At 35.5% G+C, this 72,089-nt stretch overlaps 2 protein-coding genes and 1 pseudogene across 2 annotated transcripts; 2 read left to right on the forward strand and 1 right to left on the reverse strand.

The window, feature by feature from the left end:
- The first annotated feature begins 7,643 nt into the window (after positions 1-7,643).
- On the forward strand, positions 7,644-8,291 carry LOC107956148 (uncharacterized). The gene has a single exon (XM_016891881.1). The coding sequence runs from the start codon at positions 7,644-7,646 to the stop codon at positions 8,289-8,291; it is 648 nt and encodes a 215-aa protein (XP_016747370.1).
- A 5,295-nt stretch (positions 8,292-13,586) lies between these two features.
- On the forward strand, positions 13,587-16,556 carry LOC107954642 (tryptophan aminotransferase-related protein 3). The gene is made up of 5 exons (XM_016890257.2): positions 13,587-14,032; positions 15,020-15,314; positions 15,401-15,696; positions 15,782-16,059; positions 16,144-16,556. The coding sequence occupies exons 1-5, from the start codon at positions 13,740-13,742 to the stop codon at positions 16,353-16,355; spliced, it is 1,374 nt and encodes a 457-aa protein (XP_016745746.2). The 5' UTR covers positions 13,587-13,739; the 3' UTR covers positions 16,356-16,556.
- A 19,538-nt stretch (positions 16,557-36,094) lies between these two features.
- Positions 36,095-37,724, reverse strand: LOC121219168 (uncharacterized; annotated as a pseudogene).
- Positions 37,725-72,089: the final 34,365 nt, after the last annotated feature.

Below are 72,089 nucleotides of genomic sequence, written 5' to 3' on the forward strand. Positions count from 1 at the left end.
ATCATTACAACAAAACAATCCTAAGACAATACTTTTGGGCCGACACTTTTCTTAAGTGTTGGGATAGACTTGCCAACATACACTTTGGCCTACTCTTTGTATAAGGGTTGGGATATGCATGTCTAAGACAACGCTTAAATAAGAGTTGCCTTTGCCCAACACTATGCCGACACTTTTGGGCCAACACTTTCCTAAGTGTCGGGATAGACTTGCTGACATACGCTTTGGCCAACTCATTGTATAAGGGTTGGGATATGCATGCCTAAGGCAATGTTTAAATAAGAGCCAGCTTTTTCCAACACTATGCCGACACTTATGGGCCGACACTTTCCTAACTGTTGGGATAGACTTGTCGAAATACACTTTGGCCAACTCTTTGTATAAGGGTTGGGATATGCATGCCTAATGCAATGCTTAAATAAAAGTCGACTTTGTCCAACACTATGCCGATACTTTCCTAAGTTTTGGGATAGACTTGACGACATACGCTTTGGTCAACTCTTTGTATAAGGGTTGAGATATGCATGTCTATGGCAATACTTAAATAAGAGTTGGCTTTGTCCAACACTATGCTTAAGGAAACACTTAAATAAGAGTTGGCATATTAATTTATGTAACAAATATATTCATAAATGATTGACATTAAAAAAATGTTTTGATTGAAATAATTAAATTAAAATATTAAATATAATAGATATTAAGTTCACATCTTATTATTTGTTAATAGGCTACAAAGAATTTGTTATTTTGTAAAATAATCGTGTTGATAGATGTCAACCATCTAATATATAGTATTTATTTTGAGGAAATATATATTATTGTTATTATTTTATTTCTTTGGTTAAAAAGGTAAAAAATCAACGCCAGAAAAGAATATCTTTGTTATTATATTTGGATAGAACCTTAATGCATTGAAATTTTGTAAAAAAGGTCAAATCGTTAGACAAATTCTAAGCTTTTGATAGATGCTTTCTCTTTGAAGTTGGTGTTCAATAGAGTTATATATTCGGTGCAGCAATGCCAAGCCTAACACTTTGCATTTTCTCGTGGCACTTTACTTGACAAATTTATTTTCTTTATAAGACCTTTTTTTTTACTTTTCATCGAATTTTGATTCTTAACATATTTTCATTGGATCAAATTTGGTTTTTTTTCTTTTGTTAGTTTTATTGTTTGGCATGTATTAAATTTACCAAAGAAGTCATTTTACATTATTTTTCTTTTATTATTTTTTTCTTCTTCCTTATCTTACAACCCTTGTTCTCCGCCATTGGGTCTAACCAGCCCACCTTCCCTAACTCACCACTTGTTTCAATCCTTATTGCTAAGCCACCACTACTACCATCCAATCCACCAGCTATCCAGGACCCTACTACTACACCTCTCCCATCTGACAGTAATCTAAATCCTCCACCAAAATCTACTCCTCCTCCTTCAATGCCGCTAGAGCACCCTACAATCAGCCTACTTGAGGACCGATGGCTCTAGGTCTTGTGCATGTTTAGACTAGTTGGTTAGTTCCATTAAAAAATAAACGTTGTTTTTTTTATTAAATTAAGTAATTTATTTATTTTAATTTATTTTGACATCAGTTTTACTTTTTTTCAAAATAGATTTTTCTAATGAAAGAAAACTGTAGGATGAAGCATGCAAGAGGGTTAAAGACTCTATGCCAACACCTGAGAGTTTTTTCGTGCCTCAAGATAATATTGCATTAGAAAACGAGGTGTATACACAAGTGTTCGGTCCTGACAAGGATGGAAAAGTGTTGGGATATGAACGTGGGATAACCAAATCCAGGTTGTTTGGCTATGGTTCAATCACCCGAGGAAGCCAATCTACATCGGTCATCAGTATATTGATTGAAGAGATGAGTGCTAAACATGTCGAGAAAATACAAACAATTTAAGCCGAACGAGCAGTCCGGAAGAAGGCTCTAATCGAGGAAGCAGAATCTTTATTCCATACGAAGGCCGCAGAGAGATAAGCCTTTTTGGTAGCCGAGGCAGAAGAGAGATTTATGAAATTAACTAAAATTTGAGAGGAAAATTTCATAGATATGATGGGTGCTCGTGAAAAGAAGTATAGGGCTCGCCTCAACCAGTGTATGGAAAAGGGAATGTCAAGTAAGTACAATGCTTTTCATAGTAACGTGACTATTTTATAACTAGATTGTCAATAAGTTTGTTGATGGTTTAATAGACATTGATTGTTGTTATTTGGATATTTCATTGTGTTGTGACTGAATGTTAGGTTCTTATTTGATGTTTTTATTATTTGTTCAGCCAATAATTAATGGATGTACTGATGAAAATTCTTAATTTAGCTTCAATTTATGGTTCTTTGGCTAATACTAAAATATTCTTCCCACGTGTTCATGTTGTTTCACATCTAACTCATATAAATAGAAAATGTACATTGTTATTTTTGCAGTTGAATTTCAAAGTAAAAGACTTGATGATAGAGCCTTTAGTTCGGATAATGAAGAATGAGGCCTACTGCATATTATGTATTATATATATATGTTATAGTAAATGATGAATGCAGTTGTCCCATAATTTTTTGATGTTATGAGAAATAGGTTGATAACACGTTCGCAACGTGTTGAATGCTTCTATTAGGATTTTGTATATAAACTAATAACTACATTATTCAATGGTAATTTTGTATTTATATGATCAATTTATATTAATTAAATCTTTAATTAATATCTTTAATTAATATCATTTCAAACTTGTCCAAGCCCAACACATACAAATTTGCTCATATTTCGCCAAAATAGGCTCTTCAAAGTCGGGGGGAAATGTCGTAAAAAGCATGGGACCTGAGACAAGATCTATCCTAACTTTTTAAGTTTGCCTTAGATAGGTCTACCCCAACCTTTTTAGGGTTTCCTTAGACAGGTCTACTCTAACCTTTTTAGGGTTGCCTTAGACGTGTCTATCCCAACTTTTTTAAGGTTGCCTTAGATGGGTCTATCCCAATCGTTTTTAAAGGTTGCCTTAGACGGGTTTATCCCAACCTTTTTTAAAGGTTGTTGTAGCTAAGATTTATCCCAACATTTTTAAGGTTACTTTAGACAAGGTCTATCCCAACTTTTTTTATAAGTTGCCTTAGACAAGGTCTATCCCAACCTTTTTAAGGTTGCCTTAGACGGGTCTATCCTAACCTTTTTTTAAAGGTTTCCTTAAACAAGGTCTATCCCAATATTTTTAAGGTTGCCTTTGACAAGGTCTATCCCAACTTTTTTTAAAAGTTTCCTTAGACAAGATTTATCCCAACCTTAGACAAGATTTATCCCAACCTTTTTAAGGTTGCCTTAGACAAGGTCTATCCCAACCTGTATAAGCCCATTTTTTAGTGGTGACAGAATTGTAGTTTTGGGACCATAAATTTCGATCGTATCGACCCGTAAATATTATTTATAGAATATTTATGGAGTCATTAGAGTCGTATTAAAATTTGGTTAAGAACTTTTAACGTTTAGATAGCTAATTAAAGAAAAAAAACTAAATTGTAAAAGGTACAAAACTTGTTAATTATTGCATTTAGATGATTTAATAGCTTATTTATCATAAAAGGGATGACCTATGAAGCAATTATACCCTATTTATTATTGTTGGACGACAATTGGAATAAAAATAGTAAAATAACATAGGTTTTAATGGCAAAATGGTAAATAACCTAAAAATTAAAACAAAATAATTAGAAAAGGATATCATCTTCTTCTCCATTTGTTTTCATGGTTGGTTTAATATACTATAGGAGAGAAGCTTAAAAATTCGACTGGTTTGAGCCTTGCATGGGTAAGTTTTGATTCCCGTTTTTGATTAATTTTATGTTTTTGAAATCATTACAACTAGGTCCAACTAACCCGTACCTTCATTTTTGAATCTGTTAAAAATTTAAAAAGCTTCCATTTATGAATACTGGTTTTTTTATGATAATTATGTGTTTGAAGTTTTGATTGTGGTATTTGGTTGTTTTATGAAGTAATTTTTATTAGTTTTTTATTTAAGGATTAAATTGTTAAAATGAAATTTCAAGGTTTGATGGTAAATTAGTGGTATAATTAGGACTGTTTAGAAGCCTTGAACATTTGGCTGGTATGCAGAGTTTCTAGAAATGGTTAATTTGATAATTTTCGTGTTAAGGGACTAAATTGCATAAATTGTAAAAGTTAGGGGCAATTATTTAAATTTTGAAAATAAAAGGGTATAAATTTTAGAATAAATTGGAATATGAATTTTAAGCTAATAATTGGGAAATTTTACATTTTAGATCAAGACCATATTGATTTATGCGAAAAAGGAAAAATTATGGAGTAGTCCCTAAACTTTTACAATTATTACAATACGGTCCGGGTAAGTTCGTTGGTTTGTAATTTAATATCTATACTAATTGTATGATGGTATGATGTGAGTTAGTAGATATTAATTGTTCTACTGATGATGTAAAGTTGTTTGAAAAATGTTATTGCATTTCGGTACTTGGGTCGGGTGAATGCGAGATAGAGTACAACTGAATGATGGCGTGTTATACGGGGTTGGAGTGGAGATTGATGTGGCATGCTTTATATATTTTCTCGAGTATATCGAGGTTCAGAATTTGTTGTGAACCCTCGTGTTATACTTCCTGTTCTGGCGTGTTATGGGGGTGGTTGTATAACTTATGGGCTAGGCACTTAGTACCGAGGCATGTTATCGGTTGGATTAGCTCTCATGAGTGTTTGGCCTGTTTTAGTTAGATTAATTGCGTACTCATATATGTAAGTCATTCATCAAGTCATAAATTATTGTATTAATAATTTATTTAATGACTTTGAATGCCATGACTTGTACTTGATGTCTTGAACTGACTCCATTGTTGTAACAACTCGATTTTTAGTGGTGTCGAAAATAGTGGTTTTGAGACCATAAATTTTGATGAAATAATTTGTATATATTATTTAATTAGTGTATTCATGAGGTCTACAGAGTTATATTAAATTTTGGTTGATAATTTTATTGTTCAGATAGTTTAATAAGTAAAAAGGACTGAATTGTAACAACTGTAAAGGCTGAGTAGTTAAATTAAAGGGGCTAAATGGATAATAAAACCTATGGGAATTTATTTAGTAGAATTGAATGATGATTTTCATAAGTGAATGGCTTAATTAAGCTTAAACATAGTTTAGTTAGGAAAGTTGTCAAAATTACAAAAATACCATAGTATATATATTAAATTAAACATAAAAATTTGAAAAAATTTCTCATTTTTTTCATCTTCTTCACGGATAATAGAGGAAAAGCAGATTAAATAGTGTTACAAGAGTCATATCGACGATTTTCACACAGAAGATGATTTCTAAAGGTTGTGAAGCATTTCTGACTTACATACTAGATACTCAATATACTGGATCGAAGTTGGATAAAGTACATGTTTTCAATGAATTTGTAGATGTATTTCCTGAAAAAGTACCAGGTTTACCATCGAAACGTGAATTTGAATTTGTTATTGATTTGATATCGGGAACTACACCGATATTGATTCCACCGTATAAAATGGCACCTACTGAGTTGAAATAACTTAAAGCATAGTTACAACAATTACTAGACAGAGGTTTTATTCGTCCGAGTGTGTGTTATTGGGGTGCACCAATACTGTTTGTGAAAAAGAATGATGGTACATTGATATTGTGTATAGTTTATCGACAAATGAACAAAGTGACAGTGAAGAACAAGTATCCACTGTCTCATTTTGATGAGTTGTTTGATCAACTGAAGTGGGAACCATGTTTTCCAAAATAGATGTTAGATCGGGATATTACCAGATGTGAGTGAAAGATTGTGATGTGATGAAGACTACATTCAGAACCTGATATGGTCATTATGAATTTTTAGTAATACCCTTCGAATTGACTAATGCTCCTGCTGCATTTATGGATCTGATGAACCGAGTTTCCCAACCTTAGTTGAATAGACTTATGGTTGTATTCATAAATGATATACTGATCTATTCCAAGTCAGAATCTGAACATGCTCAACACTTAAGGATTGTACTGTAAATTCTGCACGAAAAACAGTTGTATGCAAAATTTAGCAAATGTGAATTCTGGCTTAGGAAAGTTAGATTTCTGGGACATGTAGTCTCTGCAGAAGGGATACGTGTTGACCCGAGTAAAATCTCGGCTATTACCAACTAGAAAGCACAAAAAAATGTCGCATATGTACGAAGCTTTCTGGGGTTAGTAGGATACTACCAATGTTTTGTTAAAAACTTCTCTATAATAGCTTTGCCGATGACCAAGTTATTACATAATAATGTTTATTTTGTTTGGTTAGATGAATACCAGTAGAGTTTTGACCGATTGAATAGGATGTTGATAGAAGCTCCTGTATTGACATTACCCGAATCTAGGAATGAATTTGTTATTTATAGTGACGCGTCACTTAGTGGATTGGGATGTGTGTTAATACAGACTGGAAAAGTAATCATATATGCTTCTTAAAAGTTAAAGCCTCACGAAAGAAACTACCTGACACACGACCTACAATTATTTGCTATTGTCTTGCCTTGAAAATTTGGCGTCACTACCTTTACAGTGAAAAATGCCATATTTTTATAGATCATAAAAGTCTGAAGTATCTGATGACTAAAAAGGAACTGAATTTAAGACAACGATGATGGTTAAAATTATTGAAAGATTATGATCTTGTAATTGATTATCATCCCGGGAAAGCTAACGTGGTTGTAGATGCTTTAAGTCTGAAGTCGTTGTTTGCTTTGAGAGTTATGAATGCACATTTAACATTGGAAGGTGATGGTTCTATTGTAGCTGAACTCAGGACTAAATCGTTATTCCTTTAATAGATTCAAGTTGCAAATGGAATATTCAAAGTTATCCGCCAAACGGGTACAGATCCAAAATGACTTGACTACAGGATTCACAGTTGGGGATGATGGTATGATGTATTTCCATAGCAGAATATGTGTACTGAGTAATCCAGAGCTGAAACGAGACATTTTATCAAAGGCTCATAGTAGTACATACTCTATACATCCGGGTAGTACTAAAATGTATAACAATTTTAAAAAAAATATTGGTGGCTGGGAATGAAACATGAGATTTCAGAGTTCGTGACTAAATGTTTGGTTTGTCAACAGGTAAAAGCTAAACATCAGGTATCGTCTGTGTTATTACAACCTATTAATATTCCTGAATGGAAATGGGAACGAGTTATGATACATTTTGTAACAAGATTTCTAGCGACACCGAGAAGAAAGATGCGATCTGGGTTATTGTTGATCGTTTGACTAAGTCAGCTCATTTCATTCCAATTTGTACTAATTTTTCACTTGAAAAGTTAGCGGAATTATATGTATCAAAAATTGTTAGGTTACATAGAGTGCCTTTATCTATTATCTCTGATAGAGATCCGAGATTTACCTCAAGATTTTGGAGTAAGTTTCTTGAGGCTCTAGGAACCAAACTTAATTTTAGTACAACATATCACCCACAGGCAGATGGGCAGTTAGAGCGGGTAATTCAAATTTTAGAAGATATGTTACAATGTTGCATCCTCGAGTTTGAAGGTAGCTAGGAAAGATATTTACCGTTGGTGAAATTTTCTTATAATAACAGTTACCAATCTAGCATTAAAATGACGTCGTTTGAAACTTTGTATGGAAGGAAATATAGAACACCATTGTACTGGTCAAAGTTGAGCGAACTTAAGCTCGTTGGTACAGATTTGATACAAGAAACGAAGGATAAAGTACAAATAATTCATAATTGCTTAAAAGCGGCGTTTGATCATCAAAAGTCTTATGCAGATTTAAAATGGAGGGATATAGAGTTTACCATTGGTGACGGTGTATTTCTAAAAGTCTCTCCTTTGAGAAAGGTGCTACGATTCGGGAAAAAGCGAAAACTGAGTCCGAGGTTTATTAGACCATATGAGATTACTGAGAGAGTTGGTCCTGTAGCATACAAATTAGTGTTGCCCTCAGAACTTGAGAAGATTAATAATGTCTTTCATGTTTCCATGTTGAGACAATACCGTTCAAACCCTTCACATGTGGTTACTCCCTCTGAGATTGAGATACTGTCGGACTTATCGTATTTTGAAGGACTAAGCAGGGTTTTGGTACGTGAAGTAAAAGAACAACAGAATAAGAAAGTACCACTAGTTAAAGTTTTATGGAACCGTCACAAGGTAGAAGAAGCTATTTGGGAGACTGAGTACTCAATGAGATCACAGTACCCACATCTATTTACTAGTAAGAAATTTGGGGACAAAATTTCCTAAGAGGGGGAGAGCTATAACAACCCGATTTTCAGTGGTGTTGAAAATAGTGGTTTCGAGACCATAAATTCTGATGAAATACTTCGTAGATAATAGTGTATTCATGAGGTCTACAGAGTCATATTAAATTTTGGTTGAGAAATTTTATTATTTGGATAGTTTAATAAGTAAAAAGTACTGAATTGTAAAAACTGCAAAGGTTGAGTAGTTAAATTAAAGGGACTAAATGGATAATAAAACCCATGAGAATTTAGTTAGTGGAATTGAATGATGATTTTCATCAATGAATGGCTTAATTAAGCTTAAACATAGGTTAATTAAGGTTAATTAGGAAAGTTGTCAAAATTACAAAAATACCATAGTATATATATTAAATTGAACATAAAAATTTGAAGAAATTTCTCATTTTCTTCATCTTCTTTACGGCAAAGAGAGGAAAATCTAGGGTTTTTCATTTTGATTTGCAAACTTTGATTTGGTAAGTGTATTGATGCCATTTTTAGTAATTTTTATGTTTTTGAGTTCGTATCAATTTAGTCCATCTATATCAATGACCAATTTGCGAAATTGTTAAATGTTATAAAATTTTCAATTGATGAATGAGGTTGCTTCTTAAAGTTTATGAATGAGGTTGCTTCTTAAATTTTATGATGAAATATGGAACTTTGTTGATAGATTAAAATGTTTTGAAAAGTGATTTTTGATGATTTTGATGTTGAGGGACTAAATTGATTAAATGATAAATTGCATGTACTTGAGATGAAATAATTACAAATAGGGACTTATTTGAAGTTATAGTATATTTGGGTATCATTGGTGTTTAGAAAAAATAATGGATAATATGCATGATTAGGGCCTAAGGAATAAATTGAATAAAATGAAAGATTGTGGGGTAAATATGTAAATTTACCAAAAAAGAATCAATTGCATGAAATGGATCAAATTATGTTGTTATTATAATCTATGGAATGAAATTATTATTTTTAGATCAAGAACGTGTGGATAATCGGGAAAAAGGTAAAACCGAGGAATAGTCCTAATACTTTAGAATCTTATGCAAAACAATCCGATAAATTCGTATATTTAATTATACTCCTAAATGCTTACATTCTTGTTAATACGTTGTTAGGAAACGTTGTTCATAAATTGAAAGTACACTCAATCGAGCCAAACCTTACTATTATACTAAATGAAGCTCAATCAAGCAAATCATACCTTTATACTGAATGGATGTTTAACCGAACAAATCTTATTGTTATACTGACTGATGTTTAATCAAGAAAATTCTACTGTTATACTGAGCAAAGCTCAAACGAGCAGGAACCTACGGTTATACTGATGAGAAGCTTAATCGAGCAATGCCTATGATTATACTGAGCTACTGAATTGATTGTAATTACTGCATAAGTTGTGTGGATTGCAAACTCTATGTTTAATGTTGACTAAATCTATATTTGAATGGAAAGGTTTATTAACTTCTAAATGAACTTACTAAGCTTCGTTTAAGCTTACCTATAATTTGTTCATTTTGTAGATTACATTTTGAAGGCTAAGAGGATCGAGTCAATGCTAGGAATCACATTATCCAGGAATCTTGGTAGACTTAATTTCTCGATTTGGTATATGGCATGTACTAGGAACCTAAGTATTATTATGTTGAATGCCTAGTTTTTGAGTAAAATGTTGTGACATGTTGTACACTTGACCAACTTGTGAATTCTTACTTGTTACCTAATATATTTGAAAGTTTCAAAATATGAAATGATATGCTATAAGTTATCTTAGTACTTGGGAATGGAATGGGTGTATATTTAAGAGATAAATGTGTTGTGGTTACAAGTTGAGAATGGATATATGATTATGTTGTGAATGTTTGAAGTTGAATTATACCTCTCTTATGTGTATTTGAAAGTATGTATAGGTACCTATGTTTAAAGGGAATGAAATTGGCTGTGAAATGGGTAAATTTGGGCTCACACGACCCGAGACACGGGCATGTGACACGACTGTGTGTCCTGTTGATCCTTTGTATGCAAGTTAGTGAGTTACACGGCCTAGCAGATGGCTTGGCACATGAGTGTGTGACACAGCCGTGTGACCCTACTCAGATAGTTATACAGGCGAAAACATAGGCTAGGACACGACCGTGTGTCCTTAGTTCGAAAGTTACACGACCTGAAACACGGGCGTGTCTCTCAACAGTGTGAGGCACACGGCCTGGCCACACGGTCGTGTGTCTCCTGTTTTCAATTTTTTTTACTTTTTCCCAAACTTTCTAAATTAATACAAATTGGTCCCAAATTGCCTGTAAGTTATTTGTAAGGCCTCAAGGGCTCAACTTAGAGGAAATATGCATGTGTATGAATGGTTTATGAGGTGTTTGAATTATTGTATGATATTACGTTTAAAGGTATCTGATTGTACAGAAATATTTTATAACCCTAATTTGGAGACGGATATGGGATATGGGTGTTACAGTTGTGGACATGTATGTTTTCCGGAAATTATTGTTTGAGCTTTGAATTGAACAATGTAATTCAGTAATTTGCAATTGCGGATGGTAGGAAACATTAGTTGTGGAATTATATTTGATTAAATTGCTATACTTACTTTGGTAAGATTTATTGTTTTTGTCCGTCGAACTTGCTAAGCTTTAATAAGCTTACTTGCATTACTTGCATTTTCTTGTAGATATCTTTTCGTGGGACGGACGATCGGATCAGCACTCAAGTCACACTATCCATCTGCTTTCGGTAGAGCTTGAATGTTTATTTTGGATTATATGGCATGTAATAGGTCGTTAAGTAAATTACCTCGTTTAATATGTATATATATATAAAGCATGTAACTAGTTCATCTTTTGGTCAATGTTGTCTTGTAACGTGCTGATAGTTACATGGTTGCTAGGTTTGGTGGTGAATATAGTTCATTTTGTGAAATTGTGGTTAAGTTTTTGGTAACCTATGCTAGAAATAAATATGGTACATGTTTGATCTTAACTTAGCAAGTTACAAGTTTAGGTATTTAGCCTAAAATTGATAAGATAGTAAGTTTAAACGGTTGAATGGTTGATGATTTATATTGTTGTATTTGTGTGTATACTTGTGGTACCATTGAGGGTACATTGGTTAGGCACTTAAAATGGTTGAATTAGTATGATTTGAGCATGCTTAATGACATTTTGAATAGGTCTAATGGCTGGTAAATGGATTGCTTAGTGTCTAAGAAATCTTGAAATGGTAAACTTGATGTTTAAGGTTCATTTTAGTGTACACGGCCTGGGGCACGGGCTGCCACACGGCCTTGTGATCTAAGTCAGTGAGTTACACAGTCCAAGACACGGGATGGGACACGGCCATGTGTCCCAACTTTGAATACTTACACGGCCGTGTGTCTCCTTTTTTGAAAATTTTCATAATTTCCAAAAATTTCCTGACTTGTTTCAAATTAGTCCCTAAGGGTTTTAAGACTGTTTCTATAGTCCTTAAAGCTCGATTTAAGCATAGTAAATGTATGTTACTACTGTAATTCAATTACTTTATTGTAATTGAGGAATTATATTGAAATGATTATGATTTTACCTGTTCATTTTGGTTAACTTGCTGTAGCATTCCCATAACCCTATCCCGGCGATGGATATGTGTTAGGGGTGTTAAACAAACTTTTTTAAAGCTTGCCTTAGACAAGGTCTATCCCAACCTTTTTAAGGTTGCCTTAGACGACTCTATCCCAACCTTTTTTAAAGGTCAGCCTTGACTAGGTCTTTGCCAACCCTTCAATAAAGATCGGCTTATGTTGACTTATGCCAACGCTTTTTCAAAAGTGTTGCGACACCTATGCCAACTGTACTAAAGACAACCTTTTCGGAAGCATCGGGGGAAGCGTAGTGACACCTATGCGAACCTTTTTTGCATCGTCTGAAGTCAAAAATAGTATCGCGATAGGTCTATTTTGTTGTATATATAATCTTGCTTGTAAATTTTTATGTAACATATGGAAGATTTTATTTCAAAAAACAACCATATAAAGAAAATATTAATTAAATTAATCAAAAATTTTACAAAAGAAATAGATTAATAAGAAAAGTTCAAATTTGTGGTTTAACCCAACGTAAAAATTTAAATTTTATAAAAAGATCATTCTTAAAACATTCAACAAACAAATTTTCTTAAATTAAATACAAATCATTAACCATTAACACAATAAACTAGAAAGTAGTATAAAGATAAAAGATAATTTAATCTAAAATTTTAAATTCTACACGAAATCTTAGATAATTTAAAAGTGATCATAATAAAATTATATATTATTTTACTCTTCAAGATAGAGTATTCACTACTTTTTTATTCTATGCTCTAAGTCTTTCATTCTTCATTTGAAACCTACGATATAGAGAGGAAAATAGCAAGTAAGTCTGAATTTTTAAAAATCAAATAAAATATAATTAATCCAAAAAAACAATAAATGCACAAATAATTAATCTAAATGCTAAAATTACCTCCTAAAATATTAAAGATTATACTAAAACAACTCTAAATACCAGAGTAATCATTTTGTTAAAATGAAAAGACTAAAATACTTTCAAATAGTATAACTTATTTTAATTAAGAAATGACATTTTTATAATTTCTTAACCGAATTAATAACTCAACTGGAAGTGACACAAACTTAATAAAACACTTAAATATTATAAATTTAAAGAGTAGGTGTTGACATTAACTTACAATTGAAAAATAAAAAGCAAATTGTTTAATAACTATTTAATATTTTTTTTGAAGTAATAATAACTAATTAATATCTATATCACGCTTAAGTTGCTCAATATTATTTAAATTGTTTATTTGAAAGGGTCAATCCATTTATTTTAAAGAGGTTGGACCAGTTATATAATCATTTCATTTTAATTTCTCCTTTTATATTGGCTTCACTATTTATTAGAATTACTAGAACGTATTTTTAAATTTTTTTATATAAAATATAAAAATATTTAAATAATAATTATTTAACATAATTAAAATTCAATTTACTTTCAATTAATTCTTTAAATTTTCGGGCGTAGCCCGGTAGAAACATCTAGTCAATAATAAAAAAATAAATACAACAACATTATTATATATATTATTATCATTTTATTAATAAAATTATTATTTGATATAAATATAATTCTATTTTTAAAGTTTATTAATTTCATAAGTATCAAATAATTTAAAATTTGTATTATATATCATTTTTATTTTAATTGCTTTAATCTGTCATTTTTTATTCCTACTTTACCATCTCTCATACCTCAATACTGACCTGTCAAAAAGACTAAACATTCTGCTTTCGTACATTGTGAACAAAGGCATATGATCCAAAGTCTAACAAAAAACTTCCTCCATAATACATTGTTGCAAAAAGGAAAAAGTTCTTTCAGGCTATTGGGAGCCTAAGAAAAGGACATAAAAAGACATGATGAAGAGTATTGTTAGCTCCAAGTATTTGGCATGCCTGGTTGGTTCTATAATTCTCAATCTGTTGTTTATAATCAATATATATGTGGGTGGTCAATGGAAACTGAGTTGGAGCTTAGGAGCTGCAATCGAAGCTGAAACTGTGGCAGCTATATATTGTTCAGGCCATGGAAGAGCTTACTTGGATGGTTTGGTTGTTGTTGGGAATAAACTAGTTTGCGACTGCAATACATGCTTTACAGGCCCTGATTGCTCTCAGTTTATACCACACTGTACAGCAAATGCTGATGGGTATCTACGCATCATTTCACCATGTCTTTCCTGTTTTTTTGCTCAAGTTTTTAATATTGATTATTCTTATTTGATTCGCATAACTATCTGAGAAGTGAAATTTTAGGTAGTTTTAGTTTTGACTTTTGATGAGATGATCTGAAGAACTAATCAAAACTTTCTTTGAATATGATTGATTATTTGGGTTAATCTTGTCATTAGTTTCAGTCCTTAGGAATCTCTACAGTCTAAACTTTAAATCCTCAGGGTTACAAAAGTATCCAGTGTCTTTGGAATATTTGTTTTGATTTACATTCACTTCAAACAAGCGTAGTTTAGACCCTGAGTATTTGACAGCACGGACGTTACCATCTGACCAACTTCGAGACCCTCCTGTCCTCTTCTGAGGCTCTGGTCTAGTCAAGGCTCAACTTTTATGATGCAGAGTTGTGATGGCACCACGGAGTAGTCATGATCGAACTTTATTGCAATAACAAATTACCGTTTACCTTGCTACAATGTTTGGCTACAGTTTTCAGATCCATGGTCAACAACCAATGTCATGAGATTTCTGATGCAGAGGATCCACCTAGGTGGCAACAATTGCAGAGCATATGACTCATGCCATTGCTAGTTTGGTTGAACATGAAATTATGTCACGACCTTGTTCACTGAACCATCACTAAATTTGTAATTGTTCTATTTGGATAGCCATAGGTCTTTAAGGTTTTGTCACTCTCAGGTACGTCTCTATAGATTCAAACTCATGTTCTCAAACACAACAGAAGTATACTATATAGAACAGATACTACCGATTAATGAAAGTAGTATCTGTTTCACAAAGTGCACTCCTTTGTGTGTAAGAATGTAGGTTAGAATCCGTGGAAGAGCTCTTGAGGGACCTGTCTATGCATAGTTACAGGTTTTTACTTTTTTGGATAATTTCATAGTAAATGTTTTACCAATTGTGTCTTTAATACTAACCTTGGGTTATTTTTATGTTTGAAGTGGGGATCCATTATTTTTGGAACCATTCTGGATGCAGCATTTAGCTAGTAGTGCTCTAGTAGTAGCAGGGTGGCACCAAATGAGCTATACTTACGGTGGTAAGAGCTTCTTCTCGAAAGAGCTTGCAAAGGTTGTGCGCAAAGTACACGCAAGCGTAGGGAATGCAGTCACCCAAAACAGATTTATCATTTTTGGTGCTGGTTCAACCCAAGTCCTTAGTGCTGCAGTTTTTGCACTCTCCCCTGAAAATACCTCCTCACCTGCAAAAGTTGTAACTTCAGTCCCTTACTATCCGGTCTGCTCCCAACTCCCATACTACTTTTTCTCACTACACTCTGTGAATTGTTGTCATTGATTTGATACGAAATTGAATTCCCACAGGTCGACAAACAACAAACACAATACTTTAGCTCACAAAAATTTAAGTACGAAGGAGATGCTTATAGATGGAATAATAGATCAGATTGTAGCAGCACAAACATGATCGAGATCGTAACGTCGCCCAACAATCCTGATGGACAATTAAAGAAAGCGATTTTTCATGGACCTAATGTCAAGACAATCTATGATCATGCGTATTACTGGCCTCATTTTACACCTATTCCGGCTCCATCAGATGAAGATGTGATGGTATTTACACTTTCCAAGCTTACAGGTCATGCTGGCACCAGACTTGGGTAAAGCTTAACTGACTTGTTTCAATCATACCCTTTCCATGAAACTAGCTTAGGAATAAGGATGGCATTGTTGTGTTGTACACAGGTGGGCAGTGATAAAGGATGAAACAGTGTTCAACAGAATGATGATACACATGCGGATGAATTCCATGGGAGTTTCTAAAGATGCTCAACTACGAGCTTTTAAGCTTTTGAACGCAGTCCTTGAAGAAGGAACCGGAATATTCAACTTTGCATACCAGACAATGAAGAGCAGGTGGGAAAGATTGGTTCAGACCGTATCCTTGTCGAACCGCTTCTCTCTTCAGGAAAACAATCCTCAATATTGCACTTTTTACAACAAAGTCCGACAACTTTCCCCAGGTAGTTGTCTCAATTTTAGGCTTCAAACTTTAATCATGTTTACAATGACATCATTAAACACCATTTGACCTATGTGTATGGCAGCTTACGCATGGTTGAAATGTGAGAGAGAAGAGGATAAAGATTGTTATGCAGTTCTGGAGGCAGCTAATATCATTGGGCGTCAAGGAAATCTGTTCGGTGCAGAAGACGGCTATGTTCGACTAAGCCTAGTCCGAACCCAAGATGATTTCGATATATTAATTGAACGTTTACACAAATTAATAACAGAGGGGGATGGTGACAAAACTATGTGAGAAATGAGATGCAACATTTGTTGATCCTAAACTTAGATGCAAGAGGTCATATACTCCATTGACCTTCTTAATTACACTCTATTTCCCCATCATTTAGTCATTCAATGAAATCAAATAATCATGTTCTAGAATCATATAATATTGTTTTATGATTTGAAAAGTCAATGCTTGAGAAATTAAAATAAAATATTATTTATTTCATTTTCAGATCTTTCCATATCTCATTATTCAACTCTTAATAGTAAGTTAATTCCGTTTCTTTCTTCTGCATTAAGCATAATGAAATCATATCTTTTTGTATTATCTACTATGTCATCAGTGACGGAACCAACACCCGAGACCATGTCCCCTAATTTGGTAAATTTTTAATTTAGGTCTTTTATAATTTATAAAATTTTAAATTAGTGGTAGTAAAATTATATTTTGACCCTCCCAAATATGATAAAAATTTGATTTAACCGGTCACCGTTGATCCTTCCAGAACATAAAGACTGCCAATCTTTTTATCTTTCATCAAAACGAGAGCCCCATGGGATACCTTAATGCCATTTGACTCGATATTAATACTACAACCCTTAGAGTCCAAATTTTCCAAGGAGATGAGATTTTTCTTTAAGTCAAGCACATACCTGACATTTGACAGTGTCCTAATTGTCCCGTCGTACATCCTGATCTGAATAGTACCAATACCGGTTACCTTACTGGGTGAACCATTCCCCATGCGCACAACTTCGCCTTTAACTAAATTGTATGTGGAGAACGAGTCATTGTTGGGACACATGTGGAAAGAACATCCTGAATCCGAAACCCACTTGAACGTAAGCTTAGAGCTTTCACTTGTTAACACCAACAAGAAATCATCACCCTTATCATTGGCTAAATTAGTACCAGCTAAATCTTCCTCGTTGCTCTTACCAACCCTTTTATTTCACAATTTGTAACAATCCGCCTTAACATGACCTAACTTCTTACAATAGCAACATCTATTGTCTTGCTTCCTTGATGCTACCAAAACCGAGACTTACCTATCTGACTTGCTATCCGAACCAAACTCATTGTCGAGTTTGTCTTTGCTCAAAACATGACCCTTCACATCTTCGAATGAGAGATTATCTCTACTATAAATTAGGGTTTCCTTGAAAGACTTGTATTAAGGGGGTAAAGAGCAAAATAATAGCATAGCTTGCTCTTCATCGTTTTGAACCTCAACATTCTTTAAATCATTCAAAAGAATAATAAATTGATTGAAGTGATATCTAAGGTGATCACTTCATTCATGTGGAACGTGTACAATCGTTGTTTCAGCACTAATCAAGTTAGCTAGAGACTTTGTCGCGTAAAGGGTTTCTAACCTTTTCTATAAGTTAAATGTTGTTTTCTCCATCAAAACCTAATACAACACATTATTTGTTAGACATAATTGAATTGTGGATAGAACCTTTTTATCTAACCTATCTCATTCTGATTTATCCATGTCTGCAGGCTTCTTTTTTGTAACGACCTTCTTAAGATCGCCCTAAATCAAAATTGTCGTCATCCAAACTTGCCACAGATTAAAATATGTGATGCCATCGAACTTATCTGTGACAGCCCAAAACTGACCCTAGTCGGGAAGTGGTTTCGGGACTGCTAAACCGAGTCTTATAAATAATTAAAAGTTATATTCTGTGTTTATGATGTGAGTAAATGCATGTGTGAAAGTCTCATGCATTAATTTGATCATCTTTATGTGAATTTATTAATATGGACTTATATGAAACTTTGTTGGAAAGTGAGAGGTTAATTTTACAATGGTCTAATAGTACATGCATTGAAAGGAGTGGTTTTGCATGTCAATTTACCCATGATAAACATGGTGGCCGGCCAAGGAAGGAATATGCTCCACTAATTCAAAAATTAAAATAATTTTGTATTAACAAATGATTTAATAATTGATATTAAAGGAATTATAGTATGAAAGGAAATATTATAATGAGAAGTGGGAGGAGAAACCAAAGTGTTTCATCCTTACTTCTCCATTGCCGAAACTAGAAGAAAGAAAGAAGAAAAACTCTTGTTGAATTTCGGCTAAGGTGTTTTGATACAAAAAGGTATGTTTTATGCCACTCTTGAAAATGTATGCATAATTTGGAGGATTGGTTTAAAAGCTACTTGAATCTTGGATTGAAATTAGGTTATTTATGAGGGTTGAATTTCGGCCTAGGAGCTTAAAATTTTTAGTAGAAGTTTTGATGACATTAGATGGATAGTTAGGTTGGATGTGTTAAATTGTTAATTGTTTTAGCTTGAAAGTTAAGGTTAATATGGCTTATGAGAAGTGGGAGGAGAAACCAAAGTGTTTCATCCTTACTTCTCCATTGCCGAAACTAGAAGAAAGAAAGAAGAAAAACTCTTGTTGAATTTCGGCTAAGGTGTTTTGATACAAAAAGGTATGTTTTATGCCACTCTTGAAAATGTATGCATAATTTGGAGGATTGGTTTAAAAGCTACTTGAATCTTGGATTGAAATTAGGTTATTTATGAGGGTTGAATTTCGGCCTAGGAGCTTAAAATTTTTAGTAGAAGTTTTGATGACATTAGATGGATAGTTAGGTTGGATGTGTTAAATTGTTAATTGTTTTAGCTTGAAAGTTAAGGTTAATATGGCTTATGGGATTGCCGAATCTAGTCTAGAGAGAAAGAAAAAAATATATGTATTCGGTTATGCTATTGATTCTTGGGGAGATAATGTTTAATGTATTTTTGTTTATGTTTTATAAAAGCACTAGTAATTGAATTTGAGAAATTTTAACTTGTTGATGGGAGGTGTTGAACGTGATATTCGGATGTGTTTCAAGGAATGACATTAGGGTAGCTAGAGTCTAAGAACTTTCGGTCAAGGACTATTGTGTGAGCAAATTCGGTATAAAGGTTTAAATGTTAAGTGCATTGTATTTAATGTTTAAAGAATAGGTAGTAGCTAATTAAAGTTAAGAAGGCTAGAATTTCTTTTAAGGGAGTGTGACCTTAATTTGAACAAAATAGAATCGGCCTTAAGCTTGACTAAATGGTTCGGTTATGGTTAGCTTAGAAGAAACCTATATGAGATTGTTGTATTAGGTCATAATCTACTTGGGACAGCAGTAGTAAGGTGGTTTTCGAAAATCGCCATAATTTGTAGGAGCTGAATTAGAAGCTGAGTGAATTATGTCATTAAAGCTTCAAGGGTCTATTTTCTTACAAAAGAAACTATAGAAACAAAAGAGTTGCCGATCTAGAGATATTTGAAGTATTGTGGGGCTGAGTCAAAATGACTGCTGGATTCCCTGTTCTATTTTTAGAAAATCATTATAAATTGTACAAAAATGATTATAAGATAAAATTTATATGCTTAGACTCCTTAATGAGTCTAGTTTCAAATGAGATTAAATACAACACATTTGGAATTCTGTAAAGTGAGAAATTGGATTCATAGTGAAGAGTGGTCAGAATAGTCAAACAGTGAAATAGGGGAAACTTTAAGAAAAATCTGGTATTGATTGGCCAAGCCTAAAATTCTGAAAATTTTATGGATGGAAGATATACGAGTCTATATTCAGGGAAAATTAACGGCAAGTGATTTGGAGTTTAGTAGCTCCAGTTATAAGTAATTTAGTAACTACTGCTCGGGAAAACAGCTCGTAGTGAATATGTGATTTTGTTGTAAACATTAATGAAAGTTTGCCGATGAATTATTTATTGATTAATATAAAGCTTACTATAATCTATGTGTGTGAAAGTCGGATCAATATATATAATATTATTCTGAAAGTAATACTTGAATAGTCGATTAATGACTACTTTAAATTTTGTTGAACTTAAGCTCAAGAGCAAAGGGGAACTAGATCCGATAAAGGGAAGGAAAAAGTAATTGAATAGCCGTTGAAGTCGTTCGACGACATTTGAGGTAAGTCTTCGAGTAATGACCCTACTTGAATTATATTGAAATGAATAGTCATACTATGACGGATAGTCGAATGTGCTTAGAGACTATGTTATAAAGCCAATTGAAATTATGCTCTTTGTGTGCGGCTACTGAGCCGAAATTTGAAAGGTTTAATAAATGTTTTGTGTTTGAGCCTTAGTAACGAAGAAATGATATGGATGTGTTATGATTATTGATATATGTGTGCATGAGCATTGGAATATATCCGGGCTAAGACCCGAAGGCAATTATGCGAGTTAATATATCCGGGCTAAGACCCGAAGGCAATTATGCGAGTTGATATATCCGGGCTAAGACCCGAAGGCAATTATGCGAGTTAATATGTCCGGGCTATGACCCGAAGGCAATTATGCGAGATGATATATCCGGGCTAAGACCCGAAGGCAATTATGCAAGTTGATATGTCCGGGTTAAAACCCGAAGGCAAATGTGTTTGCGGCTGTATTCGGTTAAATACCGAAGAAACTTGGGTTTGAATGTGAGCGTTTTGTGCTGTAACTAATTCAATAAATATGCTCGACCAACCCGAACGATAAGGTATGTTGCATGTGCATTGGAAAAGTCGATTCGTTTTAAATAGTATTCGTGCGATCGGCTAACGAATTTTCGGCTTTTAGAAAGGTTGATACCTTGTGTATATATGTTGATGAAGTGTGAAGTAAGTATGATTATGAGAATGTGTGTTAATAAAATGACTTAGTTAGCTATGTGAATGTAATACTGTAGTCAAAGCCGATTTCATTACTTGAGACTTACTAAGCTTAAAATGCTTACCCGGTTGCTTTGGCTCTCTGTTTTATAGATTTTGTTCGTTAGCTATCGGATTCGGGATCAGCGAAGTCAAAGTCATCTACACTATCAAGCTCTTTTGGTACTCTTTAGTTGAACTCTGGATATGGCATGTATAGGACTACCCCCTGTTGTTTAAGTTCTTTTGTGATGTATGTGTGTAAAGCCATGCGAAAATGGCTTGTAGAAGTGGAGTATGACATTAGACCATTTGTGTTTATGTATGTATATATATGGTTTCACGATGTGACTATGGATTGAAATGGAAGTGTTGGGCTAATGATCAGCCATTGGAATGGCTAAATATGATCACATGTGGACCTATGTATGGCAAAACCCTAGTTGGTCCATGGTAACCACAAAATAGGTAAAGTTTACCTTGAAAACAGATTTTGACAGCAACTGTGGTGTAGAATTGAAAAATCACATAAATTCGTAGGAGTGGAATTAAATAGTGAATAAATTATGTAATCGAACCTTGATGAACCTACTTTCATATGGAAGTAACGAAACAATCATATGAACAGTACAGTAAGAGGTATTCGGGTTCTTGTGGAACGGGGCCAGAACAGTTTCTGGATTCTCTGTTCCGCCTTTGGAAATTCACTATAAATTGACCAGAGATAATTAGGGGTCATACCATATATGCATGGTTTCCTCTCTGAGTCTAGTTTTCATAGAAACAAACGGCATCAGTATTGAAGCTCTGTGCAGAGAGATATCCAAGTCGTAATGGGAAGAGGTCAGTGTAGTCGACCCCTGTAACATGGGAGACTTTGACTAATAAACTGTACTAATTGGCCCGACCAAAAATTCTAGAAAAAAATATATAGGTGGGGACATGAGTCTAGTTTCAAGGAAAAATCACAAAACTGATTTTCGAGTTGTGAAACTCAAGATATGATTTTTGAAGCGACTAGTACTCAGACTGGGCAGTGTCTGAAAAAAATTTTAAAAGTCTGTCAGCACCTCGTATTCGACCCCGGTGACGGTCTCGGGTTCGGGGTGTTACATTATCAATATCAAACATTGTTGCTTCCATCTTTAAATGGGTTGATTTCATAAATCGAATTAGCTCTAATACTAGTTTGTTAGGGATAAAACTGATTAAACAACAAACAAGTAAAACAACAAAGAAATTGAAAAGATGAAACACAAATATTTTACGTGGAAAACCCCTCCAAAGAGGATAAAAAACCACAGGCAAAGATAATTTCACTATAACAGCAAAAACAAAGAGTATAAAGATAAAGATAAAACTAAACCCCGAAACCTGAAATAAGAACCCTCAAAACGTAAACACAAAATTCTCTGAAAGTTTGTAAAATCTAATACCTAAATGTGTAATGGGTTATTTTTCTAGGGTGAAAAAAGGGTCTATTTATAGGCTAAATTTGTAAGTTAAATAATATTAAATTAATCTACACTAATTAGAGTTTAAGTGGGAAACTAGAAACATAATTTAACTAGGAGAAGAAAAGTTGAAAATACGAGGCATAGCTCCACAAGCTTCGATATTTCAAGCGTTGAATTCCTAAAGACCTTGTTTTCAAGAACCATCATCCAGTATCATATCAGTTTATAAAAACTTCTACTTTTGACTCACCTTTCCACCTTAGTCATGGATTCTCTAATAATCTTTTTCATTTCCATGGATTCTCTGCAGCCATATTTTAAGTTAATCCTGCCAGTTTTTGTAGCTTTTTTGTAAAAAAATTTAAGTCAATTTGATGCATCGTTGAGAGCACCAAAAATAACGTTACTCGAGATCCCGGGCACAATCGTGCCTGTAATAGGCCAATTTGCCCGGCCCATTTTGTTAAACCAAATAAAAAAGAAAGAAAAACAAAATATTAAAGTTTAGCCCAAATGTACATTTTCAAAAACCCAATATTAAAAAAACCCAATTAGCCCAATCAGCCTAAGCCCAACACCCTAGCCCAACTAGCCTAAACTAGCGGAGACCCTAGCCCAAATACCCCTAGACCAATCATAACTCAGCCCAAATAGCCCAACACCAGAATACACAGCAGCAAACCCTAGCAGCATTCAGACCCTAGCGCCGCAGTAGCTCCTCTCGTCCGCGCGGGCCAGGCCTCTGCACTCACGCGAGCCTCCTTACACGTGCGCCCGCGCACATCCGTATGTGCCACGTCCACCTTCCGTACTCGTACCTGCAACACAACAAACGCAACAAAAGCAGAAACAACAAGCAATAACAAGCAGGAAAAAATGAAAAGAAAAAAAAAAGAGAGCAAAATATATATTTTTCTTTTGTAATTTTTATTTAGGGCTATATAAAGCCGTTTTTCAGAATCTGTAAGAAAAAAAACAATATCAATATAAAGATACAAAAATTTCAAAAAAACAGAAATAGAGCATACTTTTGAGGTGATTTCTGATTCCGGTTTTCCCTTTTTTTCTTCTTTATTATTTTTCTTTTTTTTCTTTTAATTTGTTTTCATAAACCGAGTAAAGAATAAAAGGAGAGAGAAAGGGGACCTACCGGGAATCTGTCGTATTCTCGTCAGCTCAAATCGCCGTTCGTGGCGGAGCCATGGCGAAGGAGCGGCGGATTCGGGCAGGGGAACGAGTGGTCGAAACCCCAATGGAGGCAGAAGCAGTTTTTATTTAATTTAGGGGCTGCAGTTGTTTTTTAGGTAAAATTTCATTTAAATAACATCATAATACGACGCAATTTTGAGCTAGGGTTCCTAGCCTCAAAACGACGCCGTTTAGTGGCCATGACCCGCGCAGTGACCCGACCTGGGGAAGGATCCGCGTGTTTTGGCCTCTGTTGGGTGATTTGCGCAAATGGTCCTCTCTCTTTTGTGGTGTGTTCAGATCGGTTCTTTTCTTTTTTAAGTTTGCTCTGTAATTCGTTTCTCGTTTTATTTTAGTTCATGCTGCAACACAGCGTTTTGGAGGGCTGAGAATATTTCCGGATTAACCCTCCATGTTATTCGCGCATGGCACATTGGCCATTATTTTGTTTATTTATGTTTTTCCCGATTAATTTCGTTTTAGTTGCAATTTAATCCTTTTTTGTGTTATTTGTTTCTTTTTAATTAGTTTAATATTTCCATTATTATTATTATTATTATTATTATTATTAGTTTTTTACTTAATCTTATTATATAGATCTTTTTATTTTATTATATGATATTATTTTATGTTTTTATGTATTATTACTTATTTTACAAATATTTTATTATATACATTTTATATTATCTTAGTATAACTTATATATATATTTAAAATTCATATATGTATATATATACGTTTAGCTTTAAAATTTTTCATAATAATATCTCATGTTTTTCCATATATATATAATATTGAATTAATTTTAGTATACATATGTATATATAATGATACGCTATTAATTTCAAATTGTAAATTTTACTTAATTTTTTATGCACAAATATTCTATTGCTTTTAAATTTGCTATTCTATTTTACTTATTTTAACTTCGTTATATATTATGACTATATATACTATTATTTACATTAAGATTTTTTACTTATATAAATCAAAGTGTATATATATTTTTTAAGATTTAATCATTTTTTTCTTACAATTCTTATGTTAAAATTCATTTAAACATTTTGTTTGTTTTTTAGTTCTATTATCAAATCGTTTCAAATCTTCATTACTTTTTTTTTGGTATAATCTTGTGTATATTTCTAAATCCTAAATTTATTCATTCTCATTTTTATTTTATAAGTTACATTTTATCTTCCTTTTAAATTAACAATTTTTGAATGTTGATGTTGATATTGGCATGATGTACAATCGAGATCATTGTTGTTATGTTTCTTTGTTGTAGTATTCATCAATTATTCATTATTCCTTATTGTACGCTTTAGTCTACAAATTATCATTGCGCGTTGTACACTATTATACAAATTTTTTTATTCATTCAAAAGATTACAAATTACAAAGTTATTTCATTCAAAAACTTTCAAGATAAAGCAAAATTCGATATTTGGGATCTTCGAAAGAATTGAGCCCTAACGTATTGGGTTCCAATCCTTCTTGTCGAATCTAAATAATCGAGATATTTTTTAATCAAAACACACAAACAAAAACTCATTCTAGGGAATTCGATATGTTGTGTCCTAACTCATTGGATACGACATATTATGTTCTCGAGACGAGGATTCTTCTAACAAAAAAATAAAGGCAATATTCGATATTTAGGAATTTTGTGAAATTAAACCCTAACTTACTGGGTTTTGATTCTTTCATTTGACTCCAAATAATCGGATATCCTTCTCAAAATGCACAGGTTTTAAAATCAAACTTAAATTTTGAGGATTTGAAATGTTGCACTCTAACTTACTGAGTGTGACAATTTATTTCTTTGAAATAAGTGAGCCTTATCATCCAATTCATTTTATTCAAGATAAAAGGATCGTATTTTAAAATCTTTCCAAAATTTTGACACTAAGACATTAAACGATCAATTTGGTACCAATTTTGGGTGTCACGAGGGTGCTAACCCTTCCTCGTGTGTAACCGACTCCCGAACCTATTTCTCAAAATTTGCAGACCTAAAATCATTTTCAAGGTGATCCGATCACACCTCAATAAAAGATCAGTGGCGACTCCAATTTTTATTTTTAAGTCGACAACTAAATTTTTATTTTAAAAAAAATGGTTTCGACAGCTTGGCGACTCCACTGGGGACGATAAGAGAGTCAAGCCGCAAAATTGATTGTTTTTTGTCTTATTGTCGAAAATTGAAAATTTGATTTGAAAAGTTACGATCCTCTTTTTGCACTTGTTTGTATGATTGCTGTAAATTGAGCTCTATATTTTGGCATAATATTGCATAAAGACTATTTAGTCTTACCCTTTTTAAGTGGGAGTGAGAAGCTACTCCTTCGTGAGGTTTTCACCTCCGTGCAGGATAGTGGATCACTTTCGGGATACATCCGTACCTATGTCTTCGTGAGATCTTCATCTCTGTGCAGCCATAGGGAAATGTATCCCCCTGAACCGAACTTGGTCTGTATGAGCCTATAATGGGTGAAGATTAAGGAATCTGCTGGTTCGGGTATCTCAACTTTAGAGCCAAACCGTATATAGAAGACCTTAGGAACCCATCCTAGGTAGAGCCACTCCAAACCCTTAGTGGTCACCTGACTAGGTACTTTTGTTTTCCTTACTTGCTTATATTTTGTACTAACCCCTCTTGTTGTGTTTTGATTATGATTGCATTGTATTTGCATATTAGGAAAGAGATATTGATTCAAGTCCGACTACTAAATTAGAAAGCTTGTCATGGAATACGAATTCCTTGATAAAGCGAAAAATAATACGACTGCCTGAATATATTCTGAGAAACACAAGAAGGGTGATGAAAGAGTTCGTGACCTTTACTTCGTGGCCTAAAGGTTTAAGATGATTGTCTAAGAGCCTTCGACGTTTCAAATCCCTTGAAGAAGCCGACGAGCTCTATGAAGATGGGCAGATGATGGATCGCGACCAAGATTAAGAAAAGGAGCTAGCAGTGGCATCTATTGAAAATTGGCGAGATTATCTCAAACATGCAGACGAAAAAAAGATCGATGTTGTCTCTTGAAATATAAGGGTGAAGCCGTACATGCCTCTGCTTTATGTAAAGGAATTTGCCTTCTAGTGAAGTTTTCTAAATATAATTGAATTAGAATCAACGTCTCTTTAGGCATTCATTTCATGTATTACATGACATCACATGCAAAAATCCATTGAAAGAGCCTAATTGAGTAAATTTATTTTAGCTAATCAACCTAACACCCTTACGGTATCCAAGCAAAGACTAGAGAAATGGAACAAAGGTTGGAAAGATTAGAGCGAATGCAAATACAGATGCAAGAGCAACTGACCAAATTTCAACAGGAAATGAGAGATCAGATGCTAGAATTACAGAGCATTATGATGAGCCAATTCAGCCGATTGCTAGCTGGAGATTTAGAAGAAGTGAAAGACCCAGTGGTCCACTTTGGGGTTAATACCAAGGATCTTGCCTATTCCCTAGATTGTACTCCGATAAGTGCACAGATCCAGCTAGATGGGCGTTCACAAAGGGCACTCTTTACTATCAAATCCCAACATTATCAAACTGGTACATCGACACCAGTGAATCGTTTGACAAGCCTAGGATCCAATTTGAGGAACAATTTTCCTGTTGCTCTTGATAACCCAGCAGAAACAAAATGGTCGAGGGTGGAGTATCCATATACTACAAAGGCCTCAAGGAAGAAGGGGAATAAATGGGATAATGCAGGCAGGTATAACAAGGGCCACTCAAAGCCAATCACTGTGGGTAGGCCAAAGACAGAAACCACCAGACATTAGAGTCCTTTAAAGCAAGAATCTTACACAAAGACAAATATAGAAAGACTTTAGTTCACACCTATACCAATGTCATTTAGTGAGTTATACCGAAGCTTATTTGATGCACGTATGGTGTCCCTCTTCTACTTAAAACCCATACAACCTCCGTATCCCAAATGGTATGACACGAATGCACAATGTGACTACCATGCGGGAATTACAGAGCATTCAATAGAGAATTGCACTGCCTTCAAGAAACTGGTTGAAAAACTCATTAACATGGGTGTTGTCAAATTTGATGACTCGTCTAGCGCAAAAAATCCACTACCCAATCATATTGATAATGGGGTAGATGTGAGGGCAGGAAGGGGATTAGTTATTTCTGATTCAGGAGGAAACCATGGAAAGACAAGGAACCATTGTGAGTTCCATCACGAGAAGGGGTACGAGACTCAAGAGAGTGTGAAATTCAAGGCATTGGTTCCAGGCATGATGGACGACAAGGAGATGAAGCTCTGTGAGGAAATTAAAGAGGAGAAAAATATACACACAATGTTGAGAAGTGTTCACTCCAATGACATACATGAAGACACAAATGAAAATGGACCTTATTAGATATCAGCTCTTATAAATCTGGAGTGTTCTAAGCAATTGGCTTGCGGAAGAAATCCCTGTAGTCTTTAGAGCTTATTCAGAGTAATGTTCAGAACATTTTGTTGTTTAGCTTAGAAATGATAGAAATTTCCTTTGTGAAATAGGCTCATGTCTGAATGTTATTATTTTAATGAAATACATCTTTACAATTATTACCGAGCCAATATTTTCAGTCTTTACAAATAATTCCAGATTCTTTCATTCTTTTAGATTTTCTTCCAAATTATTATTCATTCATTCATAATCATATGGTACAAATAATTATTCATGAATTTATACATTTTTTTGTATATTCATAATCATATGTCACTACTATAGACTCAGATTTTCCTCTTGAGTGAGGCATGTGTTTAGAGGGATCTCATAACTTTGGAAATGACATAGATCGTAGCTTATCTTCGAACTTGTTAAGGATGGTAGAACAAGAGGATCAACAGATCCTACCTCTCAAGGAATCATTAGAAATTGTGAGCTTGGTGAAGATTAGAATTGACCTGACCGTAAAGACAAAGCAAGACTTGGTTGAGTTACCTCTAGAATTCAAAGATGTCTTTGTATGATCATACCAGGATATGCCTCGGTTAACCGCTTATAATGAAATCTGTACAACAACATGATTTCAGAAATTTGCAGTATGAATGATGTAATTTTTTGCCGGGGTAATGCTTTTCTCGTTGAGTCAGCATAGCTTTGCCCATTTGAAGTCGAGTTTCCATCCCTTCAAGATGTTGCTGGATTTTATCCTGATTAAAGAGGAAGATCCAAATTTTTCTGTCGTAGTTGTGCCCCAAAAGGCTCTATGAAAGAAATCTGATACCAAAGAAGGTTTTTCCCATACAAGATGAAAGTGGAAGATCTTAGGTGGAGGACTTTATCTATAAAAACATTGATTCTGATCGAAAGGGGATAACAAGGACTTGCCTAATCATATGAATTTAGATTCAATAAAAAAAATCAAAATCAAAATAAAAAACAAAAAGAGAAGAAAAATCAAAATCAAAGTCAAAAGCAAAAAAGAAAAAATCAAAATAAAAATGAAAATAAAAAGGAGAAAAAGAAAAAAAGAGAGGCCAAGGTGAAGACCCGCAAAGGGCGCTTTGTGACCAAAGGTGGTTTTGAGTTGAAAACCCGAAATGGGCGACTCAAATTTTAAGCAAAATAGGGCATGGGCATCACCATTATCAAAAACTTCTAATGGGCATTGCTTCATTTTTTAGATCATTAGAGGCTGCTTTATACGCCAATGACATCATATGCTTATATAGAATTCCAGAGAAGATGGTACTGGAAAATGCATTGAACTTGAACAATAGCACGATAGCTGAGGTCTGAAATCAATTCAGAAGCAGACACCGCGATTTGTCACTGAATTGCCTAGAGATGAATATCGAAACCATTTTTTATTTTTGGAAGAAAACAAAAATTAGTTGTCGATGAAAATTTGGAGTAGCCACCAATCTTTTATTAAGGTGTGATTGGGTCACCTAAAAACGACTTTGGTCTACGAATTTTAGAAAAAATGGGTTCAGGAGTCGGTTACGTATAAAGAAGGATTAGCACCCTCATAACGCCCAAAAATTGGTACCTAGTTAATTAATTAATGTCTTAATGTCGAAAATTTGAAAATATATAATTCTTAGCAAAAACTTAAAAAACGTTACGTATTAAGACCCTTATCATTTTAGAGAAAGAAAATGTCACACCCAATGCGTTAGGGCACGCCATTCTAATTTCCTCAAAAATGAATTAGGCCAGAATACTCGTGTAATAAAAGTTTAAAAGAATATCCATTTATTCACGATTTAAGAAATCGCGGCCCAATACGTTAGGGCACAATTCCTCCAAAATTCCAAACTTGGAATATTTCCTTTATTATTTTTTAGAAAAATCTTTATTTCGAGAAATCAATGCGTCACATCCAATACGTTAGGACACAATGTGTTGAATTCCCAATAATGAGTTCTTATTTTTTGATTAAAGAGAAATGTTCGATTGTTAGATTTAACGAAGAAAATCAGAACCCAATACGTTAGGGCTCAATTTCCTTGAAAATCCTAAATACAAGCATTATTTCAATTTTGAAAAGTTTAAAATCGAGTAAAAAAATGATGTGATGCTACATTAAATATACAATGCAATAATAAATATTACAATGGCATAGAAATAATGCATACAAATAAATAAATAAAACTAATATACATAAAAAAATAAACAATGACATGCAAAGTATCACATAAACGAGCAAAATAATATAAATGAAAACACAAATAAATAGCAAAAAAAATAAAAGGTACATGATATACACATTAAACTATGAAAAATACACATGAATTTATATATAAAAATTAGATTATAAAAGATTTATATAAACAAAATACATAATGCATTTGTGAAAATAGAGAAAAGTAGGAAAATATGTATATACATATAAATTATAAAATACATTTTAAAATAAATAGGTATTTAAGCATTTTCGAAAATAAAAAAAAAACATAGATATACACATGTTTTTATATAAAAGAATATTTTTTAGAAAAAAAGGAAAAAAAATAAATGAAAAAATAATAATTACATTACTAGAATTAATTAATAAAAAACTAAATTGAACTGGAATTCAAAATTTTGGAGTAAATTCGCAAATAAATAGAGCCAAAAGGACTAAATTGAACACGCGAATTACATAGAGGGGCTGGAAGGGAAGTTTTCCCTTCTCCTCTAAAACGGCATCGTTCCAGTAGGGCCAAATTGAAATTGAAAATAAATTAAAGGGCAAATTAAAAAAATAAAAAAACTTAATTGTAAAATATTAAAAAGGCGGAGGGGCTAAAAGCACAATTTACCCCTCTGCTCAAAAACACGCGGATCCTAGGCCGGGTTGGGTTGGTCCCCCAAAACGATGCCGTTTTGGCGTCTGGGGAGGCCTGGTGAAACGCCGTTTCACCAGGCTATTTAAGTAAAAAAAAACCTAAAAATTTCATTTTTCCCCTTCTGTTTAAAAAAAACTAAAAAAGCTCTCAACCTTTCGCCTTTCCTCCAGGCACCGGCCGGTCACCGGCCACCGCGCCGACCGCCGATCTCCGGCGCCGGTACCGCCGTCTGCGGTGGCCAGAAAAGGGGAAAATCCCCTATTCGATTCCTTAGGCCCCTCTAAGCCCAAATCTGGGTTAAAAATCTCCAAAAGGTAAGCATAAAACCCTCAAAAGCCCAAGAAACCTTTCAGTTTCTGGCCGTCTTTCCTCAGAGACGACTTCCTCAGCCGTTCACGGCGATTTGGGCTCAAAACACAGGTTATTTCTCCATTTTCTCTTATTTATTTTATTCGCATGTATATAAATGATAAAAAAATAAATATAATAGTAGAAAATAAATAAAAACTGTAAGTAACAACCGTTGATCGATTCTTTGCTCTTTGTGTTGCGAAAGTAATAGCTTTTTTTATTTTATTTCCGAAAAATCCCCCTGGTGCAGTGTTACAATGGCTTTTTTATAGCCAAAATTACAATATCATAAATAAATCTAATCCATTTTCTTTGATTTGCAATCTTTTTTCTTTCCATATATGCTATTTCCCTTCTTGATGCGCAGGTATGAAGATCGCACGAATATTCGGGGGCATGGTTGTGGCGGCCGAAGTTTACCGTAGAACCCTAGGGTTTCTGAAATTGCTTTGAGCCTGGGGGTTAATTTTGGGCCTCTATTTATTTTGGGTTTGGGCCATATAGGCCGGTTTGTAATTCGGGCCCTGTATTCTGGGTTTGTAATTTATATTGGACTATTGAACTTTATTATTATTTTTTTGGTTTTTATTGTTTTAACGAGCCCATGGCAAAATTGAGTATTACAGCTGCTCCTCTTTGCTTGTTATCGTGTAACGGGAACAGAGTAAAGACTTTTAAAATGCCCAATTTTGCCCGACCGTGCTGGCTTTCGGTACCCTTTTTCCTCATGTAGTCTTATTCCTTCCTACTGCATCTTTAGAGGTATAGGAACTAGTGCTTCAATCTACTCCACTGCAATGCCAGGGAGGTAGGATTTGTATGATGTAGTTTCTCAAGAGAACAAAATTTGCTATCTTTAATCTGCTCCTACTGCCACTTTAGGGAGATAAGACCTATAGCTTCAACTTGATCTGCTGCAACTTAAAGATGAATTTGAAGCGATCTACTCTGGTGTAATTTCAGAGAGTTAAGATCCATCATTCTAATCCACTCCACTACAACTTTATGGAGATAGGATTTGTTCATTCAGTCTGCCCCACTACAATTTCAGGGGGATAAGACTTTCTTACTCAGTCTGCTCCACTGCAACTTCAGGGAGATAAGCCAGATGCGATCTGCTCTCTGCAACTTTAGAGAGATAAGATCTGTAATTTTAATCCACTCCTACTGCAACTTCAGGGAGATAGGATTATTGGCATTAATCTACTCCACTCCAACTTCAGAGAGATAAGATTCTCAATCTTCAACCTATTCCTCTGCTGACCAGGGAGATAGGATTCATAATCTTCAACCTATTCCACTGCTGACAAGGGAGATAAGGCTAGGGACTTCGATCTGCTCCACTACTGCTTAGGGAGACAAGATATGTAATTTTCAACCTACTCTACTACTGCTCAGGGAGACATGATTCACAATTTTTAACCTATTCCACTGCTGACCAAGGAGATAGAATTCACAATCATCAGCCTATTCCACTACTACCTAGGGAGATAGGGCTGGGTCATCGATTTGCTTCGCTGTCGGTGCAGGAAGGCAAGATCTGCCATTTTAAACCTGCTCCGCTGCAACCCAGGGAGGCAAGGTTGGTGTCTTTGATCTGCTTCGCTGTCAGTACAGGAAGGCAAGATCTGTTATTTCTAACCTGCTCCACTGCAACCCAGGGAGGCAAGGCTGGTGTCTTTGATCTGCTTCGCTGTCGGTGCAGGAAGGCAATATTTGCTATTTTTAACCTGCTCCGCTGCAACCCAGGGAGGCAAGGCTGGTGTCTTCGATCTGCTTCACTGTCGGTGTAGGAAGGCAAGATCTGCTATTTTAAACCTGCTCCGCTGCAACCCAGGGAGGCAAGGTTGGCATCTTTGATCTGCTTCGCTGTCAGTGTAGGAAGACAATATCTGCTATTTGTAACCTACTCCACTACAACCCAGGGAGGCAAGACTGGTGTCTTCGATCTGCTTCGCTGTCAGTGCAGGAAGGCAAGATCTGCTATTTTTAACCTGCTCCGCTGCAACCCAAGGAGGCAAGGCTGGTGTCTTCGATCTGCTTCGCTGTCGATGCAGGAAGGCAAGATCTGTTATTTTTAACCTACTTCACTGCAACCCAGGGAGGCAAGGCTGGTGTCTTCGATCTACTTCGCTATCGGTGCAGGAAGGCAAGATCTGCTATTTTTAACTTGCTCCGCTGGAACCCAGGGAGGCAAGGTTAGTGTCTTCGATCTACTTCGCTGTCGGTGCAGGAAGGCAAGATCTGCTATTTTTAAACTGCTCTGCTGCAACCCAGGGAGGCAAGGCTGGTGTCTTCGATCTGTTTCGCTGTCGGTGCAGGAAGGCAAGATCTGTTATCTTCACTGATCTGCTCTCTGGAGAACATGACCTGTATAATGAACCTAATTATGCCTAATGATTAGGATGGCATAAAATGAATCAAATGCTCCTAACTAGACATGTGTGAATGGTGTTTGCACAAATGTGTAAATTTTTTTTTTCGAGAATGCTCCCACTTAAGTTGTCATTACTCGAAGTTTATTAAGGATTTAACACTGATGTACTACAACGCCTTCTTGCTTGGCTGGCTTTTCTGAAGAAATATTTAGTTAGGTTGCCCCCCACTATAAACCTCATAGTTCAATCCATTGGGGTGTAAAATTTGTACCATCATTCTCCCACTGTAACCCAAGGGTAGAAATATATGGCTTTTCCTTAATCCTCTCCTATCATAATTCAAGGATACATGATCTAAATCTCTCTGGTCCCTTACACCATTCCCAGGGTGTCGTACCAAAGGCTCATGCACAAATAAAGGCTTTTTTCTCCAAGGAAACCTCTTCCCATTGTCTGTGATCATTGTTTGCTTGTTTATTTAAGCTTTGTCATCAACACGACATCTTGTCATTTTTTCAATCAATGTTTTTGACAACAAAATCCAAATAAAAAGTCTTAATTTAGACTCTTCCTTTTTAGATTTCCAACCTTTAAACATTGTGCATTTTAAACAACAGTCCTGTTTCAGGTTCTTGTATTATTTAGAAACTTCTAGAGTAATGTGCAAAACATCCATTGTGAAAGTTTTATTAGTCCATTAATCATTATTCCAATGCAACATGCTTGCAAAAAGGTCATAACAATGGATGAGAATACAATTGGTTCTGAGCATAGCTCGAAAGGAATAGATTATCAAAAATAGTAAACAAAGAAATTGATTGGGAATATGTATCTTGGAAAAGAATGAAGTATTCCAAGAACAACAAATTCAATATAAATAGTATAAAAATTGGGTGCCCCAGATATCGCAGCTTGAGCTTCTCTGTACAAACTTTCTGAAGACCATTCTAAGTTTGACATGTGTTTAGGAGATCTACAGTACTTCATCAATGTCCCAAGATGTCGCCTACCCTTTCCTGTTGATTCAAGTATAGTAAGATCACAACATGCCTCAATCTGATCAAAATTTGAGCTGCTTTGATCACCTCATGTCTCATTCTGATCAAACTTTGAGCCGCTTTTTTCGGGTTTTCAACTCAAATCCCCTTTGGTCTCAAGGTGTCCTTTGCGAATTTTCACCTTGGCCTCTCTTTTTTTTTGAAATATTTTTTGATTGAATCTGAACTCATAGGATTAGGCATGTTCTTGTTATCCCTTCTAATAAAAATTAACGCTTTTCCAGATAAGGCCTTCTACATAAGGTCTTTCCCAACTTGGGATAAAGTTCTTTTTGTATGGGAAGGATCTTCTTCAATACCAGGTCCCTCTCAAGGAATTCTCTAGGGCGAACCTTTTTGTGAGCTCGTATCATTTGCTTTTGGCGCATTTGACCATGATGGATAAATTTGAACATTCCTCTTCAATCAGAATTGGGTCTAAAAACTTAGAGAGAAAGAATCTTGTCTTCAATAGGTAAAACAACGATGGGCCCAAGGGAAAGGCATTGCCCCAGTAGAGTTTTTTTTTGCGCCATCTTTTCTTTTGCGCCATCTTTTTTTTGGGAAATATGGCATTAATCGTGAATAGACTGCAAACTTTTGATTTTGTGCTGCTGTTCAAATTTAGTAAACTGTCAGATATGATCCTTTTGGTGTTCCATACTGACATATGATTCTTCACGAATTTGCTAACTGTCGACTTTGTGACATTGGCATATGAAGCAGCTTCCACCCATTTAGTAAAGTAATTGACGACCACAAAGATGAATCGATGATCGTCAGATTCTTTTGGCGAGATCGACCAAATGACCTTCAGGCCCCACATAAGGAGAAGTCATGTATCTCAATGATTCTTTGTAAGGTAAGATCTGTTTCTCAACTTGTTCTACCATCCTTAACAAGTCCGGAAATAGGCTACAATCTATGTCACCTTCAAAATCATGAGATCCCTCTAAACACATGTCTCGCTCAAAAGGAGATTCTGAGTCTGTAGCAGCATCACTCATGTCGTTGATATCTAGGAACCTATTGTAGGTAAAAAAGATTATACAAAGAATGTATGAATTAAAGAATCTGTACAGTATGATTATGAATGAAAGATTTATTTGGAAGATAATCCAATAGAATGAAAGAATAAAAAATAATTATTCATAAAGAATGAAAGAATATTGGCTCAAAAATGATCACAAAGATGCATTTCATTAAAATAATGACGTTCAGACATTAGCCTATTTCACAAATGAGTTCTTATTGCCTCTAGGCTGAAAGCAACAAGTGTGTTCTGAATATTACTCTAAGTAAGCTCTAAATACTACAGGGATTTCTTCTGCAGTCCAATTATTCAGAACACTCCCAAGTTTATAAGGGTGGATATCTAACAAGGTCCTTTTTCAATTATGTCTTCGTATATGACATTGATGTGAACCCTTCCCAACACCTCTTCATTTATTGCATTCTCCCTATTATCAATGTGGTCAGGTAGCAGATTATCTGCACTGGAGGCTTCATTGAACTTGACAATGCCTATATTAATAAATCTTTCAACTATATTTTTGAATGTGGTGCAATTCTCTATCGAGTGCCCCGCAATTCCTGCATGGTATTCACACTGAGCATTCGCGTTATACCATTTAGGAAATTAAGGCAACATTGATTTCTGGTAGAAAGGGTACACCACATGTGCATTAAATAGGCTTTGATATAGCTCGCTATATGACATCGGTATAGGCGTGAATTGAGGCCTTTCTGTATTTTCCTTCGTGTAAGATTCTCGCTTTAAAGGGCTCTGATGGCTGGTGGTTTCTGTCTTTAGCCGGCCCACAGCGATTGGTTTTGAGTGGCCCTTGTTATATATGTTTACATTATTCCCCTTATTCCCCTTCTTCTTTGAGGCTTTTACAGTATCTAGGTACTCTACCTTCGCCTGTTTTATTTCTGCTGGATTATCAAGAGCAACAGGATTAGCTAAATTGGATTCTGGGTCTGTCAGGCCATATACTGGTGTCGATGTACCAGTCGAATATTATAGGGATTTGATAGTAAAGAGTGCCTCTTGTGGACATGCGTCTGGCTGGGCCTGGACACTTATCGAGGTAAAATCTGGGGAATATACAGGGTCCTCATTATCATCCCCAAAGTGAACCGCTGGGCTTTTCCCTTTTTCTACCCCTTTACCTAATAATTGGGTTAGTTGGCTCATCATATTTATTTGGAATTCTAGCATTTGATTCCTCATTTCTTGTTGAAATTCAGTCAATTGCTCTTGCATCTGTTTTTGCATTTGCTCAATTCTCTCCAATCTTTGGTTCATGTCTCCTAACTTTGCGTGGGTACTATAACAGTGTTTGGTTGGTTGGTTGGTTTCCAGATTAACTGAGGAGTGATTTAAATTAATTAGAATCTTTTAATACTTTTTAAATGCATATGAAGTAATGCAGTGCATGAAATTAATGCAAAAAATGCGTCAATTTTGATTCAATATCATTTAAGAAAACTTTACTAGAAATTAAATTTCTTTACATAAAGTGAATTACAAATAAGACTTTGCCCTAGTACCCAGAACTCTAATCCTTCTAAGTAACAAAGCTAATTCTTGCCCTCGATCCGATTCTAATTCATATTTCACACTCAGCATGTCAGCCTGTACTGCTAAAGTCTGTATGTGATCAGCTACTTCTCGAATCTGGACCACAGCTTCTTCCATAAGATGATCTCTACTCCTAACTTGACTCTGAAAGTAGCGGAGCTGTTCATTATCACGACTTTCATTTGCTTTCAAGTACTTGATTTGGATCTCACAACTTTGCAATGCCGTTTCTAGCTCTTCGATTCTTTTCTTCATTTCTTCAGTCTTGCTCAAGCTTGCTTTCAATTATATTGCAAGATTTCGATTTTGATACTGACGAAGAGATCTTTCCAACACGATCACCCTACCCTTTAACTCGCCTTTTTCCTTTTGACTTTCTGATAAAAATCTTTTCTAAAGCCTCGTTTCGCCTCTGCATCTCTTGAAATTTCTGTTCCCATCTATCGGCTTTGTCCTTTACTTCTCGAATTTCTGCTCGCCACTGTTCTGAAGTTTTTCCTAACTAGGCAATTCTCATTGACAAACGTAACTTTTTACAATCCGTCTTCAGACTACCTAACTCCTCCTCAGCCTTGTTTTTCTCTTTCCTTAATTTGTCAGTTTTGAGCTTCTGAACGTCTATGTCTAATCTCAAGTTCGTCTTTTCTTCCTCCACTTGCTCTATCTTCTTTTCTAAATCCACATTTCTTCTCTCAAAATCTTGTCTTGTGATTTCCAACTCAGAAGGGATGACTCGCGAATGCTCCTCTATTGATTGGCTATTTTCCTGACTTATCTTGGGTATATTGTCATTGATTCTCCTAACCCACCATTCATTATACTCAGGAGTTGTCATCGGACCCACAGCTAACCCTTTCATTCGGCGAATCTGTTTCCACGCGCTAGACATCTCTTGAATCTTCTTTCTATAACCATCATCTTTGTACGAAAATTCACAATCAGCTATCCCTTAGGTCGCAGGTATAAATTGTCTTGACCTATACTATCTTAGCACCAATAATGGGGCATATCCAATAGCTCCCCAAATCCCAAGTAGTGGAACCCAATCGAAATTACCACACCTATACAGGTTCTCATCTGGAAGCAACCAATGAGCTCTCCACTCAACGTTTTCCTCCTGAAGATTTTGAAGAATTGCCATCCACTTCTCATCCGAAATGTCGTCTCTCCTCGGCGTAGCTACTATCTCCTTTAGTGGTGAATAATTTTCAGAGAAAACCCGATACGAAACCTTATCCACCTTCCAAAAGTGACTGTGAAACCATACAAGTAGAAGCTGTGCACATCCAATAAATCTGCCCTCACCTGTTTTCTGACATGCACTCAATGACCTGAAGGTTTCTGCCAAAATTGCTGGAATCGGTGTAACCTTCTTATCAAGCCGGTCAAATAAATCGGTGATTGCTTCATCCATATGCCCTAAGGCCTTGGGGAAGAAAACCAAGCCGTATATACTTAAAGCAAAGACATCTAACCTATTTCTCACGTCTGGGTGCGTTAGAATTGCATCTTTCAAACTTCTCCAAGGAAAGTATTTACTATCCCCCTTTTGCTTAATCCGTGCAGCAACCCACTGCTCACTCATCCCTGTTATACCCATCAGCTTCTTTGAAAAGGTTGGCACATTTACCGCTCTCGAGTAAACCCTGTCCACTTGAAACTTTGAACATCAGAGTAAAGCCACATATTCTTCTATCGTAGGCACTAAATCAACCTTCCTAAACGTGAAGCAGTTGTAAGCAGGATTCCAAAACTGGGCGACGGCTCGAAACAAATGCTTGTCTACCTTCACATCAAGCAAATAAGGCAAATCCCCATAATTATCATAAAATAACTGTCTAACCTCATTATTCCACTGATCCCAGATTTCCTTCAACTCCTGCAAATTTTTTTGAGTTACACTGATGCGAGTAAAATCCCATAATTCCGATACATACCCATCAGCCAAGCTATCACCTTTCTCTCGCTGTGTTGTTTGAGACCAAGTTCGGACAGCCGCATTGTCCTCCATTTTATCAAGAAACCCTTTTTGCATGACAAGCTTTCTATCTAGCAACTGAATATGGACTGACGCCTTTTATGATGAAATGAAATGCCATGTCATGCAATCAAAATAAAACACGAAAGTCAATGTCAAATATAAACATATAATCAAAGAAGAATAAAACGTCTATTAGGACATCCACTAGGGTTTAGTGTGGTTCTACCTAAGGCAAGTTCCTAAGGCTCATTATATGCGGTTCGGCTCTAAAGTAAAGGTACCCGAACCAACAGAGTCCTCGATCTTCACCCATTATAGGATCATATATATCAAGTTCTGTTCAGGGGGACACATTTTCCCTATGACTATACGGAGATGAAAATCTCACGAAGGCATAGGTACTGATGTATCCCGAAAGTGATCCACTATCCTATACGAAGGTGAAAACCTCATGAAGGAATAGTTTCTCACTCCCACTTAGAGGGTAAAATTATCCAGTACATGTAATGTACAATGCAAAATAATTTAAAGTACTTAAATCAATTAAGCATGAATGCAAGAGGATTTTTAAAACGAATTTCATTTTTTCGACTAGAAGACAAAAATTAATCAACTTTGTGGCTCGACTCTATTATTTTTTTTAAAAATGTCCCCAGCGGAGTCGCCAAGCTGTCGAAACCATTTTTTTATTTTTGGAAAAAAAAGTTGTCGATGAAAATTTGGAGTCGCCACCAATCTTTTATTAAGGTGTGATTAGGTCACCTAAAAATGACTTTGGTCTATGAATTTTAGAAAAAATGGGTCTGGGAGTCTGTTATATATGAGGAAGGATTAGCACCCTTATAACGCCAAAAAATTGGTACCTAGTTAATTAATTATTGTCTTAATGTCAAAAATTTGAAAATATATAATCCTTAGCAAAAACTTAAAAAATGTTACGTATTAAGACCCTTATCATTTTAGAGAAAGAAAATGTCACACCCAATGCGTTAGGGCACGACATTCTAATTTCCTCAAAAATGAATTAGGCCAGAATACTCGTGTAATAAAAATTTAAAAGAATATCCATTTATTCAAGATCTAAGAAATCGCGGCCCAATACGTTAGGGCACAATTCCTCCAAAATTCCAAACTTGGAATATTTCCTTTATTATTTTTTAGAAAAAATCTTTATTTCGAGAAATCAATGCGTCACATCCAATACGTTAGGACACAACATGTTGAATTCCCAGTAATGAGTTATTATTTTTTGATTAAAGGGAAATGCTCGATTGTTAGATTTAATGAAGAAAATCGGAACCCAATACGTTAGGGCTCAATTTCCTTGAAAATCCTAAATACAATCATTATTTCAATTTTGGAAAGTTTGAAATCGAGTAAAAAATGATGTGATGCTACATTAAATATACAATGCAATAATAAATATTACAATGGCATAGAAATAATGCATACAAATAAATAAATAAATAAAACTAATATACATAAAAAAAATAAACAATGACATGCAAAGTATCACATAAACGAGCAAAATCATATAAATGAAAACACAAATAAATAGCAAAAAAATAAAAGGTACATTATATACACATTAAACTATGAAAATACACATGAATTTATATATAAAAATTAGATTATAAAAGATTTATATAAACAAATACATAATGCATTTGTGAAATAGAGAAAAGTAGGAAAATATGTATATACATATAAATTATAAATACATGTTAAAATAAATAGGTATTTAAGCATTTTCGAAAATACAAAAAAACATAGATATACACATGTTTTTATATAAAAGAATATTTGTTAGAAAAAAAAGGAAAAAAATAAATGAAAAAATAATAATTACATTACTAGAATTAATTAATAAAAAAACTAAATTGAACTGGAATTCAAAATTTTAGGGTAAATTCGCAAATAAATAGAGCCAAAAGGACTAAATCGAACACTCAAATTACATAGAGGGGCTGGAAGGGAAGTTTTCCCTTGTCCTCTAAAATGGCGTCGTTCCAACAGGGCCAAATTGAAATTGAAAATAAATTAAAGGGCGAATTAAAAAAATAAAAAAAACTTAATTGTAAATTATTAAAAAGGCAGAGGGGCTAAAAGCGCAATTTACCCCTCCGCTCAAAAACACGCGGATCCTAGGCTGGGTCGGGTCGGTCCCACAAAACGACACCGTTTTGGCATCTGGGGAGGCCAGGTGAAACGGCGTCGTTTCACCAGGCTATTTAAGTAAAAAAAACCTAAAAATTTCATTTTTCCCTTTCTGTTTAAAAAAAAAACTAAAAAAGCTCTCAACCTTTCCCCTTTCCTCCGGGCACCAGCCTATGGCTTGGTCATCGGCTGTTCACCGGCCACCGTGCTGGCCGTCGATCTCCGGCGCCAAAACTGCCGTCTGCGGTGGTCGAAAAAGGGGAAAATCCCCTATTTGATTCCTTAGGCCCCTCTAAGCCCAAATCTGGGTTAAAAATCTCCAAAAAGTAAGCGTAAAACCCTCAAAAGCCCAAGAAACCTTTCGGTTTTCGGCCGTCTTTCCTCGGAGACTACTTCCTCGGCCGTTCACGATGATTTGGGCTCAAAACACAGGTTATTTCTCCCTTTTCTCTTATTTATTTTATTCGTATGTATATAAATGATAAAAAATAAATATAACAGTAGAAAATAAATAAAAATTGTAAGTAACAACCTTTGATCGATTCTTTGCTCTTTGTGTTGCGAAAGTAATAGCTTTTTTATTTTATTTCCAAAAAATCCCCCTGGTGCAGTGTTAAAATGGCTTTTTTATAGCCAAAATTACAATATCATAAATAAATCTAATCCATTTTCTTTGATTCGTAATCTTTTTTCTTTCCATATACTACTATTTCCCTTCTTGATGCGCAGGTATGAAAATCGTGCGGAGATTCGGGGGCATGGTTGCGGCGGCCGAAGTTTATCCTAGAACCCCAGGGTTTCTGAAATTGCTTTGGGCCTGGGGGTTAATTTTGGGCCTCTATTTATTTTGGGTTTGGGCCATATCGGCCGGTTTGTAATTCGGGCCTTGTATTCTGGGTTTGTAATTTATATTGGACTATTGAACTTTATTATTATTTTTTTGGTTTTTATTGTTTTAACGAGCCCATGGCAAAATTGGGTATTACAATGAACATCAAGAAAATTGAAGAAAAATGACTGAAATTTGCAAGGACTGGCATGGGAAATTACCATTTGCCCTCATTGCTTGTCGAACATCTGTATTGGGGCAACACCTCTCTTTGGTTTACAGGATTGAGGGAGTTTTACCTATTGAAATCCCTTCTCTCCGGGTATTAGTTGGAGGGATCCAATCGCGATGTGATCAGTTGGACCTAGGAAAAGGGTTAAAAGCTATTCATCAGGGTCGGATGTACCAGAAACAAATTATACGAGCCCATAATAAACAGGGTCGTCTTAGAGAATTCCACGAAAGGGCTGGATGTTGAAAAAGATCCTTCCTCAATGAAAGGATTCTAGAGGGAAATGAATGCCAAACCGGGAATGTCCCTATGTTGTAAAGAAGACCTTTTTCAGAGGAGCTCTGATCCTGAGTGAGATTGCTAATGCTATAAACTCGAATCTAGTCAAGAAATACTTCGTTTAAAGAAGAAGAAAGGACCAAGGTGAAAACCTCTCAAAGGGCACTTTGAGTCAAAAAAAAGAATGGAAAAATGAAAATGAAAAATGAAAATGGAGAGGCTAAGGTGAAAACCCGCAAAGGGCGCCTTAGGCCAAAGGGGATTTGAGTTGAAAACTCGAAGAGGGCGGCTCAAATATTGATCAGATTGGGGCATGAGGTGATTAGAGTAATTCAAATTTTGATCAGATTGGGGCATGTTGTGATCTTGTTATACCTGAATCAACAAGAAAGGGTAGGCGACATCTTGAAGCATTGACAGAGTACTGTAGATCTCCTAAACACATGTCAAACTCAGAAGGGTCTTCAGAGAGTTTGTACAAAGAAATTCAAGCTGCGATATTTGGGGTACCCAATTTGCTTACTATTAAATTTTTTGTTCTTGGAATGATTCATTCTTTTCCAAAACACACATTCCCAATCAATTTCTTTGATAATTTGTTTCTTCGAGCTATGCTCAGAACCAACTTTATTCTTATCCATTGTTATGGCCCTTTTTGCAAGCATGTTACATTAGAATAATGATTAATGGACTAATAAAACTTGCACAAAGGAAGTTTTGCATATTACTCTAAAAAGTTTCTAAATAATACAGGAACCTGAAACAGGACTATTGTTTATAACGCACCAAATTTAAAGATTGGAAATTTGAGATGGAAGAGTCTAAATTTGGACTTTCTCTTTGGATTTTGTTGTAAAAAACATTGATTGAACAAAATGACAAGGATGTCATATTAACGATAAAGCTTAAATAAACAAGCAAGAAATGATTATCAGGCAATAGGAAGAGGCTACCTCAGAGAAGAGAGCTTTCATTTGTGCATGAGTCTTTGGTACGACACCCTGAAAATGGTGTAAGGAACCAAAACAATTTTAGATTTTAAATCCTGTATCATTGATTTGTGATAGGAAATGATTGAGGAAAAGCCATATATTTCTACCCTCGGGTTGCAGTGGGAGAATAATGGTATAGATTTTACGCCCCAACGGATTGAACTTTAAGGTTTACAGTGGGGGCAACCCAGCTAAATGTTTCTTCAGAAAAGTCAGTCAAGCAAGAAGGCGTTGTAGCACGTCAGTTACAAAACCTTAATAAACTTTGAGTAATGACAACCTAAGAGGGATCATTCTCAAAAAAATAAAATTCTGCATTCATGCAAACACCATTCACACATGTCTAGTTAGGAGCATTTGATTCATTTTGATCATGCCATCCTAATCATTAGGCATAATTAGGTTCATTATACAAATCATGTTCCCCAGAGAACAGATCAGTGAAGATAGCAGATCTTGTCTTCCTGCATCAACAGCGAAGCAGATCGAAAACAAAGCCTTGCCTCCCTCGGTTGCAGTGGAGCAAGTTAAAGATAGCAGATCTTGCCTTCCTGCATTGACAGCGAGGCAGATCGAAGATACTAGCCTATCTCCCTAGTCAGCAGTGGAATGTGTTATAAATTACAGATCTTGTTTCCTTAAGCAGTAGCGGAGCAGATCGAAGACGGCGAATCTTATTTTCAAGAGTAAGGAAGGAGATTTAAGCCACAAGTCCTATCTCCCTGGTCAGCAGTGGAATAGGTTAGAAATTACAGATCTTGTCTCCCTAAGCTGTAGCGGAGCCGATCGAAGATGCAAATCTTATCTTCAAGAGTAAGGAAGTAGATTTAAGCCACAAGTCCTATCTCCCTGGTCAGCAGTGGAATAGGTTGGAAATTATAGATCTTGCCTCCCTATGGAGTAGCGGAGCAGATTGAAGACGGTGAATCTTATCTTCAAGAGTAATGAAGCAGATTTAAGCCACAAGTCCTATCTCCCTAGTCAGTAGTGGAATAGGTTGGAAATTACAAATCTTGTCTCCCTAGGCAGTAGCGGAGCAGATCGAAGACGGCGAATCTTATCTTCAAGAGTAAGGAAACAGATTTAAGCCACAAGTCCTATCTCCCTGGTCAGTAGTGGAATAGGTCAAAAATTACAGTTCTTGTCTCCCTAAGCAGTAGCGGAGCAGATCAAAGATGGCGAATCTTATCTTCAAGAGTAAGGAAGCAGATTTAAGCCACAAGTCCTATCTCCCTGGTCAGTAGTGGAATGGGTTGGAAATTGCAGATCTTGTCTCTTTAGGCAGTAGCGGAGCAGATCGAAGACGGCGAATCTTATCTTCAAGAGTAAGGAAGCAGATTTAAGGCACAAGTCCATCTCCCTTGTCAGTAGTGGAATAAGTCAGAAATTACAGATCTTGTCTCCCTAAGCAGTAGCAGAGCAGATCGAAGATGGCGAATCTTATCTTCAAGAGTAAGGAAGCAGATTTAAGCCACAAGTTCTATCTCCCTGGTCAGCAGTGGAATAGATTGAAGATTGCAAATCCTATCCCCCTGGTCAATAGTAGAATAGGTTGAAGAAGCAAGTCTTATCTCCTTGAAGTTGCAGTGGAGCAGACAGAAGAAACCAATCATATTTCCCTGAAGTTGCAGTGGAGTGGATTAAAACCACGGATCTTATCTCTCTGAAGTTGCAGTTGAGTAGATCGCATCAGGTCTTATCTCCCTGAGGTTGCAGTGGAGCAAACTAAAGAAGCAGATCTTATCTCCCTAAGCAGTAGTGGAGCAGATCGAAGATGACAAATTTTATCTCCCTGAGGTTGCAGTGGAGCAAATTGAAGCCGATAATCCTATCTCCCTGAAGTTGTAGTGGAGTGGATTAGAGTAATAGATCTTATCTCTCTAAAGTTGCAGTAGAGAGGATCGCATCAGGTCTTATCTCCCTGAAGTTACAGTCAGGCAGACTGAGAATAGCAAATCTTATTTTCCTGGCGGTGTAGTGGAACAGATTGAAGCTACAACTGCAAATCTTGCTTCTCCGACATTGCAGTCAAATAGACTGAAGATACAACAACAAATCCTATCTCCCTGACATTGTAGTCGAGTTGATCGAAGCACAAATTCCAATACCTCTGAAGAAAAATAAGGTGGAATGAGGCTACTTGAAGAATAGGAGCACCAAAGTCCAAGCACGACCGGGCAAAATTGGCCATTTCTAGAGTCTTTGCTCTGTTCCCGTTACACGACAACGAGCAAAGAGGGGCAGCTGTAATAGGCCAATTTGCCCGGCCCATTTTGTTAAACCAAATAAAAAAGAAAGAAAAACAAAATATTAAAGTTTAGCCCAAATATCCATTTACAAAAACCCAATATTAATAAAACCCAATTAGCCCAATCAGCCTAAGCCCAACACCCTAGACCAACTAGCCTAAACCAGCGGAGACCCTAGCCCAAATACCCCTAACCCAATCATAACTCAGCCCAAATGGCCCAACACCAGAATACACAGCAGTAAACCCTAGCAACATTCAGACCCCAGCGCCGCAGCAGCTCTCTCGTCCGCGCGGGCCAGGCCTCTGTACTCACGCGAGCCTCCTTACACACGCGCCCGTGCACATCCGTACGTGCCACGTCCACCTTCCGTACTCGAACCTGCAACGCAAAAAACGCAACAAAAGAAGAAACAACAAGCAATAACAAGCAAGAAAAAAATGAAAAGAAAAAAACAGGAGAGAAAAATATATATATTTCTTTTATAATTTTTATTTAGGGCTATATAAAGTCATTTTTCAGAATCTGTAAGAGAAAAAACAATATCAATATAAAGATACAAAAATTTCAAAAAAACAGAAATAGAGCATACTTTTGAGGTGATTTCCGATCCCAATTTTCCCTTTTTTCTTCTTTATTATTTTTCTTTTTTTTTCTTTTAATTTGTTTTCATAAACTGAGTAAAGAATAAAGAAAGGGGACCTACTGGGAATCTATCGTATTCTCGTCGGCTCAAATCGCCGTTCGTGGTGGAGCCATGGTGAAGGAGCGGCGGATTCGGGTAGGGGAACGAGTGGCCGAAACCCCAATGGAGGCAGAAGCAGTTTTTTTTTTTAATTTAGGGGCAGCAGTTATTTTTTAGGTAAAATTTCGTTTAAATAACGTCATAATACGACGCCGTTTTGAGCTAGGATTCCTAGCCTCAAAACGACGCCGTTTAGAGCTAGGGTGATTTGTGCAAATGGTCCTCTCTCTTTTGTGGCGTGTTCAGATCGGTTCTTTTCTTTTTTAAGTTTGCTCTGTAGTTCGTTTCTCATTTTATTTTAGTCCATGCAGCAACACAGCGTGTTGGAGGGATGGGAATATTCTCGGATTAACCCTCCATGTTATTCGCGCATGGCACATTGGCCCTTATTTTGTTTATTTATGTTTTTCCCGATTAATTTTGTTTTAGTTGCAATTTAATCCTTTTTGTGTTATTTGTTTCTTTTTAATTAGTTTAATATTTCCATTATTATTATTATTATTATTATTAGTTTTTTACTCAATCTTATTATATAGATCCTTTTATTTAATTATATAATATTTTTTATGTTTTTATGTATTATTACTTATTTTACAAATATTTTATTATATACATTGTAATAGGCCCAATTAGCCCGGGCCCATACCAAATAAACAGATCAAACAAATAAATGGAAAATAGAGTCCAAGTTACAGTGGGCCTATATGGCCCAAACCCGAAATACAGAGGCCCAAAAATTAACAAATCCTAGGGGCCTAAAAACAATTTCCGAAACCCTAGGGTTTCTAAAGAAATCATTAGCGCCGCAGCCGAGATCATCGCACAAGCCGTGTCCCCGTACCTGCACAGCAAGAAACAACAGAAAAGGAAACAAAATCAAAGATTTCGAATCAAATAAGAGATTTGTTCCTTTATTTTTATATTATTATGGCTATAAAAAAAGCCATTGTAACACTGTAACGGGGACCGAGGATTCGAAATCAATAAAAAGAAAGCAATTATTCTTACACAAACAGAGAGTTCAATATTGAGAAAGCGGAAATCAATTCAAAGGTCTATATTACATTTTTGCTTACTTTCGTTTACTGTTTTTTTTTTGTTGTTTATATTTTATATTTTTTTATTTTACTAAAATAAATAAGAAAAGGAAAGAAATAACCTGCGTTTAGAGTCCAAACCGTTGTGAGCGGCCGAGGAAGCCGTCTCTGAGGAAAGACGGTCGGAAACCGAAAGGTTTCTTGTTTTTTTTTGAGGTGTTTCTGCTAATTTTTTGAGGGTTTTGAGCCTGGATTTGCGTTTGGGGGCCTCGGAGGGACCGGATCTGAGATTCTTCCCTTTTTCGGCCACCGTAGACGGTGGTGCCGGTGCCGGAGATCGGCGACCGGGGCGGTGGTCGATGACCGGCCGATGGCCGGACTGGAGACCGGACAACTGAGAGGGGAGAGAGTTTTTTGGAAAGTTTTTTTTTATTTTTTTAAAAAACTGAATGAAATGAAAATTTTAACTAAATTTTGGCTTAAATAGTCCTTTCAAAACGACTCCGTTTAAGGCCTTGGTTGACCCGAATCCAACCCGACCCAACCTTAGGATCCACGTGTTTTATACAGAGGGGAAAATTGCGCTTTTAGCCCCTCCGCCTTTTAAATATTTTATAATTAAGTTTTTTTTATTTTTTTAATTCGCCCTTTATTTTTTTTAATTTCAAATTAGTTCCCTTTGAACGGCGCTGTTTTAGAGGAGAAGGGAAAATTTCCCTTCCAGCCCCTCTATGTAATTTGCGTATTTAATTTAGTCTTTTGGGCTTAATTTATTTGCGAATTTGCCCTAGATTTTTCATATTCTGTTTAATTTAGTTTTTTTATATATTTTTTAAATTAATTAACTTCCATAATGTAATTATTTTTATTTTTTATTTGTAATTATTTTTTTATTTATATATATGTTGTTTTTATATACATATTTATTTTTTTATATTCATATATATACACGTATATTTATTTTTATCTTGTAATTATTTAATATTTTTGACATATTTTTATGTACACTTATATATTTAGTTTTTAAGTAAATATTATTTTATATCAACAAATACGTATATCTTTTTTATTTTATTTCTAAAAATGCCTAAATACCTATTCATATTTAAAAAAAACATATTTTATATATGCTTATTTTTTAAAACACTATATTTTTTTTATAATCCAAAGATTTACATGTAAATCCATATGTAGGCCTCTATTCTTCATGTATATATTATATGCTTTCTACTCTTTATTTGTTTTGTGTTCTTTGTCCGCTATTTATGTTTACATTCATGTATTTTTTTTATTTATCTTGCTATTTTATATGTCATTAGTTATTTTTGCTTTTGTATTAATTTACTTTGTTTACTATATATGTTCTTACACCATTGATGTATTTATTCTTCTATTCGTTATTGTGACATTCATGCACACATACAATATAACCTTACATCATCTTTTTATTCGAATTTAAAAATGAAAATTTTCAAAATAGAGATAATACTCGTATTGAGGATTTTCGAGAAGATTGAGCCCTAACGTATTGGGTTCCGATTTTCTTCGTTAAATCTAACAATCGAGAATTGCTCTTTAATCAAACAAAATAAAACTTGTCATCGGAAATTCAATATATTGTGTCCTAACGTATTGGATGTGACACGTTGATTTCTCGAGACATGGATTTTTTTTAAAAAAATAATAAAGGAAATATTGAATGTTTGGGATTTTAGGAAATTGTGCCCTAACGTATTGGGCTACGATTTCTTCATAAATTTTAAACAATTAGATATTTTCTTAAATTTTATTACACGAGTTTTTTTGGACTAACTCATCTTGAAGAGAATAAAATATTGTGCCCTAACGCATTGGGTGTGATATTTTTCTTTTTTCAAAATGAGAAAGTCTTAATAAATAATTTAATTAAGGATCGCATTTTTTTAAACTCTCAACTTTAAGACATTAATTAATCAATTTGGTACCAATTTTTGGGCGTTACGAGGGTGCTAATCCTTCCTCGTACGTAACTGACTCCCAAATCTGTTTTTCTAAAACTCGTAGACCAAAGCTATTTTTAGGTGATCCAATCACACCTCAATAAAAGATTGGTGGCGACTCCCAATTTTTGTTTTTTTAAAGTCGACAACTTGTTTTTTGTTTTTTTCAAAAAAATAAGAAATGGTTTCTACAGCTTGGCGACTCCGCTGGGGACTTCTTTTTAAAAAAAATAAGAGAGTTAAGCCACAAAGTTGATTCATTTTTGTCTTATGGTCGAGAAAGTATTTTTTTTAAAAAAAAAATCATAAGATCCTTTTGCATTCATTGTTTTCTTGTTTAATTGATCTTTGCATTATACATTACATGAGTTGAATGATTTCACCCTTTTAAGTGAGAGTGAGAAACTATTCCTTCGTGAGGTTTTCACCTCCGTATAGGATAGTGGATCGCTTTCAGAATACATCGGTACCTATGCCTTCGTGAGATTATCATCTCCGTATAGTCATAGGGAAAATGTGTTCCCCTGAACCGAACTTGATCTATATGAGCCTATAATGGGTGAAGATCGAGAAATCTGCTGGTTCGAGTACCTTTGCCCTAGAAGTCGAACCTCATATAGTGAACCTTAGGAATCCACCCTAGGTAAAGATACCCTAAACCCTAATAGATACCTGAATAGGTGTTTTCACTATTTCTTGATTATATTCTATGTTTATATGATACTGAATTTTCGTGGTTTATTTTGATTGCATGTCATGGCATTTCATTTCATTATAAAAGGTGTTAGTTCATATTCAGTTGCTAGATAGAAAGCTTATCATGGAAAGAGGGTTTCTTGATAAAGTGGAAGATAATGCGGCTGTTCGAACTTGGTCGAAAACAACACAACAAGAAAAGGGTGATAGTTTGGCTGACGGATATGTATCAAAATTGTGGGACTTTACTCATATCAATGTAACTCAAAATAGTTTGCAAGAGTTGAAGGAAATCTGGGATCAGTGGAATGACGAGGTTAGACAGCTATTTTATGATAATTATGGGGATTTGCCTTATTTGCTTGACGTGAAGGTAGATAAGCGTCTGTTCCGAGCCCTCGCCCTCTCCCAGTTTTGGAATCCTGCTTATAGTTGCTTCACATTTAGAAAGGTCGATTTGGTGCCTATGATAGAAGAATATGTGGCTTTACTCTGATGTTCAAAATTTCAAGTGGACAGGGTCTACTCAAGAGCGATAAATGTGCCAACCTTTTCAAAGAAGATGATGAGTATAACAGGGATGAGTGAGCAGTGGGTTGCTGCACGGATTAAGCAAAAGGGAGATAGTAAGTGTGTTCCTTGGAGAAGTTTGAAAGATGCAATCCTAACACACCCAGACATGAGAAAGAGGTTAGATGTCTTTACTTTAAGTATATACGGCTTGGTTGTCTTCCCTAAAGCATTGGGGCATGTGGATGAAGCAGCTACTGATTTATTCGACCGGCTTGATAAGAAGGTTACACCAATTCCAGCAATTTTGGCAGAAACATTCAGGTCATTGAGTGCATGTCGAAAGACGGGTGAAGGTAGATTTATTGGTTGTGCACAGCTTCTACTCGCATGGTTTCACAGTCACTTTTAGAAGGTGGATAAGGTTTCGTATCGGGTTTTCTCTGAAAATTATTCACCACTAAAGGAGATAGTAGCTACGCCGAGGAGAGATGATATTTCGAAGGAGAAGTGGATGGAAATTCTTCAAAATCTTCAGGATGAGGACGTTGAGTGGAGAGCTCCTTGGTTGCTTCCAAATGAGATCCTGTATAGGTGTGGTAATTTTGATTGGGTTCCTTTGCTTGGTATTTGGGGAGCTGTTGGATATGTCCCATTATTGGTGCTAAGGCAATATAGGTCAAGGTAGTTTATAGCTGCGACCCAAGGGATAGCTGATTGTGAATTTTCGTACAAGGATGATGGTTATAGAAAGAAGATTCAAGAGATGTCTAGTGCGTGGAAACAGACTCGCCGAATGAAGAGGTTAGCTGTGGGTCCGATGACAACTCCTGAGTATCATGAATGGTGGGTTAAGAGGATTAACGATAATACACCTAAGTTAAATCAGGAAAATAGCCAGTCAATAGAGGAATCTTTGCAAGTCATCCCTTTTGAGTTGGAAATCGTAAGATAAGATTTTGAGAGAAGAAATACGGATTTAGAAAAGAAGATAGAGCAAATGGAGGAGGAAAAGATGAACTTGAGATTGGACATAGACGTTCAGAAGCTTGAAACTGAGAAATTAAAGAATGAGAAAAATAAGGCTGAGGAGGAGCTGGATAGTCTGAAGATGGATTATAAAAAGTTGCGTCTGTCAATGAGAACTGCCGGGCTGGGAAAAACTTCAGGACAGTGGCGAGTAGATATTCAAGAAGAAAAGGACAAAGCCGATAGATGGGAACAGAAATTCCAAGAGATGTAGAGGCGAAACGAGGCTTTAGAAAAGAGTTTGTCAGAAAGCCAAAAAGAAAAGGACAAGTTGAATGATAGGGTGATCGTGTTGGAAGGATGTCTTCGTCAGTATTGAAATCGAAATCTCGCGATAAAGTTGAAAGCAAGCTTGAGCAAGATTGAAGAAATGAAGAAAAGAATGAAAGAGCTAGAAACGACGCTGGAAAATTGTAAGATCTAGATCAAGTACTTGAAAGCAAATGGAAGTCGTAATAATGAACAACTCTACTACTTTCAGAGTCAAGTTAGGAGCAGAGATCATCTTATAGAGGAAGCTGTGGTCCAGATTTGAGAAGTAGCTGATCATATATAGACTTTGGCAGCACAGGCTGACATGCTGAGTGTGAAGTATGAATTAGAATTGGATCGGGGGCAAGAATTAGCTTTGTTACTTAGAAAGATTAGAGTTTTGGGTACTAGGGCAAAGTCTTATTTGTAATTCACTTTATGTAAAGGAATTTAATTTCTAGTAAAGTTTTCTTAAATGGAATTGAATTAAAATTGACGCCTTTTTGCATTCATTTCATGCATTGCATTGCTTCATATGCATTAAAAAATACATCAAAAGATTCTAATTAATTTAAATCACTCTTCAGTTAATCTGGAAACCAATCAACCTACCAAACACCGCTACGGTACTCGTTCGAAACTAAATACATGGATCAAAGGCTAGAACAGTTCCAGAAGGAAATGCAAGATCAGCTTCAACAACAAATGAATAAGCCGCTTGAGAAGATTCAACAAAAAATGATCGATAAAATGATGGAATCTCAGGGGAATATTATGATTAAGTTGACTCAATTGTTGACTGGAGGAGTTGATAAAGGAAAAAGCTCTGTGCTTAATGTTGAAGAAGGAGACAATGAGGGCCCTGTCTCTCCTCCAAACTTTACCCCCAGCAAGTCGAGATATACCCACGCAGGTCCTCTGTTACCATTAAGCCTCAGCAATTTCAGGACGACGTTGCGACGCTAATGAATCTTCAGGCTGGGTCAGGCTCTAAACCCAGAGCTAACCTTGTTAATCCTACTATCCCTGACTTTGATGAGACAGCTGGGAAGGAGAAAATGAATGATGAATTGCCAAAACAGCTAAAGGAAAAGTACAAATGGCTAGAAGAGAAGTTTAGAGCGATGGAATGTGCGGAGAGCTACGATGGGATGGATGCTAAAGAATTGAGCCTGGTTCCGGATTTAGTACTCCCTTACAAGTTCAAAATGCCAGAGTTTGAGAATTACAACGGAACTAGTAGCCCCGAAGCTCATATTACCATGTTTTGCAGATAGATGACTGGTTATGTCAATAACGACCAACTCCTGATACATTGCTTTCAAGATAGCCTCACATGGGTAGCATCTAAGTGGTACAATCGATTGAACCGTACCCAGATTAATTCATGGAGAGATCTAGCACAGGCGTTTATAAAACAGTATATCCATGTGACTGTCATGGTACCCGATAGAATCACTCTGCAGAACATGAAAAAGAAACTCGGCGAAAGTTTTAGGCAATACGCATAGAGATGGAGGGAGGTTGCCGTCCAAGTTCAGCCATCTCTTCTAGAAAGAGAGTTGATGATGCTTTTTGTTAACACATTGAAGGCCCCATTTATTACACATATGTTAGGAAGTGCTACTAAAAGCTTTTCTGACATAGTTATGAATGGTGAAATGATAGAAAATGCTATCAGAAGTGAGAAGATAGATGCTGGAGAAAATAGTAGAAGGTCGGCCTCAAAGAAGAAGGAAAATGAGGTCAACAACACAAGTTCATATTCAAAGACGATTACCGTGAATCAACTGGGAAAAGTGGCTGTTAACCAACAAGGATCAACAAAATGGGGATCTGACACAAGGCAAAATACGGAGAAGCTTCAATTTACGCCAATTCCAATGTCGTATAGAGGGCTATATCAGAATCTATTCAATGTACACGTGGTTTCCCCTTACAATTTGCAACCTCTGCAACCTCCATACCCCAAGTGGTGTGATACAAATGCACAATGCGATTATCACGCGGGAATTATGGGGCATTCTATAGAACATTGTACGGCGTTCAAGAAGCTGGTAGAAAGACTCATAAGCATGGGTGTCGTTAAAGTGGATGATTTGCCCAGTACAGAGAATCCATTACCTAATCATAATGAAAATGGAGTGAACATTATAGGAGGGAACACGGGTAGGAAAATTAAGGAAAATATTGCAGAAGTGAAGATTCCTTTGAGATGGATATGGAAAAATATGGTAGAAAGAGGGTTGCTTGTTTTGAATTCAGAAAGAAGCTTTGAAGGGGTGGAAAACTACTGTGAGTTCCATCATGAGAAGGGTCATGAGATTCAAGAATGAACAGAATTCAAAGCCTTGGTTCAAGGTCTGATGAATAACAAGGAAATAGAGTTTTATGAAGAAGTTAAGGAGGAAGGGAGTATCTGCACATTCGAATCCACAAAGGTTCCAAGAGTAGCGCAGCCTGTGGTCATCATCTCACAACCAAAGAATGATGAAGTGAGAACGCCAGTAATGTCAAGGATCATAATAAAAAAACCTGCAACCTTTTCTTACCCAGATAGTAGGAAGGTTCCGTGGAACTACGAGTGCAATACAATTGCCCCTGGAAAGGAGATTACAAAGGACCAGGGTGTGAGTGCCGATCTAGAACCTGTGAAAAGAAAGGCCGTAATAGTGGAACAAAAAAGGAAAATAGCTGAACGTGTGCTATCTATCAATAAGCCGGTGAAGGAGGAAGAAGCTGTAGAATTCCTCAAATTTTTGAAGCATAGTGAGTATAATGTCGTCGAACAGTTGCATAAACAACCGAGTCGCATATCTGTACTAGCCTTACTTTTGAATTCAGAAGTGCATCGAAGTGCGTTGATGAAGGTGCTGAACGAGACTTATGTGGCCAATGATATTTCTGTTGTCAAATTAGATCGTTTGATCAATAATATCAGTGCTGATAATTTCATATTCTTCAATGATGATGAAATACCACCTGGGGGCATGGGGTCTACCAAGGCTTTGCATATCACTACACGATGTAAAGAGTATACTTTGCCAGGAGTTCTAATTGACAATGGATTAGCATTGAACGTGTTGCCATTTTCCACACTTAACAAGCTTCCCATAGACAGCTTGCACATGAAGACATGCCTAAATATAGTAAGGGCATTTGACAGTACAGAAAGAATGGTCATGGAAAGAATTAAGATACCCCTACTGATTGGCCCAACAGTTTACGAAGTGGATTTCATTGTGATGGACATCACATCAAACCCTCCTACAATTGTTTATTGGGAAGGCCATGGATACATTCGGCGGGAGCTGTGCAATCATCATTACTTCAGAAATTGAAGTTAGTATCAGAAGGTCGGCTGGTGAAAATAAACGCCGAAGAGGATATCATAGCAACTGTATCCAATGAGGCGCCATATGTGGATACTAATGACGAGTCGGTGGAAGGCTCTTTTTGATCTCTGGAGTTTATGAATGCAACATTTTTTCCTGAGGGAAGAAAGATTCTGGTGCCTAAAATATCCAAGACTACAGAGATGGGTTTGCGACTGTTGGTAGGAAAGGGAGCTCTACCCAGAAGAGGATTAGGGAAATACCTGCAAGGGGGAATTGAAGTTCCAATGCTGAAAGAAAAACAAGACAACTTTGGCTTAGGGTACAAACCAGACAGAGGACAGAGAAAGAAGGAGTTGGAAAGAAGACAAGAAAGAAGAAGGGCGCGTTTAAATGGGGAGGAGGTCAAATGGGAGCCAATGATAATTGTGATAGCCCGAAATAGGGCCTAATCAGAATAGTGGATCCATAGCCACAAATTCGAAGTGAAATAGTTTAATTTTATAAAGTTTTATTAATTTCTGATTGATTGAAATATTGTGTGAAAATATGGATAGGAAATTTTAAGGATTTTGTGCCTAATTGAATTTTTAGGACTAAATTGAGAAACTGTAAAGTGTGTCTAATTAGTGATTAAATGACTTAATTGAATTATTGCATGAAATTGGAAGTGTTTATGTGGCAATTAGACCATAAATTAGTGATATGGACACAAAAGGGTAATTCTAGAAAAATATCTAAGTAATGGGTCAAGGGCATTTTTGTCCAAATTGAGAAAAAGACAAAATAAAGTGAAAATAAGTGTCCATCTTCTTTAAAATCAGACGTTTGCTACCAAAAATATTCATGTCACCGTAGATAGGGTTCCTAATTTTTCTAAGCTCAATTGTAAGTGATTTCTTGCCCCGTTTTTAATTATTTTCGTATTTTTATGCTTATTGAAGCTTGAATTTCATGTTTCTACCATTTAATTTAAATGAAATTAAAGTTTAAAAATTGACCCATTCATGATATAATTGTAAATTGATTAGTGATGTTAGATAATGAATGTTTGAAGTGTTAATTACAAGTTTTACTAGATGAATTTCAATGAAAATGTTGAAAAGGACTAAATTGTGAAAGATGGTAAAGTGTGCATGTAGTTGTGATTTTGTGAAATTGGGGGCTGTTATGAGCATGAAATATGATTTAGTGAAGTTTGAAATTTAAGAATTTAGTGAAATTTATTTTTACGAGCTTTGGGACAAAAGTGAAATTTTTGAAAAGTTATGGGAAAAAATGTAAGTTCATCAAAATATTGTGTATGAGTTGTATTTGAATGGAATATTGATAAAATGCATTAAATTGTGTTAATATAGATGAAGAAAGAAGAAATAGTGGAAGTGATCGGGGAAAAAAGAAGGTTATCGACTAAATTACAAAAATAGTCGTTTTGCATCCGAGGTAAGTTACGTGTAAATAATAGCAATATATTTTTATAAATTGTGAATTATATTAGATATGTGAATTAATATTGAATGTGGAAGGAAAATTGTTCATGAATTATTCAAGTGATAAAGTGTTTAAAATAAAGTGTTAACTATAAATTCCCGGTCGAATTTAGGAATAGAAGTGGATACAAGTGACATGTCACTAGAGACCAGTGTTACAGTGTTACAGTGAGTCCCGGGTGCTGGGTGATCTAGCATGTGTTGCAGACACCTGACAGCTTGTGTGAGCAGGCCCGTGGACATTTCCGGTGTTATTGATCACTGGTAGCTTCGGCTACATAACAGTGGTAGCTTCGGCTACATTTCAGTGTGGCACTTATGTGCTAAATCTCTAAGTATCTGTGTATATTCTGAGTGTTCAACGGGATTAATAATGAATTAAAGTGAATATGAAATGAAGTGTATATGCAGGTACGTTTTAAAAGAATGAGTAAATGTGATAAATGTTAAGTGTATGAGTGCATGTGCAAGTGAAATGGGTAAGATTATGCATGTGTAAGTGATTGAAATTGCTAAGAAATGTTTGATTAGTTGTATGAGAGAAATGTCAATTATTAAATGAGTACTTATTGTTTACATGTAACTTACTAAGCTAATTGTAGCTTACACCTTTCTTTCTTTCCTTTGTTTTATAGTGATTTAAGATTGCTCGAATTTGGGATCGTCGGAGCTCGTATCACACTATCATAACCATCTCGGTATTATGTGTTTTCAGAATGTTTAAAACTATGGCATGTATAGAGTCTTAATGATTTTGAGTATGTTCATATGATATGGCTAAGATTAGCTATTGAAATGGTTAGTAAAGATTATGTTTTGGTGTTATATATGTGTAAATGGTAATTAATATAAAGAAGCAGTTTCTTTGACAGCAGCAGTGACGTAAATGTGAAAAATCACCGTAAATAGTAGAAATGGAATTAGAGAGTGAATGATATATAGAATTAAATATTATCAAGTTTATTTTTACATGAAATAAACGGTATAGGTAAAGGAATTTTATATTCTGAGATATTTGAACTTTAGTGTGACAGGGCAGAATGGTTTTTGAAGTCCCCTGTTCTGAGTTTATAAAATCATTATAAATTGTACAGAAATAATTATAGGTCATAATTTATATGTATAGATTCCTTAGTGAGTCTATGTTCAAAAGAAATAAATTTTAACCTTATATGAATTCTGTACAATGAGATAATTGATTTTTAGTGCCAAGAGGTCAAAACTATCAAGTAGTGAAATAGGGATACTTCAATGAATAAAATGTACTAATTGGCTATACCAAAAATTCTAAAATTTTCATGGTAAAAAGGTATATGAGTCTAGTTTCAGGGAAAATTCATGGATTTAAATTTTGAGTTTTGTAACTCAAGACATAATTAAATTAATGACAGTCGCGCAGATCGATAGTTTTGCTGTGAACAGTGAATTTAATTTTAAAAGCAAATTTTTATGCTCTGAATTGGTAAGTTAAGTTGGATAACATCTCGTACTCGATTTCGGCGATGGTCTCGGGTAAGGAGTGTTACATTTAGTGGTATCAGAGCTACAGTTTAGTCGATTCTCAGACTAATGTAGCGAGTGTAATAGACTATCTATACATGTCATAATTGAATAATGATAGTGTGACGACTCCTGACATCTTAAAATGTTTTTTATAGTAATGGATCCTAATCAAGATACAGTTTATGATGCTCAAAGTAATGTGCCTGTTGAAAGTCCACCCGAGACTCAGGGTTGAGGAGATGAGGCTAGGGAAGCTTTTCTCCATATGATGAGCAATTGATATACTGAGTTTGTTAGAACTAATCCTAATGCTCAACCTCCTCCGCCCCCTCCTATTCCTCAAGCTGTTCCCATAGCTCCTCAACAAACTGAAGTGTTATGATTGTTAAAGCCTCTAGTGGACAAAATTCGAAAGTATGGAGCCGAAGAGTTCCGAGCTAATGTAAATGATGATCCTAAAAGAGTAGAGTTCTGGCTTGGTAATACCATCAGAGTGTTGGATAAATTATCTTGTACTCCAGAAGAAAGTCTCAAATGTGCTATATCATTGTTGAGGGATTCAGCTTATAATTGGTGGAAAACTTTAGTGTTAGTGGTGCCTAAAGAGAAAGTTACATGGGATTTCTTTCAAGAAGAATTTCGAAAGAAGTATGTAAGTTGGCGTTTCATTGATCAAAAGAGAAAAGAGTTTCTTGAATTGAAACAAGGGCGCATGACGGTAGCCGAATATGAACGAGAATTTGTCAAATTAAGCAAGTATGCCCAAGAGTGTGTATCTAATGAAGCTACATTGTGCAAAAGGTTTGAAAAATGGTTGTGAAACATATCTTGCTTATGTGTTGAATACAAAAGTGTCTGAAACAAAGATCAAATCAGTGCCAGTGGCATGTGAATATTTAGATGTGTTCCTAGAAGAGTTGTCAGGTTTGCCTCCGATTAGAGAAGTAGAGTTTGGTATTGAAGTAATGCCAGGTACTGCTCCAATATCGACTGCTCCTTACAGAATGGCACCAACTGAATTAAAAGAATTAAAAGTGCAATTACAAGAGTTGAGAGATAAAGGATTTGTAAGACCAAGTTACTCTCCGTGGGGTGCTCTTGTGCTATTTGTGAAGAAAAAGGATGGGACATTGAGATTGTGTATTGATTATCGTCAACTTAACAAAGTGACAGTGAAAAAGAAGTATCCATTGCCCCAAATAGATGACTTGTTTGATCAGTTAAAGGATGCCACAGTGTTTTCCAAAATTGATTTGAGATCCGGATATTACCAATTAAGAGTTAAAGAGTCAGATGTGCCAAAGACTGCTTTCAGAACTCGGTATGGCCACTATGAGTTTCTTGTAATGCCTTTTGGTCTGACTAATGCTCCAGCTATTTTTATGGATTTGATAAATCAGATTTTTCGGCCCTATTTGGATAAATTTGTGGTGGTGTTTATAGATGATATTCTTATTTATTCCCGAAGTGATGCTGAGCATGCCGAACATTTAAGAATTGTGCTACAGACTCTACGAGAAAAGAAATTGTTTGCTAAATTTAGCAAAAGTGAATTTTGGCTCAGTGAAGTTGGATTTTTAGGGCATATTATCTCAGGAGATGGCATTTGAGTGGATCCGAATAAGATATCGGCAATAGTTGAATGGAAGCCTCCAAGAAATGTATCTGAAGTTAGGAGTTTTCTGGGCTTAGCTGGATATTACCGTCAATTTGTAGAAGGTTTTTCGATGATAGCTTCACCGATGACAAAATTGTTGCAAAAAGATGTTAAGTTCGAATGGACCGATGAGTGTCAACAAAGTTTTGAGAAATTAAAAAAGTGTTTAACTGAGGCACCAGTGTTAGTGCAACCCGAGTCAGGAAAGGAATTTGTTGTTTATAGTGATGAGTCGTTAAATGGGCTCAGATGTGTATTGATGCAAGAAGGAAAAGTGATAGCGTATGCTTCTTGACAATTGAAACCGTATGAATGAAATTATCCTATCCATGATTTGGAGTTGGCTCCTATTGTCTTTGCTTTGAAGATTTGGCGTCATTATTTGTATGGTGAGAAATGTCGTGTTTTTACAGATCATAAAAGTTTGAAATATGTTATGACACAAAAAGATCTGAATTTGCGACAACGAAGATGGTTGGAATTGATGAATGATTATGAACTTGTGATAGATTATCATCCTGGAAAAGCAAATATAGTTGATGATGCTTTGAGCAGAAAGTTTCTCTTTGCTTTGAGAGCTTTGAATACGAGATTAACATTGATTGAAGATGGATCATTGTTTGCAGAATTAAAAGCTAAACCATTATTTCTTCAAGAAATTTGTGAGGCTCAAAAAGTGGATAATGAATTGCAAAGAAAAAAGACTCAGTGTGCAATGGACGATAATTCTGATTTTTAGGTTGATTCAGATGGATGTTTAAAGTTTCATGACAGAGTATGTGTTCCGAAAAATGTTGATTTAATTTAGAAAATTTTGCAAGAAGCACGTGATAGTTGTTTGGCAGTTCACCCCGGTAGTGTAAAAATGTACAATGATTTGAAGAAATTATATTGGTGGCCGGGTATGAAACGAGATATCTCTGAGTATGTGACAAAGTGTTTAGTGTGCCAACGAGTAAAAGCTGAACACCAAGTACCTTCAGGGTTACTTCAACCAATTATGGTGCCGGAGTGGAAATGGGATAGAATTACTATGGATTTTGTTTTCGGATTGCCATTGTCATCGAAAAAGAAAGACTCAATTTGGGTGATAGTTGATCGATTGACTAAGTCAACTCTCATTCCTGTATGAATGAGTTTTTCACTTGACAAGTTAGCTGAGTTGTATATTGCTGAGATAGTCCGATTACATGGTGTGCCTATGTCTATTATATTTGATAGAGATCCACGATTTACTTCAAGGTTTTGGAAGAAATTACAAGAGGCATTGGGTACTAAATTGAATTTTAGTACAACGTTCTACCCCAAAACCGATGGACAGTCTGAAAGAGTAATTCAAATACTTGAAGACATGTTGAGATGTTGTGTATTAGAATTTGAAGGTAATTGGGAAAAATATTTACTTTTGGTTGAATTTGCATATAATAATAGTTATCAATAGAGTATAAAAATGGCACCTTATGAAGCGTTGTATGGACGAAAGTGTCGGACTACATTATATTGGACTGAACTTAATGAAAATCAGTTACATGGAGTTGATTTGGTAAAGCAAACTGAAGAAAAAGTGAAGATAATTCGTGATTGTTTGAAAGTTGCATCGGATCGACAGAAGTCGTATGTGGACTTGAAAAGAAAAGAGATTGAGTTTCAAGTGGGTGATAAAGTATTTTTGAAAGTGTCTCCGTGGAAAAAAATTTTGAGATTTGGCCGTAAAGGTAAATTAAGTCCAAGATTTATTGGTCCGTATGAAGTGATAGAAAGAGTTGGTCCAGTGGCTTATCGATTGTCTTTACCACCGGAATTGGAAAGAATTCATAATGTGTTTCATGTTTCTATGTTGAGGCGATATCAATCGGACCCATCGCATGTGATTTCACCGACTGAAGTGGAAATTCGATTAGATATGACATACGAAGAAGAGCCGATTCGAATCTTCGCACGAGAAGTAAAATAATTGAGAAACAAAGAAATTGCTTTAGTGAAAGTGTGATGGCAACGACATGGAATGGAAGAGGCAACATGGGAAACTGAGGAGGCTATGAGGAAACAATATTCCAACTTATTCACTGGTAAGATTTTCGGGGACGAAAATCCCTAAGGGGGAGAATTGTGAAAGCCCGAAATAGGGCCTAATCGGAATAGTGGTTTCGTAACCGCAAATCTGAAGTGAATTAGTTTAATTTTATAAATTTTTATTAATTTTTGATTGATTGAAATATTGTGTGAAAATATGGATAGGAAAATTTAAGGATTTAGTGCTTAATTGAATTTTTAGGACTAAATTGAGAAAAATGCAAAGTGTGTCTAATTAGTGATTAAATGACTTAATTGAATTATTGCATGAAATTGGAAGTATTTATGTGGTAATTAGACCATAAATTAGTGATATGGACACAAAAGGGTAATTCTAGAAAAATATCTAAGTAATGGGTCAAGGGCATTTTGTCCAAATTGAGAAAAAGACAAAATAAAGTGAAAATAAGTGTCCATCTTCTTCAAAATCAGACGTTTGCTGCCAAAAAAATTCATGTCACCATAGCTAGGGTTCTTGATTTCTCTAAGCTCAATTGTAAGTGATTTCTTGTCCCATTTTTAATTATTTTCGTATTTTTATGCTTATTGAAGCTTGAATTTCATGTTTCTACCATTTAATTTAAATGAAATTAAAGTTTAAAAATTGACACATTCATGATATAATTGTAAATTGATTAGTGATGTTAGATAATGAATGTTTGAAGTGTTAATTACAAGTTTTACTAGATGAATTTCGATGAAAATGTTGAAAAAGGACTAAATTGTGAAAGATGGTAAAGTGTGCATGTAGTTGTGATTTTGTGAAATTGGGGGCTGTTATGAGCATGAAATATGATTTAGTGAAGTTTGAAATTTAAGAATTTAGTGAATTTTATTTTTACGAGCTTTGGGACAAAAGTGAAATTTTTGAAAAGTTATGGGAAAAAAATGTAAGTTCATCAAAATATTGTGTATGAGTTGTATTTGAATGGAATATTGATAAAATGCATTAAATTGTGTTCATATAGATGAAGAAAGAAGAAATAGTGGAAGTGATCGGGGAAAAGAGAAGGTTATCAACTAAATTACAAAAATAGTAGTTTCGCATTCGAGGTAAGTTACGTGTAAATAATAGCAATATATTTTTATAAATTGTGAATTATATTAGATATGTGAATTAATATTGAATGTGGAAGGAAAAGTATTCATGAATTATTCAAGTGATAAAGTGTTTAAAATAAAGTGTTAACTGTAAATTCCCGGTTCAACTTAGGAATAGAAGTGGATACAAGTGACATGTCACTAGAGACTAGTGTTACAGTGTTACAGTGAGTCCCGGGTGCTGGGTGATCTAGCATGTGTTGCAGACACCTGACAGCTTGTGTGAGCAGGTTCGTGGACATTTCCGGTGTTATTGATCACTGGTAGCTTCGGCTACATATCAGTGGTAGCTTCGGCTACATTTCAGTGGTAACTTCGGCTACATAACAGTGGTAGCTTTGGCTACATATCAGTGTGGCACTTATGTGCTAAATCTCTAAGTATATGTGTATATTCCGAGTGTTCAACGGGATTAATAATGAATTAAAGTGAATATGAAATGAAGTGTATATGCAGGTACGTTTTAAAAGAATGAGTAAATGTGATAAATGTTAAGTGTATGAGTGCATGTGCAAGTGAAATGGGTAAGATTATGCATGTGTAAGTGATTGAAATTGCTAAGAAATGTTTGATTAGTTGTATGAGAGAAATGTCAATTATTAAATGAGTACTTATTGTTTAAATGTAACTTACTAAGCTAATTGTAGCTTACACCTTTCTTTCTTTCCTTTGTTTTATAGTGATTTAAGATTGCTCGAATTTGGGATCGTCGGAGCTCGTATCACACTATCATAACCATCTCGGTATTATGTGTTTTTCAGAATGTTTAAAACTATGGCATGTATAGAGTCTTAATGATTTTGAGTATGTTCATATGATATGGCTAAGATTAGCTATTGAAATGGTTAGTAAAGATTATGTTTTGGTGTTATATATGTGTAAATGGTAATTAATATAAAGAAGTAGTTTCTTTGACAGCAGCAGTGACGTAAATGTGAAAAATCACCGTAAATAGTAGAAATGGAATTAGAGAGTGAATGATATATAGAATTAAATATTATCAAGTTTATTTTTACATGAAATAAACGGTATAGGTAAAGGAATTTTATATTCTGAGATATTTGAACTTTAGTGTGACAGGGCAGAATGGTTTTTGAAGTCCCCTATTCTGACTTTATAAAATCATTATAAATCGGACAGAAATAATTATAGGTCATAATTTATATGTATAGATTCCTTAGTGAGTCTATTTTCAAAAGAAATAAATTTTAACCTTATATGAATTCTGTAAAATGAGATAATTGAGTTTTAGTGCCAAGAGGTCAGAACCGTCAAGTTGTGAAACAGGGGATACTTCAATGAATAAAATGTACTAATTGACTGTACCAAAAATTCTAAAAATATTATGATAAAAAGGTATATGAGTCTAGTTTCAGGGAAAATTTACGGATTTAAATTTTGAGTTTTTTAACTCGAGACATAATTAAATTAGTGATAGTTGCGTAGATGGACAGTTTTGCTGTGAACGGTGAATTTAATTTTAAAAGTAAATTTTTATGCTCTGAATTGGTAAGTTATGTTGGATAACATCTCGTACTCGATTCCGGCGATGGTCTCTGGTAAGGGGTGTTACAATAATTCCCCACATATCCAAAACCTTTGTGTTTGGGGGTATTGTTAACTTTGAAAGAAGGATATCAACTAAGGAAAGCATCGAGGAGACACTAGAAAATGTGCACATCAATGCCATTTGCGAGGGTACAAAGGAAGAAGGAAGTTTGTCAGACATTTTCCCTTACGAGCCTGAGAGTGTTCTAGATAATTGGACTGTGGAAGAAATACCTGAAGTCTTTAGAACTATCTCAGAGTAATATTCAGAACAAACTTGTTGTTTTAGCCTAGAAATAATAAGAACTCTTTTGTGAAAAAGGCTTACGTTCAAACATCATTATTTTAATAAAACACATCTTTGCAATTCTTCGAGCAAATATTCTTTATTCTTTCTATACGAGTAAATACCTTAAATTATTCTTTCATTTATAATCATATTGCATAAATAATTGTACATAAATTCATACATTCTTTTGTAACCATATTAGGTCCTTGTATATCAATGACGTGAATGACGCCGCTACAAACTCAGAGTTTTCTTTTGAATGAAACATGTGTTTAGAGGGATCGTAGGACTTTGAAGGTGACATAGATGGTGGTTTATCTTTGGATTTGATGAGGATGGTAGAACAGGAAGAAAAACAAATTCTACCTCAAGGAAGCAATAGAAGTTGTGAGCTTAGAAGAAGGGAAAGAGGTGAAAATTGGAACTGAGATCTCTGCAAAGACAATACGAGACCTCATGGAATTACTCCAAGAATTCAAAGATGTCTTTGCATGGTCATACCAGGTTATGCCCGGATTGAGCACTGACATTGTGGTACATCGCCTACCGATAAGGGAGGATTGTAGACCAGTTCAACAGAAGTTAAGAAGAATGAGGCCCGATATTGTGCTTAAAATAAAAGAGGAAGTCAAGAAGCAGTTTGATGCTGGGTTTTTACAGGAAGTCAAATATTCTGAATGGGTAGCCAACATCGTTCCAGTTCCAAAAAAAGATGGAAAAGTACGAATGTGCGTAGATTACAGAGATTTGAACAAAGCAAACCCAAAAGATAATTTCCCATTACCATATATCGATACTTTGGTGGACAATACAGTAAGATATTCACTGTTTTCCTTCATGGATGGTTTCTCAGGATACAATCAGATAAAGATGCACCCTGAAGATATGGGAAAGACTACATTCATTACTTTGTGGGGAATATTTTGCTACAAAGTAATGCCATTCGGATTAAAGAATGAGGGAGCAACATATCAGAGAACGATGGTAGCCTTGTTCCACGACATAATGCACAAAGAGATTGATGTTTATGTTGACGATATGATTGCCAAATCCAGAACAGAGGATAAGCATGTGCAGGTCCTGAGAAAATTTTTCTTAAGACTAAGAAAGTTCCAGCTCCAACTCAATCCAACAAAATGCACTTTTAGAGCTAGGTTAGAAAAGCTGTTGGGCTTCGTAGTTAGTGAGAAAGGGATCGAGATTGACCCAGACAAGGTTAGGGTAATACGGATTTACCGCCACCACGTACTCAGAAAGAAGTTCGAGGTTTCTTAGGAAGACTGAATTATATTGCTCGGTTCATTTCACAGTTGACCGAGAAATGTGACCCAATATTTTGCCTTTTGAAGAAACATAATCCCGGTGTTTGGAATGAAGAATGCCAGGTAGCTTTTGAAAAGATAAAGCAATACCTATCCAATACTCCGATGTTGCTCCACCTAGCCCAGATAGACCATTGATTTGTATTTAACGGTGTTCGACAATTCCATGGGATGCGTGTTGGGTCAACATGACACGACTGGAAAGAAGGAAAAGGTGATATACTATCTCAGTAAGAAATTCACTAATTGTGAAATGAGATATTCGCCTATCAAAAAATTATGTTGTGCCTTTGTTTGGACAACCAAGAGGTTGAGGCAATACTTACTCTATCATACGACTTGGCTAATTTCAAAATCAGACCCTTTCAAGTATATGATGGAATCAACGACATTGAATGGAAGAATGGCTAGATGGCAAATCTTGCTCTCTGAGTTTGATATCGTATATGTAAGTTAGAAGGCCATCAAGGGGAGTGCGATAGCAGCTTTCTTGGATAGCGAAGCTTTAGAAGATTATGAGCCTCTAGACTTTGATTTCCCAAATGAAGATTTGATGTATGTGGAAAATGCTGAAGAGGATCCCCAAGAAAATCATTCTTGGAGATTAAACTTTGACGGAGCATTGAATGTGTTAGGCAACGGGATTGGGGCAGTCCTGGTGTCTCCGAATGGAGATTATCATCTTTTCACCAGTAAATTAGACTTTGATTGCACTAATAACATGGCTGAGTATGAAGCTTGCATCATGGGTATACGGGCAGCCATAGAGCGAAAAATTAAGACACTAGAAGTGTACGGAGACTCAGCATTGGAAATATACCAACTAAGAGGGGAATGGGAGACAAGAGACCCTAAGTTGATTTGTTATCGGAGATTGGTTCTGGAATTGATCGAAGAATTTGACAACATTACATTATGTTATCTCCCACGGGAAGAAAATCAGATGGCTGATGCTCTGGTTACTTTAGACTCCATAATTAAAGTGAACAGATTAGAGGACATGAAGCCCATTCAAATTAGTATTTATGAGATCCCAGCCCACTGCTACAATATTGAAGAAGTGGAGAATGATGATCGTCTCTGGTACCAAGATATATTGCTATATGTGAAGAATCACGAATATCCTGATCAGGCAACGGAGAATGATAGGAGGACATTGAGAAGATTAGCCATTGACTATGTCCTAGATGGAGAGATTTTATACAAAAAGGGAAAGGATCGAGTACTGCTGAGATGCGTGGATGCTGTGGAAGCTAAGGCAATTTTAGAAGAAGTCCATGAGGGTATTTGTGGAACACACACTAATGGATTCACCATGGCTAGACAGATCATGAGATTCAGATATTACTGGTCCACCATGGAAGGAGATTATATCAGTTATGCCAAGAAATGCCACCATGGAAGGCCTAGAGAATTTCATGAGGGGGACATGGTGTTGAAGGAAATGGATGCCAAACTGGGAAGGACCTTATGTTGTAAAAAAGGCTTTTTTTGGAGGTGCTTTTATTTTGAGTGAGATGGATGGTAATAATTTCCCGAATCCCGTAAATTTTGATTCAGTCAAGAAATATTTCACTTGAGGGAAAAGGAGGAATCAAAGTGAAAACTCACAAAGGGCACTTTGAATTTAAAAAAAATGGAGAGGCCAAGGTGAAAACCCGCAAAGGCCGCCTTGAGACCAAAGGGGATTTGAGTTGAAAACCCGAAAAGGACGGCTCAAACACTGTCAGATTGGGGCATGTGGTGATCCTGCTACACTTAAGTCAACAAGAAAAGGATTTACCACGTCTTGGGGCATCGACAAAGTATTATAGATCCCCTGAACACATGTTAAATTTAGAATGGTTCTTAGTTTGCATGGAGAAGTTCAAGCTGCGATATCCAAGGCACTTAGTCTTCATATTACTTGTACCAAGTTTGTTTGTTCTTGTAAATACTTCATTCTTTGTTGTTCTTGAATACTTTTTCTTTTCAAAACACTTGCTATCAATAAATTCTTTTTCTATTATTCGAGTTATGACCTGAATTAATTCATCTTTTACTCAGTATTTTTTTTATCTTTGTGCAAGCATGTCGCATTAGAATAATGATTGATGGACTAATAAACTTTCACAAAAGAATTTTTGCATATTACTGTGAGAATTTCTAAACCTGAAACAAGACTATTGTCTAGAACACACCAAGTTTAAAAGAGAAAGTCTAAATTAAGATTTCTTTTTTCAGATTTGGTTGTCTAAATATTGAATGAGATGGCAAGAAGTCTTGATTGAATAGGAAGAAGTCTCCTTATGGAAAGAAAACTCTTCATTTGTGCATGAGCATTTGGTAGGACACCCTGGGAATGGTGTAAAAGAGTTTCATTGATCTACATCCTTGAATTACGATAGGAGAGGATTGAGAAGAGTCAAATTTTCCTACCATTAGGTCACAGTGGAGGGAGGATGGTACAAATTCTGCATCCTAGTGGGTTGAGCTTTGAAGTTCACAATGGGGGGCAATTTGATTAAGTGTTTCTTTGGAGATGTCAGCCAAGCAAAAGGCGTCAGCGACAAAATTTTAATAAACTTTAAGAAATGATAACTTGAGTGATGATTCTCGAAAAATGACATTCTGCATTCATTCAAATGTTATTCATACATGTCTAGTTAGGAGTATTGAATTCATTTTGATCATAACATCCTAATCACTAGGCATAATTAAGTTCATAGAATGGATTTTTACAGGTCATGTTCCCTAGAGAACAGATCGGTGGCCAATAATCTTATCTTCCTAAAGTTGTAGTGGAGCATATTAAAGCTGATAATCCTATCTCTTTGAAGTTGCAGTGGAGCGGATTAAAACCTTGGATCTTATCTCTTCGAAGTTGCAGAGAGCAGATCGCATCTAGTCTTATCTCCCTGAAGTTGCAATGGAGCAGACTAAGTAAACAAGTCTTATCCTTCTGAAGTTGCAATCAGGCAGACTGAAGATGGCAAATCTTATCTCCCTGAAGTTGCAGTGGAGCAGATTAAAGCAAATAATCCTATCTCCCTGAAGTTGCAGTGGAGCGGATTAAAACCTTGGATCTTATCTCTTTGAAATTGTAGAGAGCAGATCGCATCTAGTCTTATCTCCCTGAAGTTGCAGTGGAGTAGACTAAGTAAGCAAGTCTTATCCTCCTAAAGTTGCAGTGAGGCAGAATGAAGATGGCAAATCTTATCTCCCTGAAGTTGTAGTGGAGCAGATTAAAGCTGATAATCCTATCTCCCTGAAGTTGCAGTGGAGAGGATTAAAACCTTGGGTCTTATCTCTCTGAAGTTGCAGAGAGCAGATCGCATCTAGTCTTATCTCCCTGAAGTTGCAGTGGAGCAGACTAAGTAAGCAAGTCTTATCCTCCTAAATTTGCAGTGAGGCAGACTGAAGATGGCAAATATTATCTCCCTGAAGTTGTAGTGGAGCAGATTAAAGCCGATAATCCTATCTCCCTGAAGTTGCAGTGGAGCAGATTAAAATCTTGGATCTTATCTCTCTGAAGTTGCAGAGAGCAGATCGCATCTAGTCTTATCTCCCTGAAGTGGCAGTGGAGCAGACTAAGTAAACAAGTCTTATCCTCCTGAAGTTGTAGTGAGGCAGACTGAAGATGGAAAATCTTATCTCCCTGAGGTTGCAGTGGAGTAGATTAAAGCCGATAATCCTATCTCCCTGAAGTTGCAGAGGAGTAGATTGAAGCACTAGTTCTTATACCTCTGAAGAAGCAGTAGAAAGAAATGAGGCTACTTGAAGAAGAAGAGTACCAAGGTCCAGCACAACCGGGCAAAATTGGGCATTTTTAAAGTCTTTGCTCCATTCTTGTTACACAATAACGAGCAAAGAGGGGCAGCTGTAATAGTCCCAGTTAGCCCGGGCCCATACCAAATAAACATATCAAACAAATAAATGGAAAATAGAGTCCAAGTTACAGTGGGCCTATATGGCCCAAACCCGAAATACAGAGGCCCAAAAATTAACAAATCCTAGGGGCCCAAAAACAATTTTCGAAACCCTAGGGTTTCTGAAGAAACCATCAGCGCCGTAGCCGAGATCATCTCACAAGCCGCGTCCCCGTACCTGCATAGCAAGAAACAATAAAAAAGGAAACAAAATCAAAGGTCTCGAATCAAATAAGAGATTTGTTCCTTTATTTTTATGTTATTATGGCTACAAAAAAGCCATTGTAACACTGTAACGAGGGCCGGGGATTCGAAATCAATAAAAAGAAAGCAATTATTCTTACACAAACAGAGAGTTCAATATTGAGAAAGCGGAAAATCAATTCGAAGGTCTATATTACATTTTTGCTTACTTTCGTTTACTGTGTTTTTTGTTGTTTCTATTTTTTATTTTTTTTATTTTACTAAAATAAATAAGAAAAGGAAAGAAATAACCTGCGTTTAGAGTCCAGACGGCTCTGAGCGGCCGAGGAAGCTGTCTCCGAGGAAAGACGGTTGGAAATCGAATGGTTTCTTATTTTTTTTTGAGGTGTTTCTGCTGATTTTTTGAGGCTTTTGAGCCCGAATTTGCGTTTGGGGGCCTCGGAGGGACCGGATCTGAGATTCTTCCCTTTTTCGGCCACCGCAGATGGCAGTGCCGGCGCTAGAGATCAGCAGCCGGCGCGGTGGCCGATGACCGACAGATGGCCGGACTAGAGACCAGACGATTGAGAGGGGAGAGAGTTTTTTGGAAAGTTTTTTTATTTTTTTTAAAAAACTGAATGAAATGAAAATTTTAACTAAATTTTGGCTTAAATAGTCCTTTCAAAATGACGCTGTTTAAGGTCTGGGTTGACCCGAATCTGACCCGACCCAACCTTAGGATCCGCGTGTTTTATACGGAGGGGCAAATTGCGCTTTTAGCCCCTCCGCCTTTTAAATATTTTATAATTAAGTTTTTTTTTAAATTCGCCCTTTAATTTTTTTTAATTTCAATTTAGCTCCCTTTGAACGGCGCCGTTTTAGAGGAAAGGGAAAATTTCCCTTCCAGCCCCTCTATGTAATTCGTGTGTTTAATTTAGTGCTTTGGGCTTTATTTATTTGCGGATTTACCCTAGATTTTTCATATTCAGTTCAATTTAGTTTTTTTTTATATTTTTTAAATTAATTAACTTCCATAATGTAATTATTTTTATTTTTTTATCTGTAATTATTTTTATATATATGTGTTGTTTTTATATACATATTTATTTTTTTATATTCATATATATACACATATATTTATTTTTATCTTGTAATTATTTAATAATTTTTACATATTTTTATGTACACTTATATATTTATTTTTTTAAGTAAATATTCTTTTATATCAACAAATACGTATATATCTTTTTTATTTTATTTCTAAAAATGCCTAAATACCTATTCATTTTAAAAAAACATATTTTATATATGCTTATTTTTTAAAACATTATATTTTTTTATAATCCAAAGATTTACATGTAAATCCATATGTAGGCCTCTATTCTTCATGTATATATTATATGCTTT

Source organism: Gossypium hirsutum, chromosome D07, assembly GCF_007990345.1.
Source record: "Gossypium hirsutum isolate 1008001.06 chromosome D07, Gossypium_hirsutum_v2.1, whole genome shotgun sequence".
Lineage (NCBI taxonomy): Eukaryota > Viridiplantae > Streptophyta > Magnoliopsida > Malvales > Malvaceae > Gossypium > Gossypium hirsutum.

What these genes read in the sequence shown, in the direction of transcription:
- LOC107956148 (XM_016891881.1), top strand. Translation starts at nt 7,644, where the DNA reads ATGACGTCGTTTGAAACTTTGTATGGAAGGAAATATAGAACACCATTG.
- LOC107954642 (XM_016890257.2), top strand. Translation starts at nt 13,740, where the DNA reads ATGATGAAGAGTATTGTTAGCTCCAAGTATTTGGCATGCCTGGTTGGT. An exon ending in CTTCAGTCCCTTACTATCCG is followed by an intron (nt 15,315 to 15,400) that starts GTCTGCTCCCAA and finishes GAATTCCCACAG; the next exon opens with GTCGACAAACAACAAACACA. An exon ending in AGTCCGACAACTTTCCCCAG is followed by an intron (nt 16,060 to 16,143) that starts GTAGTTGTCTCA and finishes TGTGTATGGCAG; the next exon opens with CTTACGCATGGTTGAAATGT.